This window comes from Haemaphysalis longicornis, unplaced genomic scaffold, assembly GCF_048455015.1.
Source record: "Haemaphysalis longicornis isolate Haplotype H1 unplaced genomic scaffold, Haemaphysalis longicornis Haplotype H1 scaffold_6, whole genome shotgun sequence".
Lineage (NCBI taxonomy): Eukaryota > Metazoa > Arthropoda > Arachnida > Ixodida > Ixodidae > Haemaphysalis > Haemaphysalis longicornis.
Genome location: NW_027526407.1, coordinates 200,819,712 through 200,891,800, shown reverse-complemented (window position 1 = coordinate 200,891,800; position 72,089 = coordinate 200,819,712). Strand labels below are relative to the sequence as shown.

At 46.4% G+C, this 72,089-nt stretch overlaps 1 protein-coding gene across 1 annotated transcript; it reads left to right on the top strand.

The window, feature by feature from the left end:
* Positions 1–18,495: 18,495 nt before the first annotated feature.
* Positions 18,496–52,115, top strand: LOC144142160 (uncharacterized). Its single transcript, XM_077673544.1, has 6 exons — positions 18,496–18,650; positions 23,289–23,347; positions 35,401–35,475; positions 38,050–38,085; positions 40,718–40,753; positions 51,981–52,115. Exons 1-6 carry the CDS (start codon positions 18,557–18,559, stop codon positions 52,065–52,067), a joined length of 387 nt encoding a protein of 128 aa, XP_077529670.1. The 5' UTR covers positions 18,496–18,556; the 3' UTR covers positions 52,068–52,115.
* The last annotated feature ends 19,974 nt before the right edge of the window (positions 52,116–72,089 follow it).

Genomic DNA, 72,089 nt, shown 5'->3' with positions numbered 1-72,089 from the left:
TCTTAAGGTGGGCAAATGTGAATGGTTTTAAGTTTAACTGTGACAAACACAGCTGCATACCTTTTACTAAGCTACGGGGCATGCCAGCAGTCCCATGTGTGACTCTTGAAGGGAAGCCCAAGCCGAAAGCAAAACAGCACAAATTTTTGGGAGTGTGACTGGGTGAAAAAGTTTTCGTTTATTCCTCACCTAAAAAAAATGCGAATAAAAAGCACGAAAGAACAAAATATTCGAAATATTCTGTCACGTCCATCATATGGCACGGACTGAGCATGCCTATTAAACATTTTCAGCAGCCTCGTCAGGTCGAGAGGCGATTATGGTAGAATAGTGTATCAGTCAGCCCCGAAAGCTGCTCTGAAAAAACTGTATGCTGAATATCATTTAGGCCTGCGGTTGGCGACAGGTGCTTTTTGTACGAGCCCGATAGAAAGTGCTATGTCGAATCTGACATGTGGTCACTAGAAAACCAGCATGCTCACACATTCTTGTTATATGCTGTAAAAACTATCTTAGTCATAACGCACCCATCAAACATCCTAACTTATGACACATGCACGGTATCTTTGTTTACTAAGCGGTCGTCACTTCCGGTGCCCGATTCAAAAGCAGTAAACATTGTAGCCTTCAACTTAGACATTTCATTCAAAAAAACGTACAAAACCTTTTAGGCTTATGTTATAGCCCCATGTACGCTATCCCCTGTTGCATGCGACATGTTTTTTGCAAGCATAAACAAAAACAAAGCACCTAGTGCCTTAATTCTCGAGCACTTTTTATGTCTTCAGCATAACTATCAATGTGCGGAGTTCTACACAGATGCGTCCGAAACAAATTCTGCAGTGTCATGTGCCTTACTTTGATCCTGCCTCTGCGTTTCGAAGATCCTAAATTCTCGCAGCAGCATTTTCACAGGTGAAGCCCAAGCCATTGCACTGATAATAGGACACACATTACAGAACAAAATAGTTTGTAGGGTCATATACACTGATTCTCTAAGGGTGGTGAGAGCCCTGTCATTAGCGAAGCCGCATAAGAACGCAGTCTTCAACTTTCTCATCAACGCTATAATGGCAGCATAATCGATGGGGCTCAAACTTAGTCGGCTGTGTCCCTGGTCATGGTAGAATAGCAGGAAATGAGGTTGCTGATGGGGAGTCAGCTGTTGCTTCTCTTTGTAGAAATGTGGAAAATATGTTTGTGCCTTAGTGTGACCTGAAATTGTTCATTAAAAGAAAACTCCCGGAACTCAGGCGTAAATACTTTGATACGCAAACAGAACACAAACTTTATGCGATTAAACCACAAATATGTAGACACATAACCGAAAAACTACACACGTCTGTAAAAGTTGCTCTTTGTCATTTAAGGACAGGGCACACAAATGGCAGAAATGGATACCTCCTAAATGAAACACTACAACCAACATGCGACAAATGTGTATGAGATTTTTCTGTACTCCGTATCCTAGTTTAATGTAAGTCAGTTGAAACAATCAGACTGAGACCCTTCGCCAGGAGAAACACACGACACATACCTGTCCACCCGGCGGACTTACTCTCTGATGAACTAATATACAATTGCAGAAAAGCTTTGGACTACTTGCCTGAGGTTGATTTTTAAGAATAATGTTTGATCAGACATAACCACAGCTTGTCTATCAGTAATGAGGACAGTCCTGCGGTACATCTCGTGACACTAAGGGAGTTTTTCCTTGTTTTGGTTGATAAAACCTATCCGCAAGGCAACCTAATTTTAAGCTGAAATATTTTTCTGCGCTCTCTACTATGTTTAATTTTTTTAGCCTATAAACACACCTACACGCCAATTTCACATAATGATATACAGCATAAAAGCACGCATATAACTCACCTGCGACACAACGTCCTCTTTTTTGGCTCTTTATGGTCTAAAAACCCATCCGCCATACAACACAACTATCATCATCATTATCAAAACAAGTTAAAACTTCAGACACCACGACATATACCATGCAAACAACCATAGTGAAGCGTGACCCGCATGGCACGTTTTTGCACGTGATTTTTGCGCGTCGGCGTTGCGCGTGCGATTTTCTGACTCTCGCGTCAGCGATTCCGCGTGTGCGGCTGTGGGTGGAGCCGGAGGACTTGCGCCAATGGAGAGGCGCGCGCCTCATGGCGGCAGTTTCAAAGGGATCGAGACAGCCGGCAGACTCGCCAGATATGTTTACGCTTACCACGCCGGCAGATATTGCATGGGAACTTTCACTAGCTGCGCGTATGTTTTATAGTACCACTTTCGCCCACATTATAAGCTCCTTTACCACACAAGTACCTTACTGCTTGCCTTGAGTGTCATTTTAGAGAGCGCTTAGAAGCGGTCGCCCGGGCTTCCCACACCACTTCGCGGCCGAAGCCGCCGCCATGTCTCCGCCGCCACCCAGGCCGCGCGCAGCGTGCGGGTGGTTCCACGGCAGCGTTGGCGCACCTGTGGCGTGCGCGGCACGTTGGCGCGAGTAGAAAACGCTCCAAGTGGTTCACGCTTTAGAATTGTTCACGGAAAAAGTTCACCCTGACTGAGCGGTGTTGTCAAGAGGCCGGTGGTCGGTGCGGCGATGTTATGCGATGCACAGTGCTGTGGAGCTCGACGGGGGGTCGAAAGTTGCATCTGGCGTGCCGAATCCTAGCCGAGGTCAGCCCGTCATAGCTCTTACGGGTATGGTAGTGCTTATCACCCGGTCACGAACAGGCACCAAGCGAGCGACAGAAGGCGGCGGGCAGCAGGCCGGTGTCGACGCTCAGGAAACCGCGCTCCGGGAATAGGGCACGCACTGGCTTCCTGCGCCTGCCGTGGGACCGGACTCCGGAGGACCGCACCGGGACCGCAGGAAGGCAGGACGTCAGGTAGATCTTTCGAGAGCAAGGGTCCCAGAAATCCGGCGCGCTCTCGACCATTCGCCTCGACGCGGCTCTCCTCGAACGTTCCTCTTCCACTCCACTACACCTTCTGCTATGTTCTCCCCTGGCCTCCCTAGCCCTACGGATGTGGCCGCCTCTCATTGGTCAACGTTCTCCGGTCGTGTGATTTGCCGTTTCTTTTTCTTCGCCACGGCAGGATCAGCGTAATGCCTTCACGTTCATGTGCCCTCACTAGCGTCGAAACGATCGCGTCATCTTAAAACTTGTTGTTCGACACGTTTGATAATAAATAAATTCTAACCCACTCCATTAAGGCCACCTCTTCAGCGTCTCAATGCTGCCCAACGTCACCTTTACATTTGTGTTGACATAATACGTAATTTAGTTTGAGCATAACCAAGAGCAGCTCCACCTATTGCTTTCGTTTAGGGGTGTTTGAAGTTCTTGTACTGGCCTAAAAGGGACGATAAGAAAGCCTACACAGTGGTGTTTAGACTTGTGGCGACGCAAAGTGGCGCTTCCGTGTGTAGTGCAAAGAGCGCATGTGCACGCAAGAGAAAGTTACCTTCGAGAGGAGGGCTGACAACAGTCATTTGGTGTTTGGGACGCGGGTTTTTCAGTTGCGCAGCTCTGCCCAGCAGCGCATCCCGACATTGGTGACCCGTAAATCAGACACAGCCACTGGAGTGTCGAACCAGCCCCAATATGGCTTAAACGTCCACGACCGACCCCCCTCCAACAGTCTCCTCAGTCGACGGAAAGCTGCCCCCCTTTTGGACCGCGAACCCTGCGCTTTGGATCATACATGTGGAATCTCAGTTCCCTGCATGACACATCACCGCAGACCTTACGAAATATCAGTACGTAGTAAGCAGTCTGCTGCCCACCATAGCGAGTAAAGTAAGGTATCTTTTGCACGCACTATCAGTCGGGAATGCATATGCAACGGTAAAAGAAACCCTAGTTGGCCTAGTTACGCCCTCCGAACCATAACGACTTCAGCAATTGCTTCGCGGCACGGGACTCGGTGACCGTATTTCTAGACAGCTTTTTCGGCACGTGCAACAGTCGCTCGGCGAGACATCAACCATGCTAGGCGGATCATTGCTCCAGGAACATTTTTTGCAAAACTTCCCTTCAGGCGTCCTCATGGTCGTCGCGTCCTCAGAGCACAACGATTTTCCCGCGGCCGCCAAACTTGCCGACCAACTGGTAGCGATGCCCCGCCCACATCCGCGGCTGCCATGCCAGCACAACAGTCTCGAAACGAAGTTCAAGAGATGTGTCAGGAGATTTCATAACTAGCCGAAACAGTATCAGCTTTGCACGCACGCAGAAGGGCGCAAACTACACCCCAGCCTAACATCCCACTATCACAAATGCACCACCGGTATGCATGCTGGTATCATCGGGGGTTTGCAAATAGTGCCCGTAAATGAGTTATACCGTGTACGTACTCCGGAAACAGCCGCAGCAAGCTCTCAGGGCGACCAATGCTACTACCTTGCCTCCATGTCGTCACTTGGTATTCTTTGTTACCGATCGCAACAACGGAGTACGTTTCTTAGTCGACATAGGTGCCGAGGTTAGCGTTATACTGGCGTCACAAGCAGAAAGGAAGAAACCTCGTGCATCACCCATGCAAACTGTCAATAACACGATGATAACAGCATATGGCCATCGTTCACTCTCGCTCAACTTCGGTTTCGGCAGAACGATTAGCTGGGTGTCCATAGCTGCGGATGTCAAGTATGCTATTTTAGGCGCTAACTTTCTCCGGCTGTTCGGTGAATTCGTCGACGTACGCAACAAACGGCTTCAAGATCCTGCTTCTCTGCGAGCGGTACAACGACCGCCATGTTGGCACACCCTTATCAGCCCAACATTGCTTAATGCGTCTGGAGAAGCGTACTTCACTGCAATTCTAGAAGAGTTTATAGAGGTGACACGACGGCCACATGCACTTTCTGAAGTAAAGCATGGCGTCCAGCATCACGTCGAGATCACAGGCCCACCGGTCTAGGCACGACCACGACGACTGTCACCCCAGAAATTGTGGCTGGCCTGACACGTGTTTGCCCACAGGATGGAACTCTGGATAGTACGTCCTTCATCCAGCCCATATGCGCCACGTCTTCCCATGGTCACCAAATCAACAGACGGTGATTGGTGCCCTTGCAGGGACTATCGCGCGCTGAACTAGGTAACCGTAACAGACCGTTAGCCCGTGCAGCACATTCATGACATGACCTCCTTCCTAAATGGTTCTACCATTTTGTATAAAATAGATCTATTACTAGCATATCATCACATACCCGTTGGACCAGAAAATATTTACAAAACCGCCAATCAACGCCGTTCGGAATGTTCGCATTCCTATGTATGCCTTTCGGCTTACGCCACGCCGGCCAAACGTTTGAACGGTTCGTGGATGGCGTTCTTCATGGCCTCGACTTTTGCAAGTTTTACCTCAATGATCTTATGATTCCTAGCAGCACTCCTGAAGAGCCCGAGTGGCATCTGCGCTGCGTACTTCAGTGACAGACAGAGAACGGCAATGTTATCAATACGGCAAAGTGCGTGGTTGGGGTACCAACGTTATCCTTTTTGAACCACAGCCTTTCAAGTGCAGGCGAAGTGCCCCCGAAGGGCAAGGTGGAAGCAGTACGGCAGTTTCCACAGCAGAAAAACATCCGCCAGCTTTAAGAGCTCCTGGGACTCGTGAACTGCTACCGTAGGGTTATCCCTAAATGCGTCAATATACTTCACCCTCTTCAAAGCCTACTTGCGGAATCAGGATCTAAGGCAACTGCCATTCAGTGGAATGACCAATCCATGCAAGCATTTAGGATGATTAAGGAAGCTCTCGTAAATGCTACCATGCTCCAGTACCCAAAGCCCGGAGTTCCTCAATGCGTAATGGTGGACGCCTCCGATGCAGCGATGGAGCCGTGTTGCAGCAGACGGTGAGCGGAGTGTGTCGACAATCTTTCTTCTTTTCCAGAAAATTGAGCCCGTCGGAACGAAAGTACATCTTTGGTAGAGACCTCCTCGCCATATATGTGGCTATCCGGCATTTCCGACATAATGTAAAAGGGCAAGAATTTTATGGGCTCATAGAAAACACGCCGCTCACGTACGCATTGCGCGCAAACTCCGATCCTGGTGCGCACGTGGCACAAGAGCTCCGCCAATCGTACATCTCAGAATTTACGACAGATGTACGCCATGTCAGCGGGACGAATAATGCTCTTGCCGACGCTCTTTCACGCAGTCTAGTAAATTCCTTCAGCCTGCCAAGCGGCGTGGACTTTATCACGACGGCCCAACCAAGTGAAGGTGAATTGAAGCGCGTACTGACATCGTCAACCAACGCTTTGAAGCTGCAATGGTTGGCAGAACCATCAGTGTCCGTATGCTGCGACTTGTCTACAGGCAGGGCCCGACCGTTTGGCCCCTCAAACCTCCGTCACGGCAGTTTTGACTCTAGGCACGCAACGGCTATGCACAGCGAGGTTCTTGTGGCCAGGAAAAAACCGGGATGTCCGACACTAAACACGAGAGTGCCTCGCATGCCAGCACTCCAGATTTCAGCGACATACCTTGACCGCCTTCGGATCCTTCCTTCTGCCGGACTCTCGGTTTGCTAATGTGCATGTGGACATTGTGGGACCACTGCCCTTGTGTCAGATGCAAGGCTACTTGCTAACTTGCATCCATTACTTCACGCGATGGCCGGAGGCCGTGCCCATTCCAGACACGACTGCTGATACCATCGCCCACGCATTTATCTACCACTGGGTGGCCCGTTTCGGAGTGCCAGCAACCGTGACTACGGATCACGGAACGACTTTGAGTCTGCCCTATTTGCTAGGGCCACCCTACTCTTAGGTACTTCCCGCTAGGAAAGGTATGGTGGAAAGGTTCCATCGGCAGCTGAAGAGGAGTCTGACGGCTACTGCGAGCCACAATTGGGTAGAGGCACTGCCTTTTGTTCTGTGGGGAGTTAGGACGGCTTTTAAAGCATATATCGGATGCTGCTCTACTGAACTGGTGTACAGAACACCGCTTTGCCTCCCAGGAGAGTGTTTCGCTGGCAGTAAAGACATGAACGGGTACGCAAACACGGGCTACGCTGTGCAACTGCGAGATATCATGAGCAAGCTACGCGCTGTTCCTCCGCGTCCGCCAGCAGCCCGACCAGTCCACGTGCACCGTGAACTCACCACCTGCTCTCACGTGTTTCTCAGGTCGCCCCGTTATAGCACTTTAAACTGCTTCATGTGCTTGTCTGCGATATAACGGGGACACAAGCACATTACAATCGACGGAGGTGGTCTTGAAGACGTGGTTTCCTTGGACCCCGTAAAACCAGCCCTCGTGGACTCCGACAGTGATGTATCTGCACGCCCTCGAGCCCCATCTCCGCAGGGCCTCCGGCAGACCACGGAGCGCACCATCAACAAGTCACCAAATGGTTCCCACGGAGTCGACGGTGCACGAGACCCCTGGTGCACATGAACGTATGAACCGCAGTGGGTCGTCCGAGTGCTGCCGTTGTGCGCGCTTTCACTTGAGGGGAGTACTGCGGCGACGCAAAACGGCGCTTGCGTGTGTGGTTCAAAGAGCACGTCCGCACGGGAGAGAAAGTGATCTTCGAGACGAAGGCTGATAATAAACAGTCAGTTGTTGTTTGGGAAGTGGGTTGTTCACTTGCTCAGCTTTGGCGAGCAGCGCGTCCCAATAGACGCTGCTTCTGTGTGAACTAAAATTTCTGTAAACTTGGAGAAGTGAACAGGGATTTGGCATAGCAGCTGCAACTCAACACCCCATCTGTTGGAAGGTATTTATTTTAGATTACACCGGTGAGGTATTACTACGTTCCGCTGCGAGCTTTCAGATGCACCGATCAGAACTGGCGGCGCAAGAACACAGTGTGGTGAGATTTTCTACATTTGCGTATGTGATGACTTGTAATCCGCACATTCCTATTGGCAAAAGTGTGTTGCATTTCTGGGGATATAAGTTGTTTGCGTTCAATTCAGATAACTCGCAGCGTGTGTATGCTGTTATTGTTTGTGGCTCAACCCGCAATTGCACGAGAAGAAACTGTTCTCTCGTATGCGTAAAGGTGGCTTGTCGCAATCGCACGGTTTTCTGCGGCACGTAGTCAATTGCTTTCGATTTCGCATGAGTTGGAAGACCCCTCTGCGCATTGCTAGAGAACTCAATTAAGGTAGATATTGAGTTGTCTTTACTGTTTTCTCGTATATGTGCCTTAACAAGGTGGTCAACGGATATTTAGGGGTATTGTACAAGCAACAACATTTTTACGTTCTCCTTTTTCATGGAAGTAATCGTCATCATCGTCATCGTCTGGCTACTCAGACCTACTGCCGGGCGAAGGCTTTTCTCGTTGGCCTCTGAGCGCTTCTGTACAGTCATGTTCAAGACCACAGTTTTTCTGCCAACTTTTATACTTCATCCCTTTATCCTATTCATAAACTTCCCTTTTTTCTAGACCCATCTCCTGGTATCCCATCTGTTACAATTATTGTCCAATGATTGGGGGTTAGTCTCAATACATGGCCAGCCAAGTTCATTTCTTTTTCTTTATTTGAAATGATAGCTTCTACTGAAGTTTGTTCTCGGACTTCTGAGTGCTATTAACAACTGAAATTTCCGACCTGAGTGCTATTCATAACTAATTTGCTTCATGGCCGGCCTAGGCAACGTAAGTTTGCTTTCTAGTTGTTTATAAAGGTGCCAAGTTCTAGCTTCGTATGTTATCTCCGGCACCATTTTAGTAGGTTACCCCAGTTGGCGAGCTGCCCAGCGTGTCCTCCCACGGCTCGACGCTGGAGATGGGGGGGAGTGGCTTAAGAGGACAGGACCACATAGCGTGGGTTAGTGCGTCCAGGGAGTCACAGAGGGCACAGTTGGGTGAAGGGAACTCAGGGGTAATAATCTTGTGAAGGAGGGAACCACTGGCGATGGAATTGGTCTGAAGGAGTCGCCATAGGCGCTCCTGAGCGTTCGTGAGGGATGTGTGGGCAGGGGGATAGCGGTGGTGGGAGAGGCGGTAATGCTCCCGCATTTTTCGGTACGAGAGCACTCGATCGCGGGCCGCCCGAGCACCGTGGTAGGGAGCAGGAGCGAGGCCAGCACGGCTGGTAAGTTCTCGTGCTGCTTTGTGCGCCACCTCGTTGCCTCCCACCCCAGTGTGGGCAGGAGTCCAGACAATCTCGACTGGTTGGGTAGGAGGATTTTAGAGGAGAATTTTGAGTGCGGTAGCCGAAATGCTACCGCGAATGAAGTTTTGAACGGCTGTCTTCGAATCAGTGATTATAATGTGTGATTGCGGCCTGGTGATCAGAGCCAGGACTACAGCCGCCTCCTCCGCTGTTACTTGGTAGGAGGTCCGTACTGTGAGTGAGGTGACTGGGGGAGAGTTGGGTTTGGTAACTACTGCCAGAGCGAAGCCGTCGTCGTGTCGGTATTCCGCAGCGTCAGCATACGTTGTAGTGGGGGAGATGGGGTATTTATCTGTACGCGCACGGGCGCGCTGGCACTTGCGCTCCGGGTGATCTACTGGGTGCATGTTGCGCGGCAGGGGATGTATGTAAAGGCAGTATGTCTCGATGTAACGAAGCTTCGCTTTCTACCATTACCAGGATGCCAATTCGTAAGCGTTGAAGGATGTTCCGACCGGTGTAATTGGTGGCGAGGCGGTGTAACTGATTAATACGGTGGGCCTCTACTAGCTTGTGGGTAGTGTTGTGTACTTCCAACGAGGCGAGTCTGGCAGTGGATGAGTGGAGGGGCATTTCTAAGGCTGCCTTGCAAGCATTTCGGATGAGGCAGTCAATTTTGTCTATGTCGGAGTTGGTAAGCTTAAGGTATGGGAGAGAGCACGCGATCTGACTGGTGGTAAAAGCCTGAACTAGGCGGATTCTTTTTTTCTCCTTTAGTCCGTGGTGCAGGCTAGCGATTCGACGAATTAGGCCAATCGTTTGATTTACATGAGAGCTAAGCAGGGACAAAAATTTTCCGTTTGCTCGATTGCGTTGTATAACAAGGCCTAGCACCTTTGAGGTTTGCAGCTGTGGGTGATCCGGTTGCCGAGGGAAACTTGTATGTGTCAGTGCATCACAGAATAAGTATGGCTGATTTTTCTGGAGAACAGGATAACCCGAGGAGCTGCGCCTCTGTCTCCACAATATCGGCACCCTGTTGAAGGATGGCTTCTATCTGAGCATCGCAACCTCTAGGTGCCCACATTGTAATGTCGTCCTCATACAGATTGTATCTGAGGCCAGGTACCGAATCTAGTTTTTTGGGGATGTTCAGTATTGCTAACTTCAACAGACGAGGCGACAATTGGGAACCTTAGGGTGTTTTTATGGAAGAAAGGTGGATACAATCAGAATGGAGCTCGCCTACCTGGAGTACGGCGGTGCGTGCTGTGAGAAAAGCACGCACGTAGTTATAGATGCGCTCTCCGGGGTCGATAGACTCTAGGCCTCTGATGATGGCAGTATGGGAGACTCTATGAAATGCTACCATCAAATAGAGTGCAAGGATCGCGGCTGCATCGTGTTTAGGTGGTTGGTTAATTATATCTTGATGTAGCTGGGGGAGCCCATCTTGGGTGGACAGTTTAGGTCTAAACCCCAGAACTGTTGGGGGAAAGGCCTCCATGTTCGTGATGTGAGTGCTTAGTCTCTTAAGGATTACGTGTTCTAGTACTTTGCCCATACACGAAGTAAGAGATATGGGCCGAAGCTGTTCTATGGTAAGAGGTTTACCTGGTTTCGGAAATATGTTATGGAGGCATGTTTTCAGGCGGGAGGAAGGGTGCCTTTGGCCCAATAATAATTAAAGTAGGCAATTATAGCCGTGAAAGACCGATCGTCTAGGTTAAGGAGAAGTTTGTTGGTCACGCCGTCTGCACCGGGTGTGGACCCTAACAGAATCAGTAGGAGAGCGCTTCTCACTTCTGCTTGCGTGATGGGTGCATCCAGTATTTCTGTAGGCGACCCGCGGTATGACGCGAGTGGAACCGAAGGATCAGTGGGGATGTAATGCGTGCTCAATGTGCACATGAATTGTTCGTTATCCCCCGAGAATTTCTGTATTATAACTGTGAGGCGGTTGCGTTGTTCCGTCTTAGAGCCAGTAGGATCTAGAAGGTGCCTTAGGAGGTACCAAGTGCGTTTCATGCCTAGGGTGTATTTAATGCCGTCAAACATCTCAAACCAGCGGTTACGGGTAACCTCAGCTGAGTATTTGAGAATTTCTTCTTCGAGACGAGCTACCCTAAGCCGAAGTTTCCTAGTATGTTTTTGCTTCCGTCATCGGCGCTGTATGCCGCAATACGCTGCCCAAAAATGTTGCAGGTGTGGGTCAACTGTTTCCGCTGGTATGGGTGGGTCAAGAGGAGTGCTTGTTTGTCGGACATGAGCTACCATTTGCTGAACCCAGCGCTCGAGACGTAGCGGTGAGATTTCTGGGTAGTCGTGACCACGCTACACTTCTCGGAATTTGTCCCAGTTGGGTAAATGGGTACAGCGGAGACAAGTATGACAGTGTTTTCTTAAGGACAGCGAGGTTTGAATAATGAAATGATGGCTGTCTAGTGTGTGGGTCAGGTTTGCCCAGGCTGTCTAGGGGTGTTCAACGTGAGCGTGAGGTCCGGGGAGGTGTCCCTCTGAACGCTGTTACCCACACCCGTTGGGGTCGGCGGATCCGAATCAATTACAAGGCGGAGTTCCTGCATATGGTCCCAGAGGAGCTGTTCTTTGCGGGTTCTGTGGTCATACCCCCAGGTGGTATGTGGCGCATTGAAATCCCCCTTGGAAAGTTGTGCGTGGGGTCCGGCCTCACGTTTTGCTAAGGAAAGTAATTGATCAAACGAGTGGTTGCCTGATAAGGGACAGCTATAAAGGTTTACTACGGACAGTTTGATGTCATCACGTTACGGAGAGTGTCATCACCACTACTAAATCGTGAGGGATCGTGATACTGTCAAATTTTATGCGCTCTGCCGAAACGTTGCGATGCACGAAAACGGCGGTGGCTAGATCGTGCGTTCTTTGAAAGGCCTTGTATCCGGCAAGCGAGACTTTTGTACATGCTTCTTGAAGAGTAATTGCAATGGGGGGAGATTCTTGGGTCCGTAGGAATGTCTATAACGCGCATCGCTTGTTAGGATACCACCTACAGTTCCATTGCCAGACCCGGAAAGTATACATTTTACATTTCGTCGGTGAGGTCATCGGAATCTGGGAGAGGTGTGCGGGAGGTAGTGAGAGCGTTTACTGCGCTGAATAGTTCGCGGATGATTGATTTCATTTCCACGTGCCATGTTTCTATGTTGCCTTGAATAGTTTCAATATTGGCGAGGAGGGTCTGGTGGAGGCAGATGTATTCAGCCTGATGCGTCGCAAGGGCTTGTGTACATTTGCTGTCGACCTGAGCGAGGTCGTCTCTCAAGGCAGTGTCCTGTTGGGGAACAGACTCGAGGACGGATGAGCCATCAGAGACTGCCTTCGTTTAACGGAAGGAGAGAGAGGAGAGGATTCATCACGCGAAGGCGAAGCATGTGTTCTAAGCATTTCATTCTCCTGACGGAGAGCTTCATTTTCTTTTTTAATGGAGAATATTTCGGATTTGATGGCCGCAAGCTCCTCGAGGACCTCCGCGTATAGGACCGGGGGGGAAGACGAGATTGGCGCCGAGCAGTGGGTGGACGGCGCTAAGCAGCTCACCTGGGTGGTCAAGAGATTGCTTGCTTGCTGGGTCGTCCCTGTTGTGCTCTGCAGGGATGGCCCGGTAGCAGCACCGGCTTATGATTTATGGGAGAGGTCCGGTCCACGTCCCGTTTGTCTGCAGGAACCGTGCCCGGGAGGGTGACATCTGGGGCCCTCTTCTGCATCACCAGGTGGGGTAGTACCGGACTGAGAATGATTCTGCGATGCGATTTGGGCGTATGTGGGCGTGCGTCACTTGGGTCAATATCTTCTGGGACATTCCGATGAACCCGTGAGATGGGTGCTACCACACAGGATGCTCAGGACGTGACATGGGTGTTGCTCCATGGGGTTGACTCGGATGCATCGGGGGCAACGGGGGGAGGGGGCAACTTGGTGCGGGGGCAGACGTCCGTCATGTAGCCTGAAGACCTGCACCGGGGGCAGGCTTCGGTTTTTCCCCGAAACGGGCGGCAACGGTACGTTGTTGCGCGATACCGTGTCCAGAAAGGTACCCTTGTTCCGTGAAAAAGGATCTGAGCCATATTCCATGTGTTCAGTCTTTTAGCGTCGAAAATTGGGAGATCTGGGTTGAACTCGCAAATACTCTTGTATACTTGTTCGTCGGTATCGTTCTCTGGGATGTTAAATATTACTCCCGTGACCATGTTGCATAGAGCGGCCGCATGGGTCGAGACCAGGAAAGGTTGGTTCTTGATTTGAAGGGAGGCTATTGCCGCATTTGTTTTTGCGCGTTCGTCGGAGGGTGTGCTAACCAGCATGTAATTGGCGACCCTGTGTGGTCGCATTTGGTCAGCATGGCTGAAGGGAAGATTGGCCTGAGTCACCACTGCTTCGGCAATCGTTGGCGGCGGTAGCTCCGAGACATCGATACCACAGCGCGGCCTCAGAATGATCTTGACATGTTCGGAAGGCAGGGGGATTAGAGGAGGCGGGATCGCTTCAGGGCGTCGGCGGCGTGGGGGCGGAAGCTGCTCCTTGCCTTCAGTAGGCTTGGTGGCCGCAGGAAGGCCGGCCTGGCGGTGGCTTGTTTGGAGTGAACGCTGGCGGAGGCGGATGTCCGTCCAGTCAGAGTGATTGAACTCTTGGGGGTCCACATCCACCACCTCAACGAGATTCTTCATGTCGACGCCTCCAACGGGTGACAGTGGTGGAAAGTCCGCGCCGTTGGAGGCGGAGAGCACATAGGGGTCGAGCTAGGCCTAGTAGGCCTAGCTTTTGGTACACCGTGGTGGAACCTTCAGGCGCCGATGATTTAAAGAACGGAACTTGAAATCACAGAAAATTGGTGTCAGGCGGACACTCACGTTGTAGGGGACTCGATGACATGCAACTCAGCGTGATGGAATGCCGTAAGTATGGTCTGGGAAGAAATTTTGTCGGAGCCAACGTGGATTCTGTGCTGAATAGAACGCACCCGCTTAGTGATGTGTCTGAGGGCTTCACCGCCTCACTTGCGCACAGGCGGGATGGCCCGTATACAGTTACCAGTAAATAAAATCTGCCGTATGTGTTACAAAACGCGGCCACAGGTGAATCGTACGGCCCGGTGGATGTGTCCGACCTAAAACGGTATTTCTCAAGAGACAATGCAGCCGCTTCTGATGAGCGGGAATCCCCTGGGGGAACATGCGACGCAGTCGCATCTTCCAACACCCGTTACAATCTGCGCACGCGGCGGTGACGAGTTGTTTTCTTTTTGTGTCCGGGCAGAGATGTCCCGTAAGTACAGCAGCCGGTCCCACCCCTACCACCGCCGGCAACTGGACAACCCCAGCTCGGCGCCGGTACCCGCAACCCTACCGACCAGTACGACCAGCGAGCACGTGGCTACGTGGCCGGCGCAGACACCTTCTGGCCAGTTGGTGGGCTGGTACTCACGGCTGCAGTGGACGATCAGCCACATGTATACGTCGGACCTTCGCGTGTTGACATGCCGGAGCCTTTCCAGGGGCTCACAATCACCGACTGGCACTCCGGAGAGCCACAACCAGTGTACACACGCGAAGAAGAGGCTACGCTGTGTGAAGTGTGCCGCGTAACCGAGATCAGCTGGCACCACCACCGCCCCGGAGCTCGTCAGCGAGAGTGGTCACGAGTCTCCCACGACAACCCCTCACACGACGTGAACAACAGCCAAGACAGGTTGGAGGAAGCTCTGGGGATGCTTCGAAGCCTCCGGCCAGACCCACGTCGTCAGGCGGTCGACGCAATCCTCGACGCGGAACATGGTGTGTGAGGGGAACAATCTCAGACACTTTCCGTTGTTGTTGTTGTTGTGGTTTGCTCCTTTGGACTAAGCAGGTCGTGGACACTTTTTGTTGCAGGTTTCGTTTTAGTTGCGGGTTTCGTTTCGTTTGTTAAGCAACGCGACCTCAGGCACTGATTGTTTTGCTTTTTATACAAATGTTTCTGTTACCTCTTGTGTTTTTTTTTGTTTTTAAGGGGCGACGAGGGTGTGAGCACACAAACGTGAGCGCATGCCCGTTGCTGGCACGCGTGTTGTCTGGGATGATGGCGGTCGCTATCAGCGACTCGCCTCCCCCCTTGCGTGGGATATAAATGTGTGTAGCGGGGGAAAAGGGGGCTCTTCAGCGCGGCCAGGAAGACGGACTGGACCTGCCTCCACTCGAGTGAGCTGTATTAAATAACTTTTTGTTCCTTGCCCTTTCGGGTGTCGTTTTGTGCACTGTCGTGCATGCCAGCAAGGCACGATTTCCAATATGGTATACTTATATTGGACTACAAATGAGTGGCGGGTTTGCTTACTTTTCGCAGACAGGCCAATGCTTCAATGTCTGAGCACTCCAGCTCTGCCCTACCGTTTGCGCATATTTAGGAAGGCACATGGGCGTCAAAGATGCGGGTGTACAACCCGGCTACAGAAAAACAAAGTTTTTAAGCGAGCTTCGGATAATTGAAAATGATACGAGATATTATAAAACAACATTACATAAACCAAGCGACTGAAAAGTATATAACCCTAACGTGCCAGTGTCACTGTCCTATTAAATCGGTTATAAACTTCCTATACTGTTTTTATAAAGTTGTACCTCCTATCAACGGATGTTATGAACTTTGTTTGGAATTTTTATAATTTGTCTGACACGTTTACAATATCATATAGTTGCGACGCCGCAAACAATAATTCAATTTGACTTCACAGCAGTCTGTCCTGCGAGTTCAGGTTTTTGGTCCCGTTTTGGTCCGCGCTGTGGTAATTTGAAGGTACTACCATCGGTAGCCATGGCATTGTCTCTCTACTCACCACCTGTGCATCGGCATGTTTCTCTCACGGATACGGCGCAGCCGCTCCACACACGACTTGTGCTTTCGTACTGCGCGTTCCTCGCAGGGATGTAACCCATTCGGTTTTAACCCCCACCGTTTACATGCCTTCTGAAAGCTCCGTTACTGTTTCAACCCGTCCCGTTTGATACCCTTCTCTGAACACCTTTCCCATTCGATAGCTCTCATTCTGGCCAATTTATGATTTTCGTTTCTCAAAATATGCAGTGCAGCTTTTGAAAGTGGTCTCTTGTCAACGTTTACAAAATAAATCAAGCCTAGCTTCAAAACCATTTCATTTCTAGGCAATGGTGTGTCGTGGATAGGCCCGTATAACGCACATGTTTGCGGGAAATATATTTCATAGTACAACTGCAGAAGGTATTGTGCCGTTAACATATAATGTGCATCTGCGGAAGGTTCGTAGTACAGAAGATATTCAAGGCTTTGAAAAGAGACGCTCCTTGGACTTTGCTACAGTTGGCCTACGTATGGCCTGTGTAAATGAAGAGTAACTCGTACATTCATTGTATATTGATTAGGGTTCTATTCCTATTATATATATATATATACAACTAAAAGATATCGCGGCCGCATTCTTCCCGCTGACGCGTGTAAGTGAGGGAGCGGTTGGGTGCCTAATTCTGCGCCTTGCTCTCCGCATGAAGAGGTCGGAGGATATTTAGGGACCACACTCTGGTACCAATGTTGAGGTGCCGCGTGTTTGTGGTCGCACGCTCATCCTGCTCCCTTTAAGGTTATAGCTAACAACCCTATGTTAAATGAAAACCTCGCAGTAGGGCTGTTATGCGTATCCGCTCTAACAACTATGGAGGTCAAATTTCTCAGCAGATTATATAAAGTTTGTTTTCTTGAGTCATTGCTCTTCTCAAAGTCGCTATGGCAGTGAGGCGAAAGTATGTTCTCCAAAGAGCTCAGAAAACAGTATCAAAGCTGCGTCAGGTAAAGGAGCAGAAAATGCGCTAAAACAAACGGTTGCGGAGTGGGTTAAACAAATTTTTATCGCACACTCCAAGACGCCGAGAACATTTTTAAACGTTGAGGATAGGCAACAATTGAAATAAGTATCAAAGATGTGCTTCCGTGGAATTAGAGTATAGCTCACGAGCAGGTATGGCCAAACTAGCTTTATTTTAGAAGACTTATAGCTAGAGTACTTGTACTCGTCAACCGAGCAAAACTAGTACTTTTATGCTGAGAATTTGAAACTTATTCAGCCTTCTGTGGCGGCTTGACATAGGTTAGAACAAACCAGAAGGTCCAAAATATAAGGGGTTATAAGAAAAACACCCTTTCAAACCAGCAGCTAGCCCTCTACACTCGCCACCTGCTCGTCCGTAGGTTGTTGGAGGGGAGGAGGTGACGAGGGAGTTGACAGCCGCCTCGCACTCCGAGTGACCCCATCAGATAGTGACCATGGTCAAGTCTGTGAGAAACGCAATACTTAACTGCATACAGAACTAGATATACAGGGTGTGTCTTCTATCTGGCTGGTGACCTCATCCACTACAGTTCAGCTGAGCCTTCACTTTCGCAGGTTGGAACCGTAGTAACTTTTTTGCGAAAAGCCAAAACTTCATTAGGTATTTCTCCGCAAAAAATATTTGCTTTGTACCTATCTCAGATTTGCAGCAAAAATGGTGGCAACAACTTTGGTTTATTAGAACAACCCATGGTAGCAGCTTATTAGCTCAGCGCCTTTAAAAGCAGTTGTACACGCTAGAGTCATTGTGGCTTCCGGAAATAAACCTTTTTTCAGAAAAACTAGCCCAATATCCAACAGAGTTTATAAGAACTGTTTAGGCTGATGGTAATATTTACAAATAGTGATGGGCACGATAAAAGCAGTAATATGTGCGAAATATGAAGGAAGCAATTTTGATGTTTTTTTCGTAAATTTTATGTTTACTGTGCATATAATTTTCGTCCTAACTGTTTCATTCTTCTCTATTGTCATAATCAGCCTTGTTCTGTCGACTGCAGCAGGAAAGCATCTCCCAAATATCCCCATCGAGGTTTCTTTGTACCCGATGCTATGCTTTTTTCAATACTCCAGATTTCAATAAAGGAGCTCACAGAACATAAACATATCCAAATTCTAAAGCCTAAGTATCTTCTGAAAATGTGTGATGTCGCAGTGGAGGTCTCGTGCCCTTATTTTGCAGAAACGTTTGAGCGTGTTTTACTAGCATTTATACGAATGGGCCAGCGACAACTTTATTTTCAAAAAATGTTTTTTTTACAGAGTTTACAGATATTCCAAAGGACAACTATCCGATGTAAACGCCGCTAGAATGTCCTCAATGATGCCATTTTGTTTTGTGCGTCATCAGAGTGCTGCATAAGAAAACTTTGCAAGCAATGTATAAATAAAGAAAGAGCACAAACTTACAAATGAAGAAATCTTGGGTGAGGTCATGCTTTTTCCTGAATATCTTTGACGCGAGGTACATATCCTGTCTTACAAAATGATTGATTGATTTACTTGAGCTAAGATTTATAACGAACCGAAAATTTCGGGTTAGTAGAGAAGTTCCACAACTTGCTGAAGGCAAGCCGTTTGAAGACCGGACCATGATACTAGCTTGTGTGGCCCTTATCGTTGTCGGTGTTACCTGGGTTACAACGACTGCTATCCCTCTGAGTAATGGACCACCGTTATTTTGCAGTAAGTCCCGAGCCCGAATCACAAAGGAAAAATATTGACTGTGACCTAAAACATTTTCCCATATTTTATGTGTCATTATTAGCTACAAGATATGAGATACCCAAAATATTCATAAGTCACACGGTGCACTGGTATTTTAAATAGTTATTTTTGTGGTATACACATCCAGGTATAGACAAGCAATGCAAACATTTTGTGTTTTTGTAATATAAGCTTATAACATTTTCTTTCCAAATGTATAGTAGTAAAGAAGAATTATTAACGCAAGTATCCGGGTAGCAATGTGAGTTTAGAGACACAGCTTTGTTTTTGTCTGAAATTAGACTCGTTGGCTAAGAAAATAAAAACCGTTCGAGCTGCAGTACATCGCCATTTGCTTGATGGTCGAAAACAAGAAACGTTCGAACGTAACGCTATTGTTTTCATTAACAAATTTTGGCAGAATTTCACTAGTTTGGTAGGCCCGATTTGAATAAGGTAATTCAGGATGTGAGCTCACATGGGGTACTAACATTTTACAAAGTCTGGTATCATGCACGTGCGGCCGTCTATCCGTCGGCGTGTGTTCATTGCTGGTATTACGGCGAGTGCGCTGATGAGCACAGGCCTAAACAACAAAATTATTTCCCCAATTCGGAAGTTTGCAGAGTTCAACGTAGACCCCTTTGCTTCTGATGCAGAAATCATAACCGCTCATGGATGAGGTTTCTCTCCGTTACTTCTAGCGGAAAAATTATTCTCCCCTAGAGCCCATTTTAGCAACAAAGCAAACAGGCCATATAAGTACCACATGCCCGTAATAAACATACCCTTTTTTATTTGCAAAAATATACATTGTTGCCAGAACCTTGCACTCGCCCTATTACTCAAATCCGGTATCCACTAGGAAGGTAAATCATCGCGAATTTAGGTGCTTTGCTTCGTTCCTACCCAAGCAACCATAAACTTGACATATGCCCACTTTTAGCTGAACCTATTGCTTATATATAATTAAACCGACGTATGCTGTAATTATACACAATACCCTGTCAGCTCGAGTCTCATTTTACGGAATACAAACGCTGGGGGCCGTCTCCGCTTCGCGGAATCAAATAGCTGTAATAGGGACATGTGTCAAAGACCCCATAAAATCTGGTAAATGGGTCTCCACAGGTTGCACCTGCCAAACAATAAGCATCCCCGTTTCACCTAGTTTTGCTTGCGCGCTTTGAATGCAAAAGCATTGGATCTGCTGTGAACTATTGGCAGTATTTACACATGTCTCTCGCAAAATCTTCTCAGTCTATAAATTGGGTTGCGACATAGCATTCCCAGACTGCTACAAACCGGGAACGTCCGTATGCGCCAAGATCCATCCAGTGGTTCCCTTGGAACACCCCGATTGTCTATACCAACTGTTAAACGTCGACCTATAGTTGACCTCGGTTGTCCAGGGGTAAAGTAAAGGGTTTTGAAGGGACTTTCCTGGACGGATTTCTAGCAATGCTGTATTTTTGAATTAGGCAATTGTATTTCTTCTGCGAAATGATATGTAAGTAAACCATTTCCGGATTGATAGGGATAGTAGGGCGTGTTTAGGTACGCTATGTGTCAGGTATCTTGTAATCAAGACGTTTATTTACGGTTCTGCATCTCACTGACATTGCCTGCATTGTATATACATGCCTCAGAGCATAATGTCGCTGAGACTTATCGGAGAGTAGGCTGACATCGAACCAAATTTATATTTGTGAACCGCAGTTATATCGTCATTGCGCATCTCCCTGAGTGAGTATCTGCGCATATTGTTAGGTGCATATTCAGAGTGAAGGTACCACAGTGAAGGTAAGGTTTAGGTCGAGCCGAACGACTTTCTAGGCAATCTTAAACTCGTTGTACGTCAAGTTGTGCGGTCCGGTGGTAGTCCTCAAAGCGCAACTTTAAGGCCAATGTGAGGACGCTGTATGCTCTATACGTACACCAGGGCAACACGCACTTCCTACTACACCGTGCGTGTGCTTTCGTTTTAGCTTTCTTTGCTTTGCTTTTATTTGGTACCACTGCGAAGACTACTCGACACTTCGTATTAAGAGACTTGAAATTCTGTTACGGTAGTTTTATAGAACTAGCATGACACAAACGCTGTGTAGCAGTGACGTATATCGAGGGTGAACCATCACACTTAGCAAGTTAAACGGACTCAAGCCTGCTTACGTGTACCTCGGAATTCGAGTTTTGTGTGACAGATGCGTGATGTATCTGTTACGAAAATTGCCAGGGCCCTTCAAAAGATCTCCCCTGCTGCCGCAATTTTCATGAAGATAAAGGCGCTTGAAAATTTGGGGTCATCCATTGCAGATGAAGCCGCGTTTCAGTTAACACAGCTTATAAGACAGTAAAAAAGATCGCAAAGTATATTGCAATGAGTACGCAAAGCCAAGCACATTATCTAAGAGAAAAGCTGGGCAAACGGGCTGTTTACGGTGTGGCCGAAGAATACATAACCGTGATGGCAGTCATGATTTTTATGATTGTGAGCATTCTCCGGAAGCGTACTGCAACACGAGCCTACACACTTCTCAGGACCAGTGAGAGGTGGTCATACACGCAGGAACATAGCTGAATGATGGATCCGAAGAACACAGCGAAGTAAGCGAATTGAAAAACAGCAGAATTCACTATTGTCGTCAGCGTTCTGATTACTGTGAAATAAACGCACAGTGTAGCATTACGTACGGCAGCGATCGAAGCCATTAGGAAGCATTAGGGCGTATCGCAAATCGAAGCGTCTTATGCGAGAACATTCTAGAGTCCTTCAGCGATGCGAGAAGGAAACAAGACGTCCCAGTCGTCCCAGTGAATTTGGGGCTCTCATCAAGTGTCCAAAAAAGACCCATGGGGTGCCCGGCCCTTCTAATAGTCTACAGAGAGTCGACAGTTCACAGATGACTAAACAATACCTGGTTCATGTAGCTGGAATTTTCACACAGGCAACAATTCAAGGTTTGCCTTTTTTTATTCGTGGTTTGCTTTCTGGCTTAAAGAATTAGATTCTGTCGCAATTCAGCGCGCCGCAATTCTGTTCGTGCATACTGCAAGTTGCGGAGTGCCCCCGTGTTTAGGAAAGCTGCCTCGGACAAGTTGCAGCTTCCTGAAGAACGGCCGAGGCGCGGGCGCCTCGCTGTCAGTGACGCAATTTTAGCCGTTTTCAATTAATTTACTTTCGGCGAGATGCTCCGTAAAGTCGGACAGCGCAGCCGCGATCTCCTGTCCGCTATGGTCGGGTCGTCTTCAGAAATCTCTAGGAGAACTGCTTCATCGTTAGCGCATAGGGTATAAATATGGGGTGCCCTTGAGTGCAGAAATCATTCGTTTTGAAGCAGAAGACAAACTGTCATACAGCTTGTGTGTCATAGTGTAACCTCGCCGTAAAGGTATTCCTTCTGTATCTTCGCCCCATCTCTCGGCATGCAGTAAACCAGTTTGCATTTGGCTTCATGGCGTTACCACTAAGACAGCAACCTTTCGGGCTGCGCGACCTCTCCGCAACCATACGCATTATGGAGGCGACGGAGACTAGTTTGGGAACCCCTTTTGTTATGCCGGAAGGCGAACAATTCATTCTGATAAACCTTATACATCGCCGTTGTAAAAGAAAGCAACTCCAAAACACAAGCCTTTCTTGCTCGGCACCCGTGCCCACGTACAGAAGGGACATGGCATATATTCAAAAAATAGCAGACTGAGACATGGTGACTCACTATTGGATTTGAATAGGACATGACATCTTTTCCAGGCTTGTAGTTAGATATGGTTGGGTGCAAGTGTCAGGCTTTGTTTTGTTTCTCGTGTAAACGTTTTTGAACTAAACAACTTGCCCCACAGAATGCGGTCATAGAGAGAATCTTTTGAATGGTATCCCTGTGCTTCAACAGCAGTTTATGTCAGCCATATCTCGGCGCGTCCCCAGCCGCTCATATCGGTCACATTAGGAGATCGTTGCCCCTCATTGTTGAACCTCATTGTTTGAAGTCGTTAAACCTTTAAGAGAGGGTAAACGTCATAATAAATAAGAAGACTTATTCGCCATTGCCTTTTGCCATCTTTGCCTCGAAACCGGAGATTTTTTTTTCACAAGCCTCTCCACCTCTTTTTTCACTAAGAAGAGGGGGAACGGAAGCCCCTTCGACACGCACACAAGCACGAATAGCCGGCTAAGTAATCAAAAGCCGCTGTAGCACAGTATGCAGCCACAGTGGCCGAATTAACTTTCACCTCGTCGAGTACCGGATGACCTCTCTCGAATGAAGAGCTAATTGTTTCCTTGGAACTCAGGCGTGAGCCAGTAACGACAGAAAATAAAGCGAGTACGGCTTCAGTGGTTCCCATTTTCCAAGAGTTGAATAGCTCTCAATTTGTTGTCGCCCTTCTGCATACCTTTTCGGGCTTCATTTAAAGGACGAGGTTATTTAAACAGCGTGTAAATATATTTTTAAAAGACACGCAATAAAAACGAAGGATAAATTTATTAAACAAATAATCATGATCATATGAGAAGCTTTCTTGGTGCGGACATGTGCACTTCACGGTTTAAACCTCTAATAAATGGTTTTCTAACATTGGTTTACAATAACTCTTTCATTTCTCCCCACTTTTCAGCGTTTACCCAGAGGAACCGAACAAAGATACTGAAGTGCGTTGAACAACATTTTTTGGAGGTGAGCGATGCTCAGAGTTTCCTTTTATCTGTAAAAAAGCCGCATAGGCTGAGAGAAATACTTAACTTTGCATTGCTGCCAACACAGCCGTTTTACTGTTGGCACGGGACACCGACATTTTCTGCAATTCTATTTTGCTCGTTACTGTTAGAAATCATAATAATATACTCTTGCTACCTGCGTATTCGTCCTGCTATAATATGCGCAATGCTGTTGCGCCGCAAGTTTACGTAAGTCAGCTGCTTGACGTGCGGGATTCCCTGGAACTGAGTACAGTAGTTATGTCGCACGTTTCGCGAGCAAAACACTTCGCGCCACGAAGCGTGATGCCAGCGCAGCTGAACGTCTAATCGCTGTGGGCGAGTAAGAAGTAAGAGCTCACTTGCTCCGACGCGCTTGTCTTGAGTTGAGCAGTCGGGAAACAATAGTCGTGCAAACGCATCATAAATACAATTTCTTCAGTGCCATCCAATTCAACCATGTAAATTGCACCTGGCAACTTTTAAATAATGCTGGCAAGCGCGACGTTTCTGAGTGTAGAGGCACTCTCCAGATTATGTGGACTAAATATAATGCTGGCTGACGACCAGGCCCCCCTGGGGCAGATGATGCGGCCCCTGCTTGCGTGGGTAATAATAATCAAGGCAGTGCAGAAAACAACCAAATGCTACACGACCATATTTAGGATAACCACGATTAACAGGTGGCGGGCCAGTGGAACATATACGTCTCAAAGGGGCGACGCCGAAGAGACCGACTACAGCTAACTCAGATAAACGAGCAACCACCACCATCCTCGCCCCTGGAACCGGAACCGAGACACCATAAAAACGAAGCGAGCACCCAGGCTAGTGCGTTTTCGCCAGGAGGATTACAAATTAGTTCTGCGGCCGCGAAATCCACTTAACATGGACAAGCCCGCACCATCTGATTGGTCGCTGGCTTTGCTACTGGCCACCACCACAACCGTGAGGCAAGCAAACTTTAATCCGAGGGACAACCGCAACCGAAACATGGCAACCATCAGTGCTCCGGCCGAACAAGTGGCGCAGAGGTAGTTCCGTATGAAAAAGATCAAGATTGATGGAACAGAACATCTAGTGGAACTGTACGGGCTAGCCCACGACAAAGCTGTGACGGGAGTGATTCAAGGAGCGCCAAAGCGGCTCACTATCCACAAAACCAGGGAGAATATAGTTCAGGACGAGCTCAAAATCTAGACGGCGAGACGAATGGCAAATGACTCGACAGCAGTCCTTGTAAGGTTCTCGGAGCACAAAGTACCGAACTACATCTGGCTGTAGGGAGCGGAGTATCTATGCACCTTGCACAAGAAAAACGTGACCGTCTGCGAGATGCTTTGCGAAGTGGGTCACCGTAGCCTGCCCACAGCCGGGAACACGAGCTTCCCACGTGTACGTAATATGAAAAGTAGCCCAGACAACCCCTGCGTGGACAATAGAACGCTGTGCGCGATAGATCGCCTCACAAGCGCCACATGGTACCCAGGCCGATACCTCACCCCGTACGCAATCAGGAAGAGCCAGCGGCTGTAACAGCGATGGAAGGAGTCAATTCGATACGACTCCAAACTACCGTGGGTAGAGAAACTGGTCAGTAACACAAATCAGTGGTGGGAGAAGCAGCTCCAGGCATTCCAGCATGAAAGGTAGCAGCTGGAGAAGGCGAAAATCAAGATTAAGATTGAGAATCCACGCTCCTGAATATAGTCGCAACCACTTTCGAAGCATGTCAGAAACCCGCCCACAAGACGAGAATGAGCATAACGTAAGTTGTGTCCAACGCATCTCTCTCACAGCTCATTCCCATAGTACCCTCCAACACCCCCGACCTTACGCGAAAGCCCCACTTCTTATGTGAAATGCAAACATCTGGCTCAACTGCCTGAGCTACAAATCACATTATTGGCGTCAGTCCGAACTCGTTAAATATACTTGAGCAAAGGCAGGCAACACCCCATCCCTGTCCTACTGTGGCGCAACCACAACCACCAACCCCACCTGAGGTCCAAGACGTGCTTTTTTTAAAATCACTAGTGTATTGACTTCTGTCACTAAAGAACTCCAAACCGTCCACCAAAAAAATCACTTTCTTAAGCAAGAATTCCAGTGCCCACGTCCAATCTGCCCTCCGACAGAAAGTTTTTACCGCCGGTAATTGAACCACAGCTCTCGATCACAACTACGAAATACGAACACCTAAACAAGAGAGGCCTTCCAAAGGGCCTAACACAGGGAATAGGCGAAGCGTACCATTCTAACGCACTCCCGACGACTTCTTCACCGCATCTCCTGCAGATGCCCGGCACCCACTTTAATGTCACCACTGTTCTTAAATGAAACTTCCGCGGTCTCAAACAGAAAGCAGCTGTTTTGACCCTAGTGGACCAATCACTTTTGACCTCAAACGCGCATTTGTCGCTTCGCTGGATGGTAATTCATCCGTCAAACTACCGGTATGCGTCAATGATTGCACCGGCGACACAACCCCTACACTTGCTCTGGTGCGTAACACCATCTCAGTAATTCACCACATCACCTCGCAACGGTGAGACAATCAAGTTCTCATAGAGCTAATCTCTCCTTCGAATAAAATAAAATCTAGCATTTTCATCCTCGATGTATATTGTCATCCTTCTTCAAAGACAGTGGCATCTCCACCACCATAGGGGATGCAAATCTTCGTGTGGATGACATGTTAATCATTGCGGGTGACTTCAATATCGCCCACCCGCAGTGGGTTTATATGTAACAAACAAAACGAGGCATCCTGCTGACACAGGCGACAGAGGATTTTAAACTTACCTTGCTCAATCACGTGCAATCATACACCCGCGCGGGCACAAGTACTGCTAGGGGCGCACCTTCCAACCTAATGTTTTTAGCCGGGGATTTCGATGTCATCTGGCCCTTACCCCTTGGCAATGTGGGCTCAGATCGCGACATTGTGAACTCACCACCTGGAAGAAGCATTACAATATCAAACCAAGTGTGGCCCGTATCTCTAATTGGGACGCCTTGGAAACTGCGACATCCTCCCGCTCAATTGATACCACTCCACCCCTTAGCACTTGGATTGACGACCTCATCAAAACAGCACAGCTGCATGTCAAAAGCATATGCACACCTCATCATACACTCAGCGTCGATTTCGAACTCCTTCACATTTGGGAAGCCCGTCAGAGTCTCACTGAGTGATGGAAACGCCGACACCTGATTCGCCAACTTCGCCAAAAAAGGGCGGCTCTAAATCCAGCCGCCACTTTATATTCCGAGAAATTTTAGAAAGCAAGTTGTCTTCAGCTCTGCGATATTTTTCAAGGTCCCTAGTCACATGGATAATTTGGCACTAACTCAGACATCTCATCGACCCCCCCTGACAAAATTATATCGGACCACACAATAATTTCAAGGTTCCCCAAAAACCCTTCTCCCACCTTAACAGATCTATACCGCAACACTTTTACCCACCCCCATAAACAGTCCTTCAGAAGGACCTACTCTCAAAGGGACTTTCACATTTACGAGTTAAAATTGGCTCAGCAAGCAGCTTACAGGCTCCTAGTATACCATGGAGGGCAACTATCTACATTATTTACTTAACCGCATTAATACACACTGGACGTCTCGTCTTCTTACTCCCCAATGAAAAACCGAGGAGGTACACTTCCTTCCTAAGCCAAACAAGTCACCTCATTAGGACGAATTGTGCCTAATATCCCTGGCATCCTGTGTGGATGAGATGGTAGAACAGCTTATATTAGACACCTGCAACCGTTTATTGAGGACAGAAGCCTATTCCCCTTATGATGTGTCGATTCAGTAGGCATGACACCGTCGTCCTTTTGAATGAAGAAGTATTGGCGAGGGCAACCTGTGACTCTCCGAGGGCTATTCCGCACTTGAACGTAAAGACGGCTTCCGTAACGTTTTATATTCTGCAATTCTCTCTCGGCTCAATCAGGCTGGTTGTGGCCATCGCATCCAATCCTACATTTGAGATTTTCTAATTCAACGCCCAGCTATTCTCAAAGTTGGCGATCTCACGTCAGATGCTATATTTCTTTGTTATTCAGGCACACCGCACGCTGCCGTCTCGTCCCTCCTTTTGTTAAATCGGGCTTTACTCGACTGCCCAAGCCACTCGGTGACATTCCCAATATACATCATGCTCGGTATGCAGATATAACCATATGGACATATACTGACTGTATAGAAAACATACAAGATGCTCGTAAAAAACCCACGAAGATTCTGCAGTTTTATGCATTGTCAGTAGGCCATCAATGCACACCTCAGAAGACAGAAATAATGCTGTTCAAGCCCTGAAAGCTTGAAATATTGAGCCGTTCACTTTTCACTTGGACGGGCAGCATATCAAGCCCAGCTCTTCAAAAAATATTCTCGGTCACACCATATAAGCAAATACGCGGGCCAATCTGACCTTATTCAAGCTATCCAACACATTCATTCAAGTCACGCACATGCTCCAACTCACATGCTCCAGCAGGCTCTAACTGCCATCTGGGCCTAAACGTATACGATTTGATAAAACCGGCTCGAGCACCTACGTTGCTGCAGACCTCTGCAGCGCCAAAAGAACCTTTGACTTACTTGACAGGGTAATACGCAAGTCATTCAAACAAGCATTCGGCCTGCCCATGAAACCTCTACTCAGCCGCCTGTTCAACTGGGGCTTTATAATACACGTGAAGAATAATGGGAGAGGCCTTTCCTCTGCATTGGGCGTAGATAGGCTGTTGATGGTGATGATGATGATGATGACGATGTTCATGAATACACATTTAAAATAATTTCAGAGTTAAAGCAAACGTGTTCGGCTCACTGAAACACCTGTGGGCCTTGGTTTACGGAAACCCCTAGGACTCATACACTCAGCATCTCCCCTTGCTATTCTATTCCTCCCCGAGGCTTGGAGATCTGCTGTAGCGCTCGCTCAATACCAAAGAACGTGACCCTTATCTCCACCTGGGGACAAGACAAGCCGGAGTCAAGCCCACGAGAACATCCATGGGAACCGTCTGAACGTGTCGCATGTATACGCTAGCTCATATCCAGGGGGCAGCACAGAGTTCCAACCGTCATTACCACATTGGCTGTTATGACCTGTGCTTCAATTATTACGGCAACCAGGCAGATTACTGAAAAACTGGCCAAATCACTCGCACACATTCACACCAAGATTGCGGTCATCTTAGTCGGCTCCCAAGCTGCCTGTCGGAGCTCTTTGGTGGCGTGGTTCCCCCCCCCCCTCCACCTCGCTTTCGGCTTCTTGCAATATCAGCCACGAAAAAATGTCTTCCTCGTCTGTAAACCTGTAAACCCGACCACTGTACATTGAAGGGCAGTATTTTTGGCAATTTTTGGCAATCACCAAGACTGCGCACTCTCCTCCAAGTCCCCGAAGAACAAGCGGAGTTCACAAAATTGGTCTCATATAAGGACATTACAAAGTACTATCGACTCGAAAGACTAAAATATCCTCAACGTTACTCAAAGCTGCACCAATCAGAAGTTACTTTTCATCGCATACAAACCGATACCTGCTTCCGTCCAATTAGCTTACAGCCAATGTTCCCGGATCAATTTCCAGCCGCATGGACTTTTTTCTCTAAGCGTGGCAAACTAGTTTTAATTTAAACTCTGACCTCCCAAAGCATTTTTAAGCATAAATTTGCTACTCGCATATTCCATCAAGTCGTTTGAAGGTTTCTTTGTAGTAAGTTCAGGTTCAAGTTCAAGTTTATTCAAGGCAATATTACAAAACATTGCCTTGGGGGGCATGGCTAGAGGCAAACCAGTTGCCTGATGAAGGCCACGCCACCCTCAGCCGCGAACGGTATGACAAAGCAAATAAAAAGTATAAGAAAAAAATAAAAAGTACAAGAAAAAAATGTACAAGAAAAATTTTCAAGGAAAAGAAGACTAGCACACACTAATACAATTGAATACAACTAGATAGGGTTTCATTTTTGTACCAAGCTGTTTATAATTTGGGGTACAGAAGAAACAAAGCAAAATGCAAAATGCAAGAACAGAAACAAATTCAAAACATCGTGAGCAGCGCGTGGTGTTACAAAATAGTTTCGCTTATTGTTACAATGATACCTTCATACCTATACAATCGAAAAGAGTAGCTGTTTAATAAATTTCTTGTATTGTAACGGCGTTGTTCCTGAAATTAAGACTTCCAATATTACCGGATGTTCGTTCAACACATGGGGTATTTTGTGAGACAGTTTTTGGTCACCATAGTTTGTTCTGGATCTTGGCTTCGTTAATAAAGTTTTTCGCAACTGATATGAGCATTCTTTTATTTGGTATGTGAGTACAAACAGGCTGTCAGAGCTGTATTGTCGCAATATTTCAATGAAAAATTTATACGTGAGTGTTTTGCGGACGTCAAGAATTTTATATTCGGTGTAGTACGGAGTAATGTCTTCATTGAGTTGAATATTTCCTATTGCACGCAAAGCTCGATTTTGAAGTGCTTGTAGGAGATACAAACTTGTTTTGGTTGCGGTTGACCACACTATTGAACAGTAATTCAGTCGGGAGCGTATAAGAGCATGATATATAGCACGTTTTAAACTTGGCGGGAAATGATACCTCAGCTTATTTATTATTCCTACGGCTCTGGAAATATCTACTCTAAGTGCATCAATATGTGGTGACCATGAAAGATTTTTGTGAAACAAAACCCCCAGAAATCTAATTGTTGATGTGTGCTGTATTTGGGCACCCTGAAATTGCAGATGTAATCCAATCGGTGTTTGTGTTCCTTTTGATTTGAAAGCACGTATTTTGTTTTACTTACGTTCAGTTGTTGTTCATTTGCAGTTAGCCATGAGCATAAACCGTCTAACCAGGTGTTGGCCTGCCCAAACAAATCGTGCACATTTACACCTGAAAAAAAACACGTTGGTGTGGTCTGCATATAATACCATATTTGTGTAACCTTTGATGTGTACAATGTCATTTATATATTGCAGGAATAAGATAGACCCAGGGATAGATCCCTGTGGAACTCCGTATTTTATGTACTGTGTTTCAGAAATGACCCCATTTATTGCCGTGAACTGAGTTCTGTTCGCAAGATATCTTTTTTTATAATTCTAATGCGGCACCACGTATTCCATAGAAAGGAAGTTTTTGAAAAAGAACGTCATGTTGGACACAATCAAAAGGTTTTTTCAGATCAAGGAATAGGGCAAATGATATTTTTTTCTCCTCTACATTTTGGAGCAATTTTTCTTTTATTCCTAGGAGGGCCGTTTCTGCAGATTTATTTTTTCGGAAGCCGTATTGTTCTTCGGGTAATATGTTATGCAAGGTCAAAAACGCAGTGATTCTTCTTCGCATGATGTTCTCGGCTATTTTTGAAAAAACAGAGAGTACGGAGATAGGCCTATAATTATTTCAATCATTAAATGAACCGCTCTTATGAATGACCACCACCCGAGCTAACTTCATTTTTTTCCGGAAATACACCTGTGGAGAGAATCAGATTACAAATATGTGCAAGGGGAAAACATACAGTCTGACTAACAGCTTTCAGCGGTTTTGATTTAACACCATCTGCACCAGAGGAGCAACCACCCTTTAACGATAAAATTATATTTTGAACTTCATAAACACGGTAGAGGGACACCTGTCTTTTATGAACTGGTCCCACTGTGTTTGTTTAAGGACATCTGTGGCAGCTCCCACGTCAGTGAAGTGAGAATTGAAGGTATTTGCAACATCTAGGTCCGACAGCCCATTTCTTTGAAAGTGAACTCCTTTCATCGAAATATTTTTATTTAGTATTTGGTTTATCGCTTTTCCACACAAAGCGTGTATTTCCTAAAGTACCTTGGAATTTGTTCATATAGTAGTCAAGCTTCGCTTTTTTTATATCCTTATTTAGTTGGTTTCGTACCTTTTTAAAATCTCTGAAAGTCGTTTTCCTTTCTGCTGTTCAAAAACGATCGGAATAGCTTATTTCGGTGCTTGATTCGTTTATAAAGGTATTTTGATATCCAGGGTTTTCTTGATTTCTTATATTGTCTGAGTGCTTTGATGGGGAAACATGTATTATAAGAGGATGTAAAGGTAGACAAAAAGGCATCGTAAGCAGTATTTACATCGGTTGCCTCTGTAATTTTGTGCCAGGGATGGGCAGAAACAAGTTCAATAAAGTTTTTTGTTTCCAGAATAGTTTCTAGCTAGCCCTTCATGGCCAGTTTGACACGGACGCTTATGTGGAATGAGACAGTAGATGGGTTGGTGATCACTAAGGCCGTACATCAAAACCCCTGCTTTTATGTTGTCTCGAGGAAAGCTTGTCACGCAGAGATCAAGAGTTGTCTGCGTGGAAGGCGTAATTCTCGTAGGGGAGTCTATTACATTCGAACAGCCATACGATTCAAATATTTCTTGAAATAGTAAGTAAGATGGATTTCTAGAACATGCATTGATATTAAAATCTCCTACCAAAACTGTTTCTAAATTTAGAGCGGTGCTGAATTCGAACAACCTTTCTTAGGATTTGAGAAAGTCTTCAACAGATCCAGAAGGAGGGCGGTACGCAAGAGCAAACAAAATGTTATAACATTGGATAGCGAATGATTCGTTACTATCAACATTCTTAAAATCTGGAACAATTTCATACGATAAGTCCGAGCGAACATAAATAGCAATTCCACCACCACGCTTTTGCGGACGAGACACAGAAACACAATCATAGCCACTTATTGAGTAGCACTCATCTGGTAAAAACCACGTTTCGCTGAAGCACAGCAGGTCAAAGGAGTATTTTAACTCTAAAAAAAACAGGCAAACTTCATCAAATTTTTTTCTCATGCATCTGGCATTCAAATGAAAAACTGACAAGGTGCAAATGTTTTTTAGCGATACGGTGTCATAACAAAATTGATCGAACTGCGGCAACGCCATTGACTACGGTTTAAATGCTGACGCTTATGCATTGACGTTTTCACTTTAAAGCGGCCAGATCTCGCTCGTTCCGAATACCTATCGCTCGATCGCCGCTCGCCTTCCTGACCAGCACCTTTCCGTAGGAATGCCACACAAACTGATAGCCAGATTCCAGTTGCCATTCTTTAGCCTTCTACAAAAGGGCGCGTGCGAGTCGGGTCAAGTTTTCGCAGATGCAGGTGGTTTTATTTTCGTTCTTTAGTTCTTTTTTCGTTTGCAAGCCAGGAATCACGGAGTTCTTGGCGCGTGAAACGAACTATGATAGCCCACATCTTGCCCGGTTTAGCTGGAAGCCTGTGAATAGCTTCGACTTCATTTATGCTTAGTGGGGGGTCATTGATCTGTGTTGCTATTTCGTTCACATTTGTTAGCAAGTCCTCTTTTTCCGTTTCTTGAACACCGTGTATTTCAACGTTTAAGCGACGGCTACGGTATTCGAGGTCATTCATATCCAGTTTGAAGCTGTGTTAGCTCTTTGCTCGAGTCCGCAACCTCCAATTTTTGCACTCGCTTAGTTAATTTTTTTGTTGCTTTTTCTTAGTAGGCAAGACGAGCTTGAAATTCACAGAATTTATCCGAAAGCACTTGAACTGACGCTTCAAGTTCTGCAATTTTTGAAGGCTGAGTCAAAAGAGAATCTAGCCTATTGTTCAATTCAACGAGCTGGCTTGCAACATCTATGTCAATTTTTTGCTTTCCTGTCGCACCATTTCCTCTGTGGCGCCTCGGCAGGTATCACACTTCCAATGCTTCTTAGTGCCATCACGCTTACCAGTGAAAGAGTCTTCACTTACTCCTGAGCAGCCACCGAGGTGGAACTTTAATTTACACTCACTGCAAGTCACGTAAAGGCCATTATCGGGGACTTCCAACCGACATGCACAACAGCGCGACATGTTCACCGCGCATCTAGGTACAGAGATACACAGCTTTGGCAGCAGCGGCAGGCACTAAATGGGTAGTCAAAAATAACACTACCAACCTGTAAAACAGAAGCAAAATTGTAGCGACGCGCTCAGCCGCTGCCGCTGCTGCCAAATGACGGGAGACGCCCCTCGGTGAATCCACGGGCTCACAGGTGTCGTTGACGTCGCCGATGTCGACGACGATAGTTGACCGAAACTTTCATGGTCAAACCAAATTGCATTCCATAAAAAAATTTCTGTGAATTGTAGAGAGGTCGCCCGGTCTTGAAAAATCCTGGCTCAGCTACCGTTGTCTTGCTTCTGTAAAACAGAAGAAAAGTTGTAGCGACGCGCTCAGCCGCTGCCGCTGCTGCCAAATGACGGGAGACGCCCCTCGGTGAATCCACAGGCTCACAGGTGTCGTTGATGTCGCCGATGTCGCCGACGATAGTTGACCGAAAATTTCATGGTCAAGCCAAATTGCATTCCGAAAAAAAAAGTTCTGTGAATTGTAGAGAGGTGGCCCGGTCTTGAAAAATCCTGGCGGAGCTACCGTTGTCTTGCTTCGGTAAAACAGAAGCAAAGTTGTAGTGATGGTGACTGGTACAGAGCAAAACTACGCTGGCACAGATCCCTTTTTGTACCTTTCTCAAACCACTGTTCCAGCACTGTAACCATACATCTATTACTTGGTCTTTAATGACACGACATGAAATGTCACAAACAAAATTTCAAGTGCTTTGGTTTGGTTTCGTAGCTTTATGTACACAATCATTATATGTACACGGCGTTCGTTAGCGGTACTCAGCTCGTTTAGTTGAAATGTTGGGGTATTTTACGGCTACTTCATCAGCGCAGTGATCACTCGGCATAATACCCTTTTGCTGCAGAGAAAAACTACGGTGATTTAAAAATTGGTTCACCACTTTGCATCTAAGACGATTTGGAGAAAATATCAAAAAATGGCAACAGCTAGCGCTTTGCAAAACTGGCTCCGGATTTCTCAAACCACCATTAGGCGTCTCCCAATAAGCAGACGACGTATATGTGTGTTCACCGCTGCAGTGCTGAATTTGTTCCCAATATCGGGGAAAGGGTATTGGTCAAAATAACACTGCTATATTAAAACAAAAGTGCACTTTCACTTTTGAAACAATAACCACAAACGTAATTTTTGAGGGTCAAGTTCCCGCTTCGAATAAGGGTATACCCACATGAAAACATCTACATAAATTCGCCTGATGAAAAAGAACAGCCCGATTTTTGTCAAGTCTGAAAGCAGCCATGTTTGGAATTAAAATATTGCGTTCCTTGATAAGGAGATTTACGGGCACAGGTAGATGCAAAGTATATAACTGAATTTCTATTTTTTAAACATCATCTTTATTACCCTAGTGGCTGCGTGAAAGCCGACATGAAAACTTGCTTTTGTATGAGATCGGTATACAGTCGGTTTTCACGCCATGCCAGTGTGGTTCGGCTTCAATTTCCAACATTTGACATTAAGAGAGTTCATTTTTCTTGTAAAGTGCATAACAATTTTTCTAGCGAAAGTATTCTAAACCCCTATATATTTCTGCTTGGTTCTTGTAGCTGCCTTATTATTGACTAGTTGCACAAAAGTTCTGCAGTATATTTGTGTGCTCGTTGTTGATTCGAAGGTTAGGTAAAAGGTTTGTAGGGTGTTTCCAGGTATCAGATATTTGTCGATTAGCAGGGTCAGCCATCAGAATACAAAGTTGTGATAGCTGTTACATTTGGACAATAAAAACTGACCACAAGACGTGTTACACTGCGTCGCGTCAGCCTATTCGCTTTTTCTCTCGACGTCTTTTGCGCAGATCTTGTTTTCATTAGAGGTTTGCAACAAAAAATTGTATCAAATGTAGATGCATTTACAAGAACTAGTTTAGATCGTAATTTGTTGTGTAAAAAGTAGGCTGGTTTCTAACTGCAGAAATTTTATAGAGGAAAGTACATTATTAAATTCAAAAACTGGACCTAAACAATGGCAAGCATTGTAGGTAGGTAAATATCAATTGTGGTTTAGAATATTTTCCCGAACATAATAAAATTTGGAATCATTGCAGACTAAAATACATCTCTACCTTTTTAACAAACTTTGCAGCTGCGACGATTACTGAAGAAATTCCTTGGGCCAAACTATCACAAGACGTTTATGAAGGCTGTTTGTGGACTATTTGTGAGTATATTCCTGTGCAGAGGACCACATATATTCATACAGCATAAAAATAAACGCAGTCAGCCAATCATTTCCGTCATTTACATTTTTCGGTAATGTCGGTAAACTCCTAATATTATCAATACTATACGCTCAAAATGTTCCCCTACTAAGTCACATAGTAAAATACCACTACGTGGTTACGAAGGAACGTTTTACATCCACCTCAATCCAGGCGTACAGCTAGAAAGGAAAGCTGTACAGCTTTCAGAAAAATGTCGCAGTTTGAAGAAAATTCAGCCTCGTCCAGAATTTTTTCCGTTACCAGTACCTAGTTGCACCCTTAATTTCCGACGTGATCTTCTCTCTCTCTTCATCTCTATCTCTCTCTCTCTGTCTTTAGCTCTGCCTCTCTTCCTCTCTCTCTGTTAGAGTCCAAACGTAATTTTCGACGCTCGGCGGTATCGGTCTAGCTCGAATGCTTAGCCAAAAACGCTCGTATGGCAAAGTTCGGTGTTATGAATACTCCGCATTTTTGTTTCTGGGGTACAGCTGCTTGCGCTGCACCCCAGTCTCTTTTTCATCCCATTTGTCTTAGTATACGCAGCGTAATTCAATTTGAAGCAGTACTGATTAGCCTCATTCTGCGTCCTCTTTTTCTCAGATGCACCCCTTCAGATCCCATAGATGGGTAGGCAAGGGCCCAAAGCCAGGCAGGCAGCTGTCACTCATCCCATCTGGCGAACAATCAGACGCCACCGTATACGGGCAAAAAGCCTGAACAGTAACTCCGCAGACCAGCAAGCACGCTCTTTGAATCTGAAGAGGGGCTGTTTGCGAAGAGACAACGGTACTCAGGGTCAGACATAAGAGTGGACTACGCGGCCAAACCTTCGGCCGCCGTGGTGCTAAACGACCATAATAATTCTTTTTCGTGTGTTTGTGCGTTGCCCAATAATCCTCCTACGCAACGGGACGATTCGCTACGCAAAGGTAAGGATTAGGGCGGCATTCCCCACGCACACAAGGCAAGCTGTCACTTCAAGGCTACTTAACGACTTGAACTACCAGACAAGAGTGTGCAACTGGCAGTGCTGCGAATGTAGACAGAACGCCGGGGCTCTATGTTTTCACACGCACGACAGGGTCGTGTGGTCACTGAAATCACGAGTGGCGCTTTTGAGTGGGTTTGAAGGAAATGTGCGTTGGTATGTGGACGTCGCATCTGAAGTGATGGTAATTGTTCGTGGTATTTTTGGTACCACTGTAGTCACACCGACTACACCCCTTCCCCATACTTTCACAGAACGTGTCATATGAAGCTGCAATTGTAAACACTGCAGAAGACATCTACGGTTTTGTGCTTGTGGTGTGGCACTAAAACGTCAGCGTTGCCTTTTTCGTTCGTATTATTTAATTGATTCTTTTTACTATAACCAAGAGCCTCTGGTAACCTGTCACGCAAGGCCTATGTTGAAGCTGGACGACTCTATACCGCTAGAGACAACCAACTCTGTGTATGGGCCGGTACAATTTGACCACACTTTGTGGAGTAAGGTTAGGCATAACATGCAGTTTCGTACTACTGAGTTGCGGCTGCTGTTTACTTAGCGATTTCCTGTCTCTTCCTTACGGCGATTAACCCATATAGTCCATCGCCATGCTACACCTCTGCTAAATGTTAGCGTCTTCTAGCACCGTTTGAAGCTTAACGCAGGGCCAACCTACGTTAAACTTAGTGTACGCCAGGCTGCTTGCAGCGGTGAAACTGTAAGACCTCAACTCGTAACGGCAGGCACAGTTGCAGCGCGTTCTTTGTAGCTTTTCTGTACTTGCTTTGCCTGTTTTTATTCAAGTTTACGTTACTGTGACGCTGCGTTATATTTACGTTACTGATGGCATCCCCGTTGCTAATCCTATGCTTAGGATTAACGTTTGGTAGTTGGTAGCCTGAATAACAGGTCTAACGATGTGGCAAATGATCCCAAAGTCATTGTGCAGCAAGGTGTGGGCACCGGATTATGACGTAAGAACACAAAGTGAGACTTTAATTTTAATGCCTTGCGTCGAGACAACCTTTAACGCTGCCCACGTTGTTTCCCATTTTGGTGGTGTAGCGTCGGCTCTAAGCGGGCCTGGGGGCCTTGCCAGGCGGTGACTTTCACGGACCGCGGGCATGCTGTAATTACATACTTCTGGTCCACCAAAGCTTTCGCGTTAAAAAGCCTAATATATACCAACAGTACTTTCTGTTGGGCAGGCTACCATGCGGACAAATTACACATACAAACGTCGAGACCAATAGATCTTCTTTCAGGCGGTGCAGAAGGAGAAAGATTTACGAGGGTAGATATCTTGATGTGCATAGGCAACTTCATGACAAGCTGGCAACTTGTGGTCGAGTATGTATTCTACATTTAAAAAGATTTTCCACCTCCCCATTAGCGGCATTTTTACGACTATAGGAGCTCCACTTGTGCAAATTAAGAAATTTTGTTCTTTGATATTGTGAGCTTTCTTGTTCGTGTACGACATAGCAATCCGATTGTAAAGTAAACCTACCTCTTTGCTTGTCATTAACGTGACTTTTTCCAGGAAAAGCCACCTAAAGTGCCACCGGCGATGCCATGGGTGAGCATTGTGCTACATTATTTTATTCGTTTCAAACACCAGCTTCGAATGAACGGCAGCTCAATGCAAGCAGCTATAAATGAGTTCGGAATAAGAATACGGCTCTTAACAAAAATATGGTCGCATTGGAATGCAGTCAAGAAAACTTTTGAAAGCTCTATAGGAACCGACTCAGCGGAGTAGGCTCAGTGATAGAGCAAAGGGGCTGGAGAATCTTTCTCTCCCTCAATGAGCAGGTAATTACTATTTGAACCGTGGAACCCTCAGACTTAAGCTCTGTCAAAGTACAATTGCTTGCCTGTATTCTTTGAGAACAAGGCAGATAAGCGGGAGCAGACTACTGGCAGCGTAATATAAGGTATGAAAACTGACATTCTATCCTATGGGGTGCATCCTCAAAATAAAATTTATATCGCTTGGCCAAACCGCCCACGGACTATCCTATGAATGTTCATTTTACACCACAAAATGTGTAAAAGGTGAAGCTCCCAGTTTCGTTTATTATATATATTATGTCTTTCGCTCATGCCCTCAAAGGCCCCCAGAACGCAGCTCCTGGAGCAACCCACGTGCTACGAGTAAAACTAAACACTTCTTGTGATGTATTGAATGCCAGAACATATGTGCCCTATTTCCGGGCGTACCTTATCACCATAGTTTTTTTGCGTGTTTTCGATGTTCCCTTCGTTACTATCCCAATAACGTCACTTGTCAATGGTCAATAATAGTCTTACCTTTACTCATTGCACCGGTAGCCCGAAGGTTGGCCCTAACGATGTCCACGGAAAGCAAACTGCGCTGTTCTTTCAAATTTGGCATTTATTACCAACAACGCAAGGGGCCTGGTAGCGTCTGTGTAAACACGCACCGCGCAGACAACACTTCCGACGCTTTGCTTATAGGGAACAAGCAACCGCGTGGCACGGTCTGCAAGACCTCGGCTTCTCAACATATATTTTGCATATATATTTTTATAGTTACATTCAATACTGTCAGTCATGGGTGAGCTTATAGCAAGTGTGCATTTTATACGATTTCAGCAGGAAAAACAACAAGCGGCCTAATACTAGGCCACAAACAAAAACAAAACTAGAATGTACACCTCAAACGTACCACACGTTTGCACTTCATATTCAGATCTGTTGAGTGATTCTTAATCGTCATCATAGGGGTTTTCTTGAGGGGATCCTTGCGGGGTATTGCATAATTACAAGGGTAAAACAAAGCCCAGACGCAACAATCAGGATAAAAATACACGCATGAAAACACGTAAATATTACACAGACATGTAAAGTACTTGCGTAGTAACCCACGAGAGCTTAGGACAGGAAAACCATCCAAATTTCCGTCACTCTGGCATTCAATCCACTCTTGCTTATAGGAAACAGACAACCGCGTGCCACGGTCAGCAAGACCTCGGCTTCTGAACATATGATTTGCATATTTATTTTTATATTTACATTTTATACTGTCAGTCGCGGGTGAGCCCACAGCAAGTGTTCATTTTTAATGATTTCAGCAAGAAAAACAGCAATCGGCCTTCTACTGGGCCACAAACAAAAACAAAACTAGAATGTACAATTAAAACGTACCACACGTTTGCACTTGGACACCTACAGGAAACAACATCAGAGCCGTAAAATTTTAGGAAAGTAGGAAGAGTTTCACTACATGACGTATACAAATACGCTGTGAATGTTCCAGGACTTCGGTGTATTTCAATCCAGAGAAAACCGGAAAGAGGCACAGTGTAGCACAACGATGACATCCAAGAGTTCAAGAATTACAGGAACCCCGTAAAGTCTTGCCAATGCACAAAATTTTTGCCAATGCACAAGGCGACCCTGCTAAGGTACATTGAAATTTTAGACAAATAAAAGAGTAGGCTGCATGGAGGAATTTTTATGCAGCAATGTATATGCTTCGTTCCATCAACCACGAAACGAAAAAATCCCCAAATATAAAAAAAACACCTTTACATGACATTTATACATTAAAACGTATTATGGTATATGACATGGATACGCTGATACATTATGTATAAGTATTTAAATCACTAAACAGCGCCCCAGTAATAAACTTTTAAAGGAGTGATCTGCCAGGATACTTTTTAATAATACTTAGAAGCACCATCCCCTAATGAGGGCTACAAAACGACGCGCCCGCTATCGAACATTATGTGCAGCCTAACACGATTGGTTTGTAGGAAGCTAGATTAACAGAAATTAGCGATCTTAGCAACGAAAAAGTATCCCGTACCCTAAATATTAGTTATTAGACATAAATTGCGATAAATTACACTTCCCTTATTACCCGTAGAGGTGTGGGTATCTGTGACATTCAAGCCTTAAATCATACTAGAACAGGAAAAACATGTCTTGCAAACTTCAGAAGGCTTAACCAGCAAGGTTTTACTCCCCCTGGTAGCTGTGAAAGAGACCACTGCAGCAACCTTTGTGACTTAAAGCATTTAAATGTTAAAGTTCTCTACGCAGCACAAAAATACCAAAATGGGAGAAAATAACATTTGAACAGAATAACTCAGACATATCTATATTATTCCTTTTTCTAATCCCTAATATAAATTCAAGGCCAAATATTCGCCTTAACTTTATTTTTATCTGCATTTCAGAGCGAAGAACAACTACAACAATTAAGCCAACAAGCCGTAAGAAATGTTATCTTCTTTCTCAATTATGCTGGCAGCATTTTTCAGGCCAGCCAATTCCCTGGTGCTGTATAGATTTTAATTCTCGCTAGTTGCAAGAGAACAAAATCGCCTTCTTCTATGAACCAACTATTTCCTTGTTTAGTTTTATTGATAGTGCCGCCAAATCAATACTTGCCCGTACCTACATTAACTGCAACAGTCTGCCTAAGGTGCTTAAAAAAGTAATGATTTTCTAGCTTCCTCTTCTCGTGTACGTGCTTCACGGCCGTCTTGCCGCTGCTAAGTACCTTCTCCAGCTGGCCTGAAGTGTCAATATAATATTCTCGAGCTTTATAAAAAAAATGTCGGGGCGAGTCTATAGACATTAGATTGCACGTTTTTTACTCAGTGTCGAATAAGATATCAGAAGGAACAAAATTTATCTGGCATGTAACATAAAGACATTTATTTATTTATTTATTTCAAAATACTGCAGGCCAGAATGGCCCTAGCAGGAGGGGCAAGTGAAGAATACAAAGGTGACTACTCGGTTTAAGCAGCAACAACAACAACAAAAAAACGCAACACTACCTCGAAACAACATAAACCAAACAGCACATGAACAATATACATCATAAAGCCGATCAGAATGCAATATCAATCGTACCAATACACTGATACACCATCACTGTATTGCATCAATACCATCGGTTCAACATGGCAAGTGCTGCTCCAATGCTCTAGCAAAATTGTCAGCTGCTAGAATTGACTCAGGAAGTAAATTCGTCTTCTATGGTGCGCGGGAAAAAGCTATTTTTAAATGAACTAGTCCTTGCGAAAATAGGCTCTAGAGCGTGCTCTCGTGTGTGACGCGTTCTTCTCGTGGTTAAGGGCTTAAGGAATGTAGGTATAGGCAACGAAACTTTCTTGGTCAGTATATTGTGAAGAAACAGTACACGGTTTAGTTTCCTTCTTGTTTCTTGTGTCGGGATAATATTGTTGGTCATGAGCTGCGAAGGGGAGTCTAGTCGTGTGTATTGGCCATAAATGAAACCAACGCATTTTCTTTGGAGCATCTCAAGTTGGTTGATATCTTTTTTAGTTTGCGGGTCCCACACAAGAGGCGCATATTCAAGTTTTGACCTGATGAAAGTCTGATAGGCTAAGCGCTTAACATTACACGGAGAATGCTTAAGCTTTCGCCTTAACAAACAAAGCTTTTTAAAGGCTGATGCGCATATGTCGGAAATATGTTGGGACCATGTCAAATGTTGAGTAAAAGTGACGCCTAAATACTTATAAGATAAAACTTCTAAAATTGCGAAGCCATGAAGGTGGTACTTGAAAACACTGGGATACTTTTACGCGTTATTCTTAAAAAGACTGTTTTTTGCGAGTTAATTTCCATATCCCAATCTTTGCACAATTGTTCGACACTGTCAATAGCTTCCTGTAGTATAGCCTGATCACTTTCAGAACGAACGTTTATAAACAAAACACAATCATCAGCGAACAATTTCAAAGAAACCGGACCAGAAACCACTTCAGTCAAATCATTGACGTAAATTAGAAAAAGAATAGGCCCCAGCACACTGCCCTGAGGCACTCCAGATGAGACAGACTGAGCATCAGAAACGCATTCCTCAACATCAACAAATTGCATCCTATTTTTTAAGTATTCACGAACCCAGTTAACCAAATACGCGGGAAGGCCGATCGCCGTAAGCTTAGACAGCAGCGTGCTATGGGACACCTTGTCAAACGCTTTACAAAGGTCAAGGAACACAACATCTACTTGCCCAGCGTTGTCAAGTACCTTAGAAAATTCATGAACAACTGTTACCAATTGAGTGACAGTACAGAGACCTATCCGAAAGCCATGTTGGAGGGAAGATAAGACGTTATTTTCGGCTAAAACGTTTTAAATGTAACCGGCTACTATATGCTCCAATAGCTTGCAACAAGCGCACGTAATGGATACCGGACGATAATTGGACACTTTAATTTGTCTCCTTTCTTATAAACTGGCTTTATCCGCGCCCATTTCCATACTTCGGGAATTTGACTAGATAACAAAGAAGACTGAAAAATCCTAGTTAAGAACTCGGCTAGCTGTAGCGCAAAGCGTCGTAAAAAGGCATTAGTAATGACGTCTGGCCCAGGGCTTTTTCCGATGTTAAGCTTACGAAGCATGGTTAACACTCCAGAGACGGGAATTTCTGGGTCTGTGGTAATGTCAAAATCGTAAACAAGGTTCGTCGGAGTAGAAGCAAGAGTAAATACACTTTGAAAATTCTGATTGAATTCTCGCGCTATTTGTTCACCCTTCGTAATAACAACGTCGTTCTTTTTCATTTTTTCAACCTTTTTCTTTTTCTCCTTAAGATGTTGCCAAAATCTAGTAGGATCGCTCCTTATAAACCCAGGGAGTGTTACATTAAAATAATGTGTCTTTGCTGCACTAATCATGTCAGCTAGAGATTGCTTTAACACCCGAAACATCTGCGTGTTTGTACGATGTTGGCTTCTGAGGTGCTTTAACTTCCGTTTTATATGCAAAATTTCATGACTGATCCAAGGATTTTTCCGATTCGACGTCTTTTTTCTTGAGGGAACAAAATTTGTCACACAATATTTGATTGAAGTTTGAAATCTTGTCCACAAACGGGTACGTTTTCACTAACTCTTTTACCTAATTCAATCTCTAGGTAGTCTATAATAGACACATCGTCAGCACGGTCGAAGTCTTTAACAGTAGAAGCAGACAGCGAAGTTCGACTTTGCACACTGCTCAAGTCGCAACCAAAATACAAGAGGCGATGATCCGATATACCAGTTTCAACAGTGAGCTCACCATTCGAAAATTCTTGACTGGTAAAAAACAAGTCAAGAATACTATTCTCACGGGTTGGCTCACGAACTAATTGGGTAAGGTGGAAAGCAAAAAGAATATTCAGAATGTCATTATTCGGCTGATATTGTTCATATAAAGGTCTTTGCCAATTTATTGTGGGCAAGTTAACATCACCAGTGAGTATAATATTGCGGTCACGATAAGGAAGCAGATAATCATGCACTTGGGTAAGAAATGAATCAACTGCATCAGGAGGACGATAAACAGCACAAAGCAAAAAAGAATGACCATTTAAAGAAACATTTAAAAATAAACTTTCATGATCCGGAATTTAATCAGCCATTGTCGCCGTTATAACATCCTTCACGACGATGGCTACTCCGCCACCCCTTGATCCTCGATCTGCTCTGAACAGGTTGTAGCCAGGTGGCAAAATTTCATCGTCAATTATATCAGCGTGCAACCATGCTTCAGTAATCGCAACAAAATCTGGGTCATAAGAAAGAAGGAGTGCCTCTAATTTATCAATCTTGTTTACTATACTTCTGGCGTTCAGTGATATTATACGCAAACACTGACCATTAATCAGCGATTGCTATGCAGTACGTTCAGCGTTTGTCTTCTGCGAAGCGATGCGCGATTTAGTTCCATCGTCCCACACATAACATATTTTATCAACACACAGTTTATCGCTGACAAGGAAAAACTTCTTTCCACCGTCTCTTTCTGCCTTGGCACTTTCCGAAAGTAATTTTCGCTTTCTCCGCGTTTCGGAAGAATAGTCATTATCTACAAAAATATCTGTTCCCTTCAGTTTTAACTTATTGCTAAGCACAGCTTGCTTCTCCAAGTAATCCTGAAAATACAAAATGACAGGACGGTTCTGAGACGATTTGCCCAGGCGATGGATACGGCCAATGGATTTGCAGTCAATGCGGAGCTTATCCTTAAACACTTCCTGCATAACTTTGTGCCGCAGTTGCTCTTTTGTTTCGCCAGGTGCTTCCGGAATGCCGAATACAATTAAATTTGACCTTCGGCTCCTATCTTCAAGTTCGACTATTTTTTCTTGACACTGTTTCAGAGCACCATGAACGCTCATAACATCGCCACAAAGAGATACGAAAGAATTCATTTTGACAGTCAGCTCCCTGACATTGTCCTCAGGGTAATTAACTTTACGTTGAAGTCTTGTACCGCCTTCTCAGTTTTGGAAAGCCTATCTTTAACTTCAGCCAAGTCGCCCCGTATAGCCTGCTGGCCTGCCAGGAGCGACTGAAGCATTTCTTCAACAGTTGGGCCTGGATTAAGTTCAATGTCGCCGCAAAGCAACAGTTTGCAAGCATGAAAGCAGTCACAGACAATTGCCATCAACGTACTTAAGCTTGGCACAACAACAAGACATCTTTGATCGCTCCTATAGCAATAAACATGGCTAACCTGCAACAAGAAGACTGGCCTCATGTTGAGTATCCCGTTCGTTACACTTTTGCCGAGCCCAGTGACGATCCGATGTGCAGGGTACGAAGATATAGCAGTCTGGAAGCTTGACGTCACACCTCGGAAGGGGGGCGTCGCTCGCTCCGTGATTATCGCTGTTTCATAGTGGGGTACACACGGAAACCAGCAAGTCCGTTCTTCGATAGCCGCTGACGATTCCAACACAGCGGCGGAAGGCAAAAGCAGGATATGCAACAAGAAGACCGGCCTCATGTTTAGCATCCCGTTCGTTCACTTTCGCCGAGCCCACTGACGATCCGATGTGCAGGGTACGAAGATATAGCAGTGTGGAAGCTTGACGTCACACCTCGGAAGGGGGGCGTCGCTCGCTCCGTGATTATCGCTGTTTCATACTGGGGTACACACGGAAACCAGCAAGTCTGTTCTTCGATAGTCGCTGACGATTCCAACACAGCGGCGTTGGACAACACAGGTGGATCTACATTATTAAATTATTCTTGCTAATGCTTTCTACTGAAGCCCTGGTAAAACCTTGAGCTCCTGTTGGCCAACACAGCGGCGTTGGCCAACACAGGTGAATCTACATTATTAAATTATTATTGCTAATGCTTTCTACTGAAGCCCTTGTAAAACATTGAGCTCCTGTTAGAACAGAGTATAGCTAGTGATTATAGCTTGAGTACATCTAGAGATAGTATGGCTAGAGCTAGAGTATAGCTCTATAGCTTGAGTAGAGCTAGAGAAGAGTTTAGGTAGAGCTAGAGTATAGCTTGGGATTGCGTTGTGCAAACGCTGATTGAAAATAACGAGCTATTTTGATAACATAGCCATGCGTTCCACGAAGTTCGTTCGGCCAGGCCTAAAAATGGAGAAACAAACCACGAACACTGAGCAAGTATTAAAGCCTGTTCAACGTTGTGGAGCCGTACACAGGTTTCTTGTTCACTGCACACTTTTCTTAGTAGCATAAGCATCCGTTGTTCACTGAACAAGAAAGCTGCATATAGTTGCAGGAACTTGAACAGTTTTTTATGTTTCGGTCTCCGTGATATAATTCTTTGTTTTGATTTGTGTTTACTTGTGGGTTTGGAACATAATTAGGAAGTTAGAGAGCTTCTCATAAATATCTCTCAAACATTGTTGACCAACTATTTAGAACTTACTCTTCTTGTTTGGTAGTGAAACAGAAATATGTAGGTCGGGTCAGCACAAGTATTCTGGAAAGTACTTATCGGAGACCATCGGTGCCGCAACTGGAAGCTCCGATACATTGCGCGAGACCTTTCGAGCAGGGGTCACCAGGAGCTTCAGAAGCTTTTTCCAACAACGCCGCAACCTCAAGTGGCTTCTCTGACTGACGTCATCCGTGAAGAGGTTCAACAGGCGCTGGGAACTTCTATGCCTTCAGAAGCACCCCGTCAGCCCCAAGCGATGACCAACTCCGCAGCTTTTCGTCAACCCCGCCCTGCTCCAACCCGTCGTCAAGAGGCCTAGCCATACCGCCGTCCAATGCCGCCCGCCCGACGCCCTGTAGACCAATACCATCCGAGGACGCGGACTCAGTGAGAAGCTTCTGCGACGATATTTCGGACCCTGCCAAATTCTACGACGTGTCGGCCAACTTACCTACGAGGTGATCCCCGATGGGGATTCCGGAACATTACGACGACGCATGCGGGCCCAAGTCGTCCACGTGGTTCGCTTGAAACCTTACTATGCAAGATGACGGACTTTTTTTGTTGTTGTTGTTTGTTCTACCTGTCTTTTATTTTAGCATCGGGTCGATGGCCTCTTAGAGGGCGGGTAATGCCGCGAACCATGTATGGGCTTGCTTATTTATTGTTTGTTTTTAGTGCCGGGCCACGCCCGGATGTGTTATCTGCGTTCCAAGAAAAGCACGTCTTCAATTCTTTATTTTTATGTTGCACGGGCTATCACATTCAGATAAGCAAACTGTTTCGCCCTACCGTCGCTAGCCCAGATTCATCGTCTGTGATCTACAATTTTCTGGATATGAATCGACGGTTCCAGAAACACTCGCGCCGAAAGATAAAAGCCTGCAGAGCAGACGCCTCGGCATTCGATTCTGCGACGCTCGCTGACGCACGTCACTTTGTTGACCGCTGCTTTGCCACCTCTGTATTCTTTTGAGTTGTTAGGGGAGCACAAGGTCGCTCCAATAAACTTGTTTCTCCTTCAAGACAACTGCGTCGTCCTTGGCTTCGTGACAATATTCACCTTTCATGATAATAAACTTGAGTTGTTATACCAGTGGCTGTCCCTGTGATGCACTTCCTTTGTCTTTGTCTCAGTTCGCGCTGGTTTTATCCAAGAATATAGGCTTGGTTGCCGTCCTCTTCGAAGCGCAAAGCCCTTACGAAAACGTAATCGCCTTTCCCAGCCGCGGTCTGTCGAAGGAGGGGCAGACTATTTACTCAGCCTCTGAGAAAGCGTGCCTCGCAATTATATGGGCCATTTCAAAATTTCGCCCATATGTGTATGGTAGGCTACTCAAGTTGTGACACAAAAACAATACGCTTTTTGGCCTCGCGAATTTGAAGGACCCTTCTGGCCGCCTTCAGACGTGTAGCTTGCACCTTCAAGACTTGGACGTTACCATCGTCTGTAAATCCCGCAGCAAACTCTCCGACGCCAAGTGCCTGACCCGCGCCCTCGCTGACCCACCAGCACAAGACTCCGATGAAGACAGCGCGTTCTTCAGAGTCCTGACGGGAAGTGACCTACCGGATTACCATCGTGGCAACCCCTACTTACACGTCATGATCGACTACCTCGAAGGGCGGAACTTCGCCTTTCCTAGGGGTATGAAACGCAACTTACCAACATTCAGCCTAAAAGCTGAGTTGTCATAAAGATTTTGAGCCCCGGAACGAGAACGAATAATCTTCGTGACATCCCCGCAGATCTTTGTGACTAAAGTTTGGAGGCGTGCCACGACGATCCGTCTTCAGGACATCTTGGCATTCTAGCACTATTGCAAAAAGCAAGGTGAAGTACTACTGGCCCCGCCTTACATCCGATTTGACCCACTACGTCAGGAGATTCCGTGACTTCCAGCGACGAAAAAGGCCGCTGAGGAGACCCGTTGGACTTCTGCAGCCGTTCGCCGCCCCATCGAAGCCATTGCAACAGATTGGACTGGGCCTTCTCGTCCCTTTTTCTACGTCACGATCTGACAAGTGGATCGTTGTAGCGGCAGGACTCGTCGCGGTGGCTCAGTTGCTAAGGCGTTGTGCTGCTCAGCACGACTCAGCGAGTTTCATTCCCGGCTGCGGCGGCCGCTGTTTCATGGAGACGAAAAGCAAAAACGCCCGTGTGTACGAAATTTCGCCTCATGTTAAAAATGCTCAAGTGGTAAATATAATCCGGATCCCTCCACAACCGCGCGCCTCATCGTGTCCGTTGCGGCTACACGTTAAACCCTACAATAAGATCAGAAACATAGTGACAGACCATTATGATGCGCGACGGAGAGACCACCGCAATGGCGACAGAAGACTGCACCACAAGTCGCGAAGTTCTTTATAAATCAAGTTGTGCTGTGACATGGAGCCCCTGAAGTCGTAATCACGTACCGCGGAGTGGCCTTTACTGCGGAGGTTAAGCTACCAATCTTACGCTACCACAACACGGATCACCGAACAGCATCGGCATACTGCCCTCCAACGAACAAACTAACAGAACGTATGAACAAGATAATCGCGGGTATGCAGTCTTTGTACGTCGACGTTGAACATAAGACTTGGGATAACGTCTTTCCGTATGTAACGTTTGCGTACAACACACCTGTAGAGGAAACTGCGCAGATGATACCGTTCGAGCTTGTCTAGAGAAGACGCCCGACTACGGTGCTTGAAGCCATGCTTATGTACCAGGAAGACGATGACCTCAACGCAGACGTCTAAGGATACCTATAGCGTGCGTTGGAGGCCCGCAAGCTCGCTCGAGTTCATACGTGGGACCAGCAGCTGTTGGAGGCCGGGCGCTGCAAATTCAGACGCGGAGACGGCGAGTACGTCCCAGGTGATCGTGGGTAGGTTTGGACTCCCATCCCAAGATGTGGACTTACGGGTTATCAATTTTGACAGGGAAAGTGTTTCGCCCTAACGGGGTAGCCTAAAATAGTCTTCTTTGATCTACAATGTTTTCGATGCAATTTGACGGCTCGAGGAACACTGGCGACGAAAGATATATGCGCGCAGAGCGAACGAAGGGCATTCTACACACACTTACGCAGGTCCTTGGTTAACTGTTGCTGCGGAACCTGATTATTGTTTTGACTTGTCAGAAGAGAGCGAGCAAGTTCACGCCACTGAACTTTTTTTTCCGTCAACACAACTGCGTCATCTTTGGCTTCGTAACAATGTTAACTTGTTTCTGTTTTCGAGCTTTCATTCATTTGATGGTGTGATAAATTTAAGAACATACGCAATGAAGCCTTAGCCACAGTGATCACGAGGTTGAAAATGCACCCGCCGCGGTGGCTCAGTGGCTAAGGCGTTGCGCTGCTGAGCACGAGGTCGCGGGTTCGATTCCCGGCCGCGGCGACCGCTTTTCTGATGGCGGCGAAAAGCAGAAAAGCAAAAACGCCCGTGTGTACGAGATTTCGGCACACGTTAAAGATCCTCAGGTGGTCTAAATAAATCCGGAGCCCTCTACTACGGCACGCCTCATCGCCTGCGTTGCGTCGGCGCGTTAAACCCCACAATCAATCAATCAATCAATCGAGGTTGAAAATACATCTGTACTGTAAAGCCAATTTATGTTTTTTTATTTCCTGCGTTTACAGCAGCTCCGATGACTAGTACTGAAAAAAGACCTGCGCAGGGAACATTCCCCACTGTCTCGTTTATAGCGACTCCATTCCTTAGCCAGAAGAACGATCGCAAATGTGATCTCTTGCTCCTGAGCACTCTGCTAATTCACGAAGCGTTAAACGTGATTGCTGTGGCTGAGGTTTGCGGTTTGTAATATCCTTTTCCGTTGATTTAAAGGCATTGCTACCTATAATAACCTCGCTGTCTGTTCTCCGGCCTTTAACTGGCCTTTCACTTTTCTACTAGCATTGAAGTCAGCGAAGCATCCTATTTGCGTTTTTATGAAGCTACAAAACCTTTTTAGACTACACTAAGGTTGATACAGTCTACAGACTGCCTTATAAAATGCACGTTCCTCTAGGACAAATCGTTTCATTGCTTAGTTCCAACGCAGCGAGAAATCTGCGACAAACCGCCGGTGACTGGCCGATTGACTTTGTCGGAGAGTCGGCGAGCCGTGCAGTTGCGCAGTCAGGCGAAGTCACCTCGAGTGAGCATCAAATCTGACGTCGTACAAAATCAGCAAGGAGGGTGGCATGAGGGGGAAAGCACCTTCGAATAACTTTTTATACTACGTAAAGTCGCGGAAGCACACCGACAGTGTATGAACAAAGTTAAGAAACTTCAAACTACAATCGGCGCAAGTGAGCCGACGATGTTTAGAAATTACTCCAGGGTCATTTCAAGGACGCCGCATCAGCCACAAACCGCATATTACGTGCCCATCAAAAGAGTGCGAGCACAATCATTGACATTTACAGACAAAAACGCGGGGTTCTCCGTGAATCTCCTTCGAAGATCAACAAAACAGTGGCCGGAGTCGGCCCCATACTTCCGTCGTCGAGCCGGCTGAAGTGATCATTATTTTTAAACTAACAGCAGGGGTTCGTCCATATCTGCAAATAAAAAAGGACCACATCCAGATCAGAACACAGGCGAGTTGACAGCCGTCTAACAGTTTTGGTATTGTTTGGCACGCATGATCTGCTACGCTGAAATACTTCTTGAGTTGTGCGCGTGCATCGAGTAGTACAAACTAAGCTGTCTCCTCATCTCAACTTTTTTTAACAGTGGTCGCACGAGTTACGAGTTGGAGATTCAGTTTTCTATAGCAACATTTCTGTATAAGCCGCATTTTTCAGTAATTTGTGGAAAAGAAATAAATGCAAACCTATTTACAGCGTATGATGGGGACTAGTGGAGTTAATGAAAAAGGATAATCTAACGCCTTGCAAAATCAAAAATTACCGAAAGTTACCACCTGAGCTAACCTGAAAGGCGTTCGCAGACACTTTATGAACGTGTTAAGACCAGGATAAGGCAGGTAGAGTAGCTAAGCATCAATACCGCTAAATATGAGCGGGCTAAATTCAATCAGCAAATCTTGAAAGAAACATCGGCCCGGAAGCTAAACCAAGCTTGCATTGCGGTACATTGGTTCCCGTTTTCTTTATCTGAGGAATCCCCACATATACACTTCATGCTGTAGATTAGTTGGCGCAATTCGATTCCTCTGGACTGAATTAGAGTGGAACTGGGGGAAAGTTGGAACTTTATCGGCGAATTTTCTTTCCAGCGCCAGTCACAACTCGAGAAAAGAACAAAACATGGCTTTTTGTAAACTTTATGCAAATAATGGCAATTCTTGGTCGTGAAGAGCTTGAACTGTTTAAGTGGGCAGGATATAAAGTTTATTAGGCTTGTCGCCACCTATTCTTGCGGACCATCTTGAACAGTCTAGCCCGCGTGCTTTGCTTGTATCCAAAAGTGTACCCTTGTTGAGCAACCTTTTCCACTAAATTTTAGTGGAGGAAGAGCATGGCCTTTGCAAGCTTAGCTGCAGCATTTTACCTGCGTTTTCAATGCCTTTAGTGGCGGCATTCTGCGAAACAAAAATTTAATACCCGGAAGGTTCGATGGGCACCTAACTACCACAATCACTTTGTTCATCTGGCACACATTTTATGGCATTTGTGGTTTTAAACGTCTGGATCAGTTGGTGGCCTTCTAGAAATATTACTGAGAATATTAAATTTTACACTTATAAATTACATTACTGCTGATATCATGACATTCATCTGTTACATTGCAGGAACCCCTGGTAAGACAGAATTCGGAAAACCTCACTCAGATATACGATGACTGCGTAAGCGTGACAATTAAAAATAAAAATCAATGAAGTATAATACCTGCGGCAATTAATATATTGCACCCCTGCTTTTTATAATAAAGAACGTTTTGCGAAAACCGGGAACGTCTCCTTCAGTATTGGATAAATGTTTTATTTTGCGTGTGTTTTAACGAAGTGTGCCATAGCAACGCTACAATTTTTGAATCAGTTAAGATTTAAACGATTCTGCAATGCGTTGCTTCATTTACTAAGTATAAATGTTGATTTTTTTTTTGCCATATATACCTGCATATCACGAAAGTATAGCTTTCGAATCTTCCTCTGCGGTAAAACACTCCTGCATCCCTTTATTTTGTAATATTGTTTCAGAACTGTTACTTGTGCTGCGAATTTTGTTCAACCAAAAAAATTCAACCAAATCCAGTTTTTTTCTGGACAATAGATATGTGCAGAAAGTTGAGAGGCTCTCAACTCTAAATTTCGAATTTATAAAGGTTATTTTAACTTAGAGTTTGAAACTGATTTGTAAAGCCCTTTTAAAAGCATTGGTGAATAAACGGTTCGCTGTGAGCGTTTTCGAAACGGGCAGTTCCCGAAACACAAGACTACCTTTGGTTAACAGAAAAAGCTGCACTTCGGCGATGTGGCCAGTTGCAGTTTCTACTAAATCACAAATACTGCCTCGCACCAACCCAGACAGCCTTGAAACGTCGGCCTTAGTGGCAGGCTTAATCACTCGCGCAAAAGGACGGACACGTTTTTCAACGGATAATCAAAACCCACTACAATAAATTAGAATAACTACTTTAAAATATTTTAAAGGATGGCAGGGAAGTGAGCACGTGGGCTAGTAGGCCTATTACGAGACATCTGAAGAGACCTCGTTGTGATTGTCATCATTTATACACGGTACGGCGGAGAGGTGTCAGGAGACCTAGTATTTCAAACAAGTATGCTAGATTCTTGTAAACGCTCCTGAAAAAATTGTTTTACTGGCGACCATAATTGAAACATTGGTACAAGTTTATTTTGTGCGAAACAATCCTAATGTTTCGGCAGACGACACGTGAACTGTTTTACTTTATTTTACCCAGAGTTCACTTGGATTCTTGGCTTCCCGCATAAATATGTTCAATGCTTGCGCAGGTCAACACTGTCCTTAATAAAAGCGCAGAAACATTTTCAAGCCCTTCAGTAGTAGAGGAGCCGTGCAGCCAATTTTGCACGCAAGATTGTGTTCAGATGCCCTTATGAGGGTGATTTTGAAACTAGCCCAGGTCTGGACGTCAGCGTCACGGTTTCTCAACCACAAGGGAGCGATATTATTCAGAAAATGTGGTTGTGTTATTTAAGGCGTCGTCTAATTACTGTAAAGGGGCCTAACGTAAGACGACAGAGTATTTTGTATAGCGCGGCCATTGGAGCTTTTAGGAATAGCGACGTCGCGTTCTCGAAGAGCTCCAGAGTGTACTGAATGCTGCGGGAATAAAAATCGGCATGCCGTGATACACATTTTGAGACCCTTGGGGGATGCAGCACAGTGGGTCTGAGGTTCACCTTCAAGCGATGTGAAAGAAATTCAACCTCACCATAGATGTAGATGCTTACTTATCTAGTGCCTTCAAGACAGGATACTACAAACATAAATCTCTGCAGTGCCAAAGAGATCGAGATTAATCACAGATCTCATACCCACATACGCTAATAATACTAATAAACATGATATTATACTTCGCAAGAGGAGTGCGGTGCCTGAAAGCAGCGTGCTTCTGGGCGTGTTTTTTTCTTTTCTCTTCAATTGCCGGCGGTGATAACAAATCTTCCGTAGACTTTGTCGCTAACGCTCAATTACACGCCGTTTACCGTCAACGAATCAAAGCGTCCAGCTTGCGGACAACTCTCGGAAAAGTCGGCACGGCTACGCTCTCTGTCATGGCAAAGCTCGCATGCAAGCTGCGATAGTAATAGTCAGAAGCGTCCGCCTAGCCAGCAGCGTTGACGGCATTGGCAAATGCGGGACTCTCCGGCGCAGCGACTAAAGCTCACCAGCAAAACTGGTATTGTTGCAAACATACTATAGGAAAGTGCGCTGGCAACACTGCGTTGTTACAACCTCAAAAGGCGCTGGAACGTGCCAGATACGGTTTCGCGGGAAACAGTTAACTTCACCTGAACACCGTTCATCATGTGGGCAGGTTTTAGCCGCTACGCTATGCTGTACTGCTGCCCTCGCTGCCCAGGCTTCGCAGCACCACCAGTATTGGTAAGCGCGGATCTTCCGAGCTACGGCACTCCGGCACTCCGCTAGAAGATCAGCCGGTGATTTCTTTCGCAAAACATTCGAGAGATGGCGCCGTAAGCATTAGCGTTTCGCTGCGCTAAACTGAATACATGCTCTGCTAAAACTTTTCTCGTGTTGTTCACGTACCGTGACGCAAAAATTTAGCGTTTACCGTACGCAAAGTCAACAAACGCTGTACTAAAACACTCTATAATACGATATGATACTGAAACCAGCAAAGTCGAGCGTACACGTCGCTCAAAACGTGCACAATAAAATTAAAAATTTCACTTCAACCAATGAAAAATTTATCTACTCTACGCTTGTTCTACAACAACACAACAATGCGCATATACTTCGTTAGGCGTTAAACTCTTGAACTCCCCACACGAGCCAAGACATTTTCTTTCGATAGAGCTATAATGACTTCTCGGGGCAAACGGCTGCTGCTTCCGTATGCTGTAGGTTGTAGCGTGGCCTCATAGCGTTGCATGAACGCGGCGCCGAAACTGTTTTAAGTACTAAGGTCTTCTTGAAATCTGGTATTCGAGGTATAGCGGGTCTGCATATGCGTTTTTGAGCTACTTGAAGGCTTTTTTGTGACTGGCGTTCCTCTAGATGGCGTTGTTTTCCCGTGTTTAGCCAGTTGGGTAAGAGGCACCCTAATTTCGGCATTGTGAATTTATTCTCGATAATAGCCTGCTAAGCGGAGAATAGCATAAACTTGGTGTTTTTTTCTCGGTGACGGGGTGTTCTGAATCTTGTCTAGGATCTTCCCCAGCAACGCAAGTTCATCTTGTCCAATTGAATGTCTGAGGACGTCGACCTTGGTTGCCACGAACTCACACTTGCTTGGGCGTGCGGTCAGTCCGGAAGTTTCAACTCGGGTGAACAGTTGTAGGAGTGATTCAACCTGCTCCTCGCTCATACTGCTGGCCAATAATACGTCATCAGAGTAATGGCCAACCCCGGTGATACTGTTTACGATTCGTCGAATCAGCTTGGTGAGATGGCGGGAGCACTTTTAATTCCTAACAGCATGTAACTAAAACGATAAAGCCCCGACGTTGGCACAAGCGATTGCGCAGCAACGGCACGCATCCAGCAACACCCGATCGACGTGGGCTTCGCGGTTGGTGCCGCCAGCGGCGCTACTAGCGGTGACAGCAGCCTACCTTGCAGAGGCATCGAAATAGGCAAAGCTAAGGTAGGCATGTCAAGGAGGCCGAACACGCGCAGATGCAAGCTTTTTCTAACTAGGCGCCACCGATTGACGTTGCCTGTGCCACGGCCCCTCGACTCTCTATTGAGTGGGCGTGCCTGTGCAGCCGAAATCCGTTGCTCGAATACAAGTGCCTTTTATCCGATCGGCACGGGTGAGTCCCAAGTCAATTGGGCATATTTGAAACGCTTAGATCCTGAGAAGGGGCCGTATATTACAAAAGGTATATCCACCACACCGACTGTGAAGTTTACGTAACCTGCTAAAAGATTGTTCTGAGTGTGTGAAATCACTAAAGCAAAAGGAGGAGAATATGTTGCGAACTTATTTTAAACTGTTGCGTGAACTTTTAACGGAACGTCCAGAAACTCAAGCATTTTCAGAACCTACATGTTCACCTATATTTGTGACCCGTTGGTAAAATATAATGCCCCTTGCCAAGGAAAATATGTGGGCAATATCCACTTTTTTTACGTAAAGAAGCGCCCAAAATAGCTCACTAGGCTCTGTCGAATATCACACCAGCTAGCGCTCTTTAAGGTTTAGCGGATTATCTACGTAAGGCTAGCATTTGTGAGGCCTTTTGCTTCATCTCGTCACAAGAAACTTTGAAAAGGTGCTACACTCGAAGCAATGTTTGGTGGTGTGGCGGTAAACTTTACTTTACCCACGCCACGCGATAAAACGCCACGTTACAGCGATTGTTTTCCGGTGGCGTGGCCTTATCATCATTAGAGGCGATAGATGAGGACCCAACGGTCAATTTTCCTACAGGTAGTTGCTGTAGCAACATTGTTGTCGTTGTTGCCCTGGTTGTAAGAAGCGACTCAGTGTTTCAAAGAACATTTTCCATGACAAAAGTACTAGGTTTTCAAACTCACACAAGAAAGGAATTCGCGTATAGCATACACAAACCGTGCAACCCAAAACAAACAGCCAAGAAAAAAATTTCCTCTCACAATTTGAACCCGCCACGCTGATCGAGCGCGCGTGATACTCGAGGCCACTGCGCCGCAACACAGATTGGGAATGTGGAGAAATAGCCTGTATAATAAACGGAGGCCCACCAGTCGTGACTAGCATCGATATTCACTAGGTGGTTTACACTACTCATGTAAAGTAAAATTAACATTTTTGAATATTGCCGCGAGCAATGTATTTATTCTTTGTTTATTTATTGTTTATTTATTTATTGTTTATTTATAAACGTTTATTTATTGTTTGTTTACGGCCCGGCCATGCTCGTCTCTATTATCCGTGTCCCCAGCGAAGTGTGTCTTCCATTCTTCATTTTTATACCGCATGGGCTATCTCATTCAGATAAGCAGACTATTTCGCCTTAACCTCACGAGACCAGAATATTATTCGTTGCTATACAATGTTCTGTATGTAAATAGACGGTTCCAGAAACACTCGCGTGGTTCCTCCACAGCAGACACCACGGCATTCGAATCGCCAGAGCTCGCCTGCACACGTCACTTTGTTGACTGCTGCTTCGCCGCCTGTCTATTCTTTGAGTTGTTACGGGAGCACAAGTTCGCTCCCATAAAGTTGTTTCCCTTGAAGATAACTGCGTCGTCTTTGACTTCCTGACAGCTAATAAAGGAGCGGCGTAAATGCACCCTACGCTCTCGTCAAGTCGACAAGCAAGCCCCACTCGTGTCAGCCGCCGACAGCAAAGTCTTCAGATGGAGTTTGGACTGCTTCGGTATAAAGCGAAGAAATAAGATGTCGCGACCACCACCATGATCAATACAGGCACCATGACCAGCGCTACCAATCCTGCCCTCGTTCTTCAGCAAACCAGGAAGCCTCTATTATTCTACGGATAACCCTTGGAGGGTCCCCAAGACTGGTTGGAGCAAGTCGAACGGGACAGGCTGTTTAACCGATGGGATGAAGTGGAGACACTGAGGCAAGTGTTCTTCTACCTTGAAGATTCAGCATGGATCTGGTTCGAGAGCAAGTGGATTGTCGTAGCGACAGACTACGACTACACGATGCGCTATGCAGAGACCGCCGCAATTCCGAGGGGGACTGCACAAGAAGTCGCAAAGTTCTTCATAAGCGAAGTTGTACTGCGACATGCAGCCCCGGAAGTCCTAATCACGGACCGCAGAACGGCATTTGCTTCATGTTGCAGAGTGTCTTGCCTAATGTTTGTTGAACTATCTGGGCGATGTTTGCAAAGTTTGGGCACATCCACACAAGGTGGTGGAGATCTGATTTGGCGTTAGTGTTGCAGTAGAAGCATCGTGGGTGTGTGTTGAGGCATTTTGTCCATTTCTGGGTAATGTGAGGAGTGTAGGCGGCATGTGCGCATAGCTTGCTGATGAAGACTTCCTCGTACCTGCCGCAGGAGACAATGTTCGCAAGGTACCTAGGGGGTGTAACCTGTTGGTAAAGCTGTCTTTTACGTTTCTTTATTCGCAGAAGTAGGAGAATGGAAGAGTGGATGTGGAGGGTGAAAGGGGAACCTGCGGAGGCGCAAAGTTCAACCACCCCTGTGCCGCCTCGTGGGCGGACTGGTTTCCTGGGCCGGTCTCTTCGTGGACTGCGATTCGGTCAATTCTGATCTGCACGTTGTGGCTTTTGAGGAGTTCTTTGTGTAAGAGTATAGAGTTGCTGAGCGGGTTCAGTTCGAGTACCTTGCGAAGTTCTTGAACTGCTTCGAACAAAAGTCCGTTAGAATCCGTATTTTGTCCGGTGGTCTGGTATTGAGGTCGTAGCAATTATGATTAAGGGCACCATTGATGGCATGGAGTTCGCCTTCTAGTGGAGTTGCACCATCGGGTCTGAGGGAGAGTTGACCGCCAAGGGATGTGTTTTCAGGCAAGGTCCATCCTATGCCAATATGCGAAGTTGCCACACTGGCGTCCGTATAAATGTCGATCTCATGGGGAAGATTGGAGTTCTTCAAGTGATGGCTACATTTAGATCTTGCTGCCGTTCTATAGAAGCAGATAGGTTTGCTGGCATTACTAATCGAAAGCTGAAACAACGCATCGAACGCATAACAAAGGAAGCAGCCGAGTACGCCGCATACCTAAGCAGGCTGAACTGGAATCAGTTCTGTGACAAGCTACAAGGTACACTTGGGACCCGCAAAACATGGCATATCCTCCGCACGCTGATGGGCACACGAGAAACGAAAGCAACTACAACTCATCAACTTCGTCGCCTCATCCATAACTACCCGGGCTCGGAACAAGCGATACTTCACGACCTCATGCAACGCTATGCAAGCTCCCAGTCTGACACCGTTCCCCCCCTTCCCGTGTACACAGGACAACCTAACCCAGAATTGGACGCCCCCTTCACGCTATCCGAACTCGAAGCCGTCCTTCACAAACTTACACGCAGTACAACACCTGGCAAAGACAAGATACCAAATAAGCTCCTCAGAAACCTGGACCATGTTAGCCTTGATCACCTTCTGGACTATCTCAATGAACAATGGGCGCAAGGCACTATCCCACCAGAATGGAAACATGCAGACATCACCCTTATATCTAAGCCCAACAAACCCCTCAAGTTGGACAATCTCCGTCCCATCTCCCTGACCTCTTGCCTGGGAAAGCTATTTGAACACCTCGTTCACAACCGCATCTCTGGATACCTAGAAGATGATCACCACTTCCCCCACACTATGTTTGGCTTCCGTCCCCACCTCACAACGCGACATACTCTTATACCTAAAAGAAGACCTCCTCGACCACCTTACTTCTCACAATCGCTATACAATCCTGGCACTTGATATTAAAGGCGCATTTGACAATGTGTCCCATGAAGCCATACTCGCCGGACTAAATTCGACAAACTGCGGACAACATACATACAGCTACGTTAAAGCATTCTTGACAAATCGTACAGCCACAGTGGGGTTAAGCCACCTACGCACTGCCCTTTTTCCTACACGACCACAAGGCACGCCCCAAGGATCGGTAATTTCCCCTCTTCTATTTAACCTGGCAATGAAAGACCTACCTCCGCTGCTGCAAGCCCTTCCGCACCTCAAACACGCCATCTATGCGGATGATCTGACACTCTGAACCTCCACTGGCTCTATTGGAGAACAAGACACCTTACAGCAAGCTGTCCACATCATTCAAGACTACATGCAACAAAGATGTCTGACATGTGCACCCGAAAAATCATCGATTCTGACTCTCACAAAACGGACCTCTCATCGCGTCAAGGACAAAATTCCTCTACCGATAGTTACCTTGAACGGACAAGCAATCTCCCATGCTTCTCAACTTCGAATATTAGGTCTCAATATCCCACAAGACGGTTCCGGGTCACAAACAATCCTACCATTACAGCGCACCGTAACCCAGCTAACACACCTCCTACATCGAGTAGCACGAAGGCGACACGGCCTTAAAGAACATGACACCACGAGACTCGTCCAAGCACTACTAACAAGTCGCATCACGTACGGCACACCATACCTACTCCTCAAAACTGCAGAAATCAAGAAGCTCGACATTCTAATCCGCCAAACTTACAAGACAGCACTCGGCCTTCCTTCTACTACAGCAACCAAGAAATTACTCCAACTGGGCCTCCACAATACATGGCAAGAACTTATCGAAGCCCACAAAGCCACACAACTACGTCGGCTCACCCTTACACCTACTGGCCGGAATTTACTCACCACACTCGGCTACTCAGCTCAAGCTCGCCATGACCAAAAGGGACGAATCCCTCTCTCAATCCGCCAGCAATTGCGCATCGCCCCCATACCACGCAATATGCATCCAGAGTACCACACCGCCCGCCGTCAAGCCAGAGCTCGCCACCATTCGACTGCATACGCCCAACAAACTACCACTCGGTACGTAGATGCTACGGCATACAATCCCCAAGCTTTTGTTTCCAGCGTCACCAATCACCAGGGTCAAGAACTCACCGCCGTTACGATTCGCACCTCACAGCCCACCACAGCGGAAGAAGTCGCCATTGCCCTCGCGTTACAAACCACAGAAGATTATATCACGATCCTAACAGACTCCCAATCAGCCCGCCGCAACTACCTCACCGGCCGCATCTCTCACCAAGCCCTGCGAATTTTACGCCAGAATCTCCATCTGCCCCTCGCACATATCGTATGGACTCCAGGTCACATGGGATTAGAAGGCAATGAAGCGGCTCATGCCGCGGCCCGCGAACATGTACTCCAGGCCGTTGCCGACTGCCCTAATAACTCCCTCCCCTTCGCCCTGCCCCCAACCCTGTCCACGCCTCTCCTCACATACACCGATATCCTCGCCCACTATAGGCTACAACGACAGAATTACCCACCTCCTCGCCATACTCTCTCCAGGACCGACGCAGTTTCACTACGCAAGCTGCAGACAAACACCTTCCCCCACAATACACTGTACCACGCCATGGTCCCTACCCAATACCCAGCCACGTGTCACTTTTGTCCAAACATGGGAACTCTCTACCACATTACCGTAGAATGCCCCAACACCCCTACCCAACCGCCACTCCCCAACATCACCACACAGCAGTGGGTGGAGTTGCTGGCCAGCTCCGACCCCTCTACCCAGCGCATGCTGGTAGAGAGGGCAACGCGAGCAGGTCACCTCCAAGGCATCCTGGACTGAGGACGCCTCTCACCGGGTGGGCGCCCTAACATCGCGCTTGCTGTTTTGAATAAAGTTTATTCAATCAATCAATCAATGTCCAAGCTGCTAAAGGGATTGAGAGGTCGATGACCAGGATAGGCTTCGGCTCGTCCTATCCTGTGAGAAGGAGCCCTTGTCGGGTGAGCCCGCGATTGGTGTCTGCCTCTTCAAGAGTTTTTTTCATAGTTATGACTTTAGGAGGGAGCGCAGCTGCTCGCTCTTGCCAGTGCTTATTAACCAATGTATTTTGAAATACCTAAATCAGTTTGTATTTATGCCTTAGTTTCACTAGGTCGACGTGGTGTGTCCCTAGTTGCCCATTAAAACGCGAGCATAGGTCACGCCACCTTTCCGAGGCAAGCTTAGCGGCATAATCACGTGCCTCAGCCGATATACAGTTGAGGCGACGACGCAGCCGAGACGGTTTTCCTTTCTTTCTGTATTCACGCAGTGCATCGAGGCGTTGGCTCCATAAATTGGTGAGGTGAACATCTGGCGCCGGGGAGCCCTCCTTTCTTTCTCTCTTTCGTCTTTCGTCTTTCTCTCTCTCCCCCTAGTCCCCTGTATTTTCGAGTCAGGTGTTTAGCTCAGTTCCGCAAGGTTGCCAGGTGGCCGTCCATGGCAGGTGTGTCGTCAGAACATGTTGTGGACTGTTTTGAGGTTTGGGCAGCATTCTGAATGCGCTTTATGAAAGTAGAAAAGTCTCTTGCTGGGTTTGAAGATTCGTTGAGAATTTCACGAAAGGAGGTCCAGTTCGTCAATTCCAATGTTTTTGCCGTCCGGATTCACTTACCACGATGGGAAATTATTATCGGAAAGTGATCACTGCCCCAAGTGGGGTCGAATGTGTTCCACGTACTTACTAGCCCCGGTTATGCAAAGGTAAGGTTTGGAGAGGTGTCGTTCTGGGAGGCCTACAATCTTATTCTCCCTACTTCGAAGTGATCATTTACCAGCATCAGATTGTTCATCTCCATCGTTTCTTCCAAAAGTTCTCCTCGAGTATCCATAGCTGCGTAGCCCCACGTTGTGTTTTTGCCGTTATACACTAAACTAAACATGGTCTTCGTGTCAGGATATTGGTGCATGAGCTCGGTGATCCATTGAAAAGAGGTGTGTTTAGCAGATCCAGTGATGCACTTGTAGTAAGACGAGGCGACAAGAACTGTTTTGCCATTAGGAAGTCTGCCCCTGATTACTACTGTTTCGTGCTGTTGCGATGCGAGTCCAGGGAGTTTGATCTGATTACGTGCAATTTCCTTTCGAACCAGTATCAGGGAGTACCCTGGTGCTTGAGGAGCAGAGTTGCGGAGGCGTGTTAGCTTGCGTGTTATTACACCTTCCGAATACGTAAAAAAGCCATTGACCTTGGAAATGTTTCGTGGTTCTTGAAGGAGAATTACAGCGGTTTAAGTTTTTGAATCTTCTTTAGTTATATTGGTGAATTTTGCAATAACACTTCGATAATTCTACTGTATTACTGTGGGTGCAGCCACTAGTAACCTTGGGCACTTGTATGTGGTGAAATTGTGCGAAGTCAGTCCTCTTTTGGGTGTTGTTCCGGTAGCTGAAATGTCATGGTCTGTATCATTGCCGTTGTTTTCATTACATGAGATTCTAGAAGGATACGAATTTTGCTAATGTCTTCTTGTCAAGCGGCCCGTTCTTTCTGGACGTCCGATTGGACAATTTTGAGCAAGTCCTTGAGTTCAGCGTCAATTCTGGTCTGACATGAGGGCGTTCATTTAAAGGTGGGGCTCCGGGTACGTCTTGAAAAAATTTGGGAGGTGTGGACTGTGGCTCGTGTGGTGCTGGTTTTGTTGTTTCGGCAAGGGCCTTTTCGAATTCTTGATTCTCTTTCCTAAGTTGTTCGAGTTCATTGCGTAAACAGGCAAGTTGAGTGCCATTGCGTAAAGAGGCAATTACTGCTCTGACTGGCTCTGTTAAAGACCAGGATTGGTGATCTTGCTTCGAGGCTACGGGGAGCTCTCTGTCAGTGTAAACAGGAGAAAGGCCGGGGAACCATTCGCATCCTTTATTGGCTGACAACAAGATCGCGTGCTCCCGCTGCGACGACCGGGTCGCATTTCTCTTCATCATAAATGACGGTGATAATTAAAAGATTCCAGCCCACCAAAGTGCGCTAGGATGGTCTCTGTAACGCTTATTTGAAGCGGTCCTCGAGCGGGTACACGTGTTTTGTTGAGCGCCGTATCAGCTCCTTGTTGCTCCGCCTCAGCAGTATAACTCTGGTCACACCGTCAGGTCCAGGATAATTCTTCTTGATTCTGCACATTTCCCAGAACGTGCGCGGGTCGTTGCATCCAAAGAGCACGCTGTCTTATTCTTCCAAGGTTTTGCCGGTCGTCACCTTTGTGCATAGTGTTGCTCCGACTTCTTTCAGGTACTCTCGATGCCATCATATCCACAAAGCCCTTGTGATTTGACACCGGCTTCTCCAGGCCACTTCGATATCACCGAGAATGACTCGCTGTTCATCATTCAGCTGCTATCGTCCTCCGATGATGTCCGCAAGCGTAATTTCAAGGCCTCTCCCAGCTCTGCGTAGACTTGGGTTAAGGGTCGATTATTTAATGCTCCTTCCACCTCTGTCACAATAGTTCGCAGTTCGTCTACTTTGACAGTATGCCTACCGATGATTTTTCGCATGGAGATCTTGATGATTGTTATAAGGAATTCATACAATCCTTCCACCATGGTGCACCATCCGCTATCGGTTTCCTGGTGATCTTCCGTGACCTGCAGTAACCATTTAAACTCTCCTGTACAATCGTTTCTAGCCCTTTGTTGATGTGTTTCTTCGCCCTCTTGAAGGTTTCGGCGTTGTCTGAATACACTATTGTAGGCATTCCTTGTCGCGGTTTGAACCTTGGGAAGGCTTGTAGGAATTTCACTGTTGACACGCTGTTTACCACTTCTAGATGAGTCGCTCTTGATACCGTACAGTTGAAAATCACTAGGTACTCCTTTATGCACTGGTATTTGTCTGCTGCGTAGAGTGGTCCGGCAAAGTCCATTTCGCTGACTTGGAATGGCAGAGCTTCCGCGACATGGTCTTGTGGTAATGAAGGAGTCACTTGGCTCACTGCTCTCGCAATATTGCCGCGAACCATACATTGCGTTTGTTTATTTGTGTTTTGCTTTTACCGCCCGGCTGCGCCGGTCTGTGTTATCTCTGCGCCAAGGGAAGCGCGTGTTTCATTCTTTCTTCCTGTGCCGCATGTGTTATCTGTTGTGATAGGGAGAGCATTCCGATCTAACGTGAACAGCCCAGAATAATCTTCTTGGATCTACTATGTTCTCGATGCGAATCGACATTTCGAGAACCACGCGCGCCAAAAGATAAAACGCCTGCAGTGCGGACGCCGGGGCATTCGATTCGACGACACTCGCCTGTGCAAGTCACTTTGTTGACCGCTGCATCGCCGCCTCTGTATTCTTTTGAGTTGTTAGGGGAGCACAAGTTCGCTCCAATAAACGTGTTTCTCATTCAAGACAACTGCATCGTCCTTGTCTTCATGACAATATGTCTTTTGCAAATGACGCATTTTCTTATTACTTTTTTGACGGTCTGACGTCCTTGCAAGATACAGATTGTTGTTTGTAGATGGGCCAGCATTGGCTGTACACGGCCATGCATTATCATGCAGTGAACGTGATTTACGAGCAGCTCCGTGAAATTTGGTAGTACAATGACGTGCTTCATTATCATCTTGCTGTATTGCACGCGTCCTTTCTGTCTTATAATTCCCCCATTGTCAATAAATACATCTTTTACTTGTATTTCAAACGTGTTTTTTACTTTGCGATGTGACTTGTTCTGTGCGAATCTTTGCTGAGCTTTCCTAATCCAGGAGTTTTCTGCTGCGGGTATTTCTTGTGCTTTCAGCGGTCTGTTACTGTTTCTTTATAAGGTTCTCAATGAATCGAAATATCCGAGCAGTAGTTCGTAGTAGCCGATTGTAGGATTCATATTTTTCGATGTCCAATATTGTTAATGCGGGTTTTTGTGTTTCTTCTGTACAGTGGTTGCACTGTACGATTTGTTCTTCAATGTTTAATTCAATGTCTTCTTTGCAGTTTTTGGTTTTGTAGATCTCTTTAGAAGCCAGCCAGCTAGGTCCTTTCGAGCACGTTAGGACTCCATCAGAGTGCGTGCTTTTATCCCTCGTGTTAGCAGGTCTGCTGGATTATCTTCACTTTGTAGAGACGACCACCTCTCCATCTGCGCTTTCTTCCTGATTTCAGCGACCCTGTTTTCTACGAATTTGTCTTTTTCAGTCCCTTTGATAAAGTGCAATACTATCATCCAATCAGTCCAAAACTGGGTGTTTCGTAGATCTTCCACGTCGTATTTTGTTACGTAGTCTCTTAGTCTTGCTGCCAGCCCTGCCGCCATCAGTTCTAGTCGTGCCAACGTGAGTTTCTTGATCGGAGCTACTCGATTTCTCGCAGCCATCACAGAAGTCTCCTTCTTTCTATCGCTGTATGATGTCACGATGTTCGCTTCCGCCTCATATGCTAGCGTTCTTGCGGCGGTGAAAAAGTTCAACGTCGATCCTTCTCTCATTTCTTCTTTTTGAGCGCAACGCCTGGGAAGTCGGTAGTGCTTCAGCTGCGATGCCTCCTGGATAAAATTCTTCCACTTTTCCCTTCCTTTGGCTGGTAAGGGATCATCCCATGTCATGTCCAGTTTCCGTGTGCTCTGGAACGCCATTGTTGCTCGCATGGTGATTGGTGATAGTAGCCCGAGCGGATCAAATATTTTCGCAGTGGCCTGCAGCACTTTTCTTTTCGTCAAAGGGAGCATTGCTACGTCCGACACCCATTTCTCTACTCGAAAACCTAGAACGTCATTGTGGTGTTTCCATATAACCCTGGCAACTTCGTATGCCCCTTTTTCTGGAGCTGCTTGTGTACACCCTCGTTCTTTTGATTTCCGTCAAACATTTCGCTTACTCGCAGGTTGCTTGACATCCATTTTCTTACCTTCATTGAAGCTCTCTCAAACACCAATTTTGTCTCGGAGAACAGTTTGACGGCTTCATCGATTGTGGCCGCACCAAGTAGTACATCGTCGACATAAATTGGCCTCTGTTTGAGGAAATCGGGAATTCATTTTGTTTAGATGATGTTTGATCGTGCCCGCCGGAGAGATGTACTGGGTTTTGTTCCGAATGCCACCCTTGTCATTCTCCATGCTTGTATTTCGTCGGTGAGTCTTCCTTGGTTGTCGTGTTTCTATCACAGAAATCGCAAAGCGTCTCTGTCTTCTTCGTAAATGCTTATCTGCAAAAAAGGGTTTTCCACATCTGAGGTTAGCGCTATCTGTTCTTTCCGGAAGCTTAAAGCATGGGTAATACGTCTTCGTTGAAGTTCGTTCCTGCTTCTAAGTTATCGTTGAGCGATCTGTCTTGGGATTGACGGTCGTTGAGCGATCTGTCTTGCGATGAGCGCTTCTTGGGAAGGAGTCTGCAATGCTTATTTCAAGCTTAACACCCCACGGGGCACCTTGAGTAATCTTGGCGACGGTGTTGGCGACACCGCGGACCCAGAGCCCCCAAACATAAGCTGGATTTAACCGTGGCGATGTGTTGTATGGTGAAGGGTAGAAACCACAAACGGTGGCCGTCGGAGCCCAGGTCAAGCTGCGGTGGATGGGCTCCCTGTCTGTTTACCAGGCGGGGAGCTCCGGGACATCTTCAGCTATCAGAGTAAGGCTGACAAAGAAATTACTTCCGTCTTCTTGCTTCTATACTATAATTTAGGCATTTTCTAAACCTCCTCAAAATGGGATCGGCCCCCGAAAAGAGGCCGCACCGAAGTTTCTTTTCCTCCTTTGCAACCAATCTCGCTCCCAAAGCCTGATAATTTCTCGTGGTTTTTGATCATGGAATCTTTTGACAAGACAAAGCGCATCACTTCTCAGTCTGTGTTTCTAATCTCCAAGTTTCTCGAAAGCCTTATCTTAAAGTAGTACAAGGCTAATAAACTCACAACGGGAGAAGGTTTGATAGAATTAGAAAACAAACAACAATCCTCTATCCTCCTCAAGCAAACGCGCATGGTAGATGTTGAAATCAACATCACGCCCCATCGCAGCCTCAATAGCTGCCAGGGCGTGATCTCTGATCGGGATCTAATAAATGAGACTGAAGCAGATCTGCTCGAAGGCCTCCGAGATCAGGGTGTGACAGCAGTGAGCGAATCACCATACGCCGAAATGATGAAATAATTCCAACCAAGCATAAAATCATGACACTTGACCGCTTAAACCTTCCTGAGTCGCTCAACGCAGATTTGATGAGGCGTCCATTCCGACCCTACGTGCCGAACTCACGCCGCTGCTTCAAGTATCAGCGGTTTACGCACGGCACAACCTCTTCTCGTGGTAAACTGACGTGCGCAACATGTGCAGAACACGATCATGTAACTGACAATTGCAAATCCGAGAACTTCACCTGTGCGAACTGCCAGGGACCCCACGCTGCCTATACTAGGAGCTGTGAAAACTTCAAACAGGAAAAAAAGATCATTGCCCCTAAAGTCAACAAAATCATTACCTTTCCAGAGGCGCGAAAAAGGTTTGCCTCTTTCCCCCTGGGGAGGTACGCCGACGCAGCTCGCCGGGGGCGAAGCGGCATCTGGTTGCGGCGGGAACCCAGTACCGAGAATCGCACCTGGTCCCAGCATCGCCCCCCCCCCCCCTGGGTTGCCTCTTGCAGCCCAACCTGCATTCGCACCGCTCGCTGAGCCAGCAGCGGCTGTTGTGGCAACCACTTCTGTTGGGGATGATGCTGCACCCACTGTTTCCTCCTCTGCACCGGCCCGAAGCACACGGGAGGGCCCGGAGGAGATAGAGATGGAGGAAACTGCAGCAGTTCCCACCTCCGCGCGCAGCCTGAGCCACCCGGGGCGCTCCTGACGCCCTCGGCGGTCGCATCCAAAACGAAGGGCACCGAAAAGGGTGCCTAAGTTTGGGGGGTCTGGTACGCCAGGTACCCCTTCATATTTGAGAATGATATGGATGTGGGACCTTTCCTGTGGGCTTTGCAGAGGAAGGAGCGGGTCCCTCCATCTAAACCTCCAGAGAAGGAAGAAAAAACCCTCCCCCGAATGCAAGCCCCGAAAGACCTGACGTAAATAGTCACACTCCAGTAGCTCTAACACACCATAATAGGAAGAGAAAACACAGTCCAATGGAACTGCAGAGTCATTCTGAATAAGCCTGACGACCTGTATCAGATTCTGCATGCCAATCAGCCAAGTTTATTGTGTGTCCAGGAAACACATCCGAATTCGAAGCACACAAATTTCTTGATTAGTTACCTGGTATACAGAAAAGACAGGGTTCGCTGCAGACATTCTTGTGGTGGTGTGGCCATAATCGCCCACAAATGCTTATCTTGCCACCCTTTCACCTTGAACACCATTTTTGAGGCTGTAACCATCTGCACAATACTATCTAATCGGTTGATAACGGTATGCTCCATTTATATTCCTCCTGATCTTGCACTTTCGAGCTCTGACTTTGAGGCACTGGTCGACCAGCTGCCCGAACCATATATCCTAACTGGGGACATTAATGCGCACAATTCCCTTTGGGCTCTTCTCGAACGGATGCCCGAGGTCGCCTGATAGAGAAGTTTTTAACATCCTCTGGAGCATGCTTTTTCAACAGGAAACAGCCTACATACCATAACATTTAACACAACGCCTACTCATATCTTGATTTGGCTATTGGCTCCACAGTTCTCTGTCGTTGTTTTGAGTGGGGCGTGTGTACGGACCCATATGGTAATGACCATTACCCCACCTCACTAACATATATAGATAAAGGCCCATGCAGTCCATCTTCCTAAAACCGGTTCAATGAAGCAAGAGATAACTGGAACACATTTACAGAGAGACATCCAAAGTACACCACATTCATAGTATAGGGACCGGGCGGCCATTGTACGGCACCACCGTCGCTTCAGCGAACAGCGCCGCCCGTGACGAACCGCTCGTCAGTGGAATGCCGGTGGCGGTCAGCGCAGCGTAACTGTGCATGGCTTTCTGTCGTTTTTCTGCGGTGCTGCTTGCAAAGCGTACGTAACCCCACGTGCATTTTCCAGATCGGTAAATGTTGAACGTGGATGTGACGTTTATGAGGCATGCCATGTGTGTGATTTACGCCCATACTCAGTATTTACAAATAGCCGACGACGCTCAATGCGCCAAGCTGGAAGTCAAGCTGGAAGTGAAAGTTCGTTGCTTCATGCAATTTTTTCATGCCTGCATGCGGTATCGCGAATCGAGGAGCATATTGCTGCTAAATGCTCCCACAAAGCCGGTGTGTGCAACCGATCTAGGAATGCTGTGGCACTGGCCTTAGGCAGTTGATGACGAAACGGCGTCGACGTCGTGCACAAGCGAAAGACAAAGTTGGGGGGTGTCTTCTAAGATTTACCTCAAAACAGAAATTGTGATGAACGACGGTTCCGTAACTTCATTACCTACGGCTGAAACGTGTTTAATTTCACAGAATTGCTCTTACTACAGTCATCGGAATCGTTGATAGAATAAATACCGCATGATAGTAAAACGCTATTGCTTGTCGTGGAGAAGCCTTGCTTTACAAGAATTGCAATGGTAGCTGGCTAGTTGGTAAATGGTTTTTTCAAAAACCAATTCCTGCGTGGCTGAAGGACGCGAGACAGGAGGGTGCCCGAAACCTGTACTCAGCTTCACAACTGAATGCTGCGGTCGATCGGTTTACAAGCTTCCACCTGCGCTTGAAAAAGCATGTACACCTTCGCCTAACGACGATGAGGGTTTATCGCAAAGCTCTATCGTATGGGTTTCGTTGGTTGCCTTCTGGATTTAAACTTTGACTAGTTGAGCGTCGAATTTGACCAGCACGCAGTTTGGTCTTTTGATCGCAGCGTATTTGACTTTGACCATTTCCCATTCGATTTCGCAGGAAGAAAGCTTTGCGTTCAACCACCATAATCATTAGACGGAGGGCTAGATGATTTTGCTGTTTAAGTTTGAACTTCCATGCCCCCCTCTCCAAATCTAAAGTTTGTCCAGCGTGTCGGAAATGTGTCTGCTGGAGGACTCTGGCTGATGCATCCATATTTGAGGCAACTAATCGCGCGTTTTTGGTGTCTTCACCAGGCATTACCCGATTTTTTAGGTACTCTGTAAAGAATGCTTAAGCATTAAAAAACACCGGTGGACGTTAACGCTGCCACATTTTTTAACTATCGGTACCAGCCTTTATACTACGCAGGTGGTAAAACGGGACGGGTAGGAGGGATGGTGGATGGTTTGTAGCTTGGGCTGTTGAGTTAGTGAAAAACTTTGGCTCTTGATAAAATGACCACCACAAATGTGGGATTTCCACTTCGGCTTTTAGGCTCCCATGCTGTCACAGTGTCGCTCACCGAAACCGAAGGCACAAAGCTCACGGTTATAGAAAGTGTAAAGTACTGCAACATTTCTACGGCTACACGGTAATCGATCTCGTATGCAGGTTTCTTTCTATATAAAGCACACGTATCGAGGTATCCCAGCGCTAAGGCTGGCGTAGAAACCGTAGTCATTGAAACCCGAGAAGATAATTTAAAGTGGTAGAAATGAATAATAAAATTGCTAATACTTTTATTCCTACTCAGATCGCGCGGAGCCAGGCGCAGAGCGCTGCAAAAAGCGCTCGTGTCAATGTAGCCCATTCCCAACCTTACAAGCATCAAATAAGTTTGCGTAGCCGTTAGTGCATTTAAAAAGAAAATAATACTACTAATAGTAGTTTTATTCATACTCAGAACGGGTGTAGCCAAGCGCAGATCGCTGCAAAAAGCGCTCATGCCATTGCAGCTCATACCCAACTTTAGAAGCGTCCGACAAGATTACGTAGTGATTACTGCATCGAAGAACCCAACACATCTGTCTAGACTTTGTTTCACCGCTCATATACGCTCACAACACCACCAAAACATTCAACGCACCAAAGCAAACACGACAAAAACAACGGGAGGCTGTGTAGTCCAATGCACCGGCTCATTCTACTGACGAGGGGAGCGCCGAGTGGTGGCGCCACCCGTTCAGCTGCCCGGTCCCTATACCTACACATTGAAAAAGCTACCCAACTCCTCACGGCGCACATCGGCGACGCCACCGAAAAGTCCATTCCCAAAGCCTCTGGCGCTGTGCGCAACCAGAGGAGGCCGTGGTGGAATGAGGACAGTAGGCGGGCGCGAGAGCCCCAGAACAAGGCGTGTTGTATCCTTCGTCGGTACCCCAAGTCGGGTAACCTCATTTTGTTCAAACGGACCAAGTCGTTAGGATAACGTGTGCATCGTTAGGCAAAACGAGAGAGTTGGCAAGCCTTCTTGACATCCATGAACTCTTACACAGACACACACAAAGTCTGGACACGAATATGAAAACTAAAAGGACAACCGACACACAGCTTGCCCCTGGTTAGTACAACAGGGGACACACTGGAAGACCAGGCTTACACACTTGCACAATACTTTGAACACCTGTCCAGTTCATTTGTTTTTATTTATAGTATACTGCGGTCACGGAGGACCCTGCAGGCGGGGACATGGTGACGCAGATATGCAATTTATGTGGCACGGTAAAAGCCAAATGGCGCACAAGCACCCGAAGTAACAAATAGAGAAGGAATAGACTTATCCGCGTAACTAGAAACATTGAAAAATGGTTTAAACCAGCCAAGGAACAAAATAGCACATCTCACAGAAGGGTTCAATACACATCACATCAAGAAGACACCATACAAGTCTCCAAAAACAATGCCAGGTGTGCAGAATACTTGACCGCTAACAACAGATAATAGGCCATCAATAAAATGTCACCCTTTCAAAAGATACAAAATACAAAGGAAATGTGAC

Excerpts from the sequence above, each read along its gene's own strand:
- LOC144142160 (XM_077673544.1), top strand. The coding sequence starts at position 18,557 with ATGATACTAGCTTGTGTGGCCCTTATCGTTGTCGGTGTTACCTGGGTT. Across the intron at positions 23,348-35,400 it reads TTGAACAACATTTTTTGGAG|CTGCGACGATTACTGAAGAA; the intron begins GTGAGCGATGCT and ends CAAACTTTGCAG. Across the intron at positions 40,754-51,980 it reads AACAATTAAGCCAACAAGCC|GAACCCCTGGTAAGACAGAA; the intron begins GTAAGAAATGTT and ends GTTACATTGCAG.